This window comes from Hirsutella rhossiliensis (genome assembly GCF_020360975.1).
Source record: "Hirsutella rhossiliensis strain HR02 chromosome Unknown scaffold00028, whole genome shotgun sequence".
Lineage (NCBI taxonomy): Eukaryota > Fungi > Ascomycota > Sordariomycetes > Hypocreales > Ophiocordycipitaceae > Hirsutella > Hirsutella rhossiliensis.
The window spans coordinates 27,091-92,036 of record NW_025408694.1 but is presented as its reverse complement, the minus strand read 5'-3'; the positions used below and the strand labels follow the sequence as shown (position 1 = coordinate 92,036).

Below are 64,946 nucleotides of genomic sequence, written 5' to 3'. Positions count from 1 at the left end.
GGACAATCTTAGAATAGTGGAAATTACTAATACTGTGGGAATGTAGCATATAGCTATAGTAGGATTGTGGGGAGGTGCGCACACACGTGACCCTTAGCGTCACGTGTATGGACCTGGATGATCCGTGTATAAAGGGCACGTAGTGTGCCCCTCATTCCCTTCCTCCCTTCCTAGCAAGACATCTTGAATACAACCGTCCGTTACTGCAGTACAGACCTCCCGACGATCAGTGATCGATTTGGTCGATCACAGATTGGCAAGGAAGAAGAGATAGAACGCAACCTAAAGCCCAACTACCATATTCCTAGCGATATTGCCTGGTTGGACCTAGAGGAGGTTTCTATGCTAGATCAAGGACTCTACGATTACCCGGACCCGGCAACCAACTGGCTCCAATAGCCATGATAGATCCTTCCAGCTTCATAACAGTTTACATAAAGTGTAAGTGCGTCCACAACGCCGATTCGACAACTACGTGACAGCCCTCACGATTCGACAACTACGTGACACCCCCCACGATGACAAGCACGCCCCCACCCCCGACCCCCGCCTCTACGAGGAACGACGCCTTCCTCGACCAAGTAAGGGAATTGGTCCAAAATCTCACGATCCCAAAGACCCAATATCAGGATATCGATCCGACCCGATGGGAGGATGAGATCACGCCACAAGAGGAAGATAGAATAGCTGTTATGACATATACCGCACGATTTATGTCAGAATGCGAGGAGAACGTACACCTTCATGGCACTAATATCCTTGAATTCTTCCAGGATCACTTCCAACAGTGGACCGAGGCAACGTGGAGAAAGATGCCAAAGGAATTTCGAGGGCTACGTTACCTTTTAAAGAGACGTGGTATCTATACAGGAGAAAGGGTGACCACATCATCCCACAGCTCGTCTTCCTACAGACGATCGATAACCCACCAGCTTGGCCCGACAACGAATTCATGGTAACCCAATTCGATAAAGGAACGGAGGCCTATACAAGAAAGAGAGACGACTAACGCAGAACCCTCCACCTCCAACACGGCGGAGCCATCCACGCCGTCAGCCCCTATTCCGACGCTCCTGCTCCTCCCGCTACGACAATTGCGGAACCGCCCACAACGACTGCTACGCTTCCCAACGAACAATACATCCTACAAGCTATCAGTTCCAGCAACAGAGCATCGTTCTAGCAGAACCCTCTTCTCCACATCCCTCGAAGCGTACACAACGCTTCCCCGCCGACATCCCGAACGGCATCGTCGATGCCGACACACAACAGAAATTCACCAAGATCTGGGACAAAGAGAAGAACTATACGGGGAACCCTATGACCTTCTCGATGATAAGCTACGCATCTTTATGAGTATCTGTTATAACATTCAGGTCAAGCCGGACCAATTCCACGCTCTTCCCTCGAATCCTTACTGGCCGAGCCCAAACGTACTACATTGACCACATTAACTGGACCTCAACGTTCCGCAAGGCATACGATAGCATCAAGCAACATTTCGATACGGAAGTTAACCACGTTCACTACTATACTGAATGGACGACTATTTCCTTTAACAAGCTCCGTGCCGATAATGCTACGAAATCCCTACACGAGGTTCTTCAGCTACTCCTGATAAGCTACAGTTATGCCAACGAGCTCTTGGCAACGCGTATGCAGGAAACGTTCCACTGCGTACAACGCTTATTAATGCATGCCGCGGTGTTCCTGAACTTGAATACGCTTTATTCAAGCCCGCCGAAGGAATCGAGCCCCTTTTTGCAGATCTTCGCTCTTCCGTTGAGACCCATCTTGCACGCGGAATAACGCCTCGTTATCTTCAAGGAAGCCCTCAATACCATCAAGACCTCGAGGAACCATCTGATCATATGGATCCCAATGACCACTACTATCTCGATCGAAGATACAACAACAATCGCGGAAGATTTGGTCAGAAGGGGTATAGAAGGTATAGAGGCAACGCTCAACGAGGCGGCTACAAAGCTCCACGGGGAAGCTTCAATAGTCAACGCTTTAACCGCCCACAAGGCCGTTACGGCCACAACCACCCGTGGAATAAGAAGTGCTTCGTCTGCAATAAGGAAGGATGTTGGTCTACAAGCACACTGCCGAGGAACGTCAAAGATCCTGAGACCAATACGTCGCCCACTGTCACTTCATAGGGATTACCCTCCCCAGGACCTTACAGCCTACGTTCTTGACTTTGAAGGTCACGAGATGGATGCCCACGATGATGCTAACGACCCTGGGACGAGGACGACAATGAAGATAATGACAACAACCCAGAACAGTGGCACACAAGCCAAATGCTCTGCCAGCAAGCCTTCAACCATCTGATCACAGGGGAAGACGTGTATAGCACCTCTCAAAACAACGCTACACCTGCTTCCCAATTCATGATAGAGGAGCGCTACTCAAGACTCCGATTCCAGGGCATCATAATTGACACAGGCGCCGCGGTCTCCACAGCTGGCTACGACCAATGCATCGCTCTACAACGAGAAGACCCTGCTATAACGCTCGATAAGACTACAGCAGGCCAAGCTATCAAATTCGGCAACGGCGAAGCCATTCTATCCGGGATGGCTCCGGACAGACAGGTTCGGACAGACATATTGCAGGGATTATCGCGCTAAGCATGGGTTAAAAGCCATCGCGCCTTGACTAAGGATTTTCCGGTGATCTGCCGGATCTGGCGATTCGCCGGATTTTGGGCTCATTGCATTCCAGCAAAGAACTGAGAATAACTTCACGAATACTATTTGAATTGTTCTAAAATCTTATAAGAGCAGTTAATAATGCTCAAAGATGCCACTCAATCTTTTTGAAGTCATCCAGCCATCGAGGTCGTCTTCTGTTACTCTCCGATCGCGCAAGTCCCCGAAATGCACCCATTGCCTCCCGATCACTATCAACAGCTAAAGAGGGCCTTTGAGGACAGGATATGTCGTTTGAAGTTATCATTGCCTTATTATTTGCGTTATTATATAGTGTGTTTGGTACCTGCAATGCTATGGCCCGCTCTGGTGTGAACGGAAGAGTGACAATTTTTGCAGCGTGAACATCCTGACTCCTCTCGCGACCCTCAGAAGCCACCCGTCGCTCATTCTGCATTTTCTGTGGCTTTTCCACTTTCAAAATCTTCAGCTCTTGTTAATAATGCCAATTTATCTCCTTATTTTGCTTCACGGCCTCCGTCATCCGTCGTTTTCTCCCAATTTCCGCCTCTCATTGCTTCCTCTTCTCTAGAGCGAGCTTTTGCTCCGCTGCCTTCTGCTGTCGCTGAAGCTTTCGGGCCTCCTTCTTGAGCCTCCTCTTTCTTTTGGAGTCCTTTCACTGTCATTTTTGGCGAGCTTGAGCCACAATTTTAGAGCTAAACACCTCGTCTGCACTAGAATCTGTACAGCAGAAGAGATCATCTTTGAAGCCTTACCGGTCTGCCTGCGCTGGTTCTTGTGACTACTTGTTCTCTGCATACTTTAACTCTCATATCAAGCACTTAAAACTCATATTGAGGGCTCCCGAGGGTGCTGCTCAGCCTTCGGCTGTTGCGGCCAGCATCAACAGAGGACTTCTCGACTACTTCCTGAAATGCGTTCCAAAACACAGTCTAGATCTTCGATTTCAGCAATCCAATGAACCTTTTGATTTGTCTGTGTACTGGATAAGATCATGCGTATACGCTGTTGAGAGAGGCTGAATAACGATACATCAAGGTTGCAGCCGATGAATGGATTGAGGGGAAACACCACAACGATCACTCGGTGCCGGTCACACCACTCCATAAATTCGATACTAAAATGGTTAAGTGGCCATCGGGAACCAAAAGGCGATAAGCACAACCGTTTCGAGCTTTCACCCTGGTAAACCGGTCGAACGTACCGGTGAGCTGCTCATTTCCAATATTGTGATTCGTCCACCTCGTTTTTGACGTGTTAAAAATATTTATTGACGACTTGATTCACGTTTCACGAACCAAAAGTCCAGAGTTTGTGCTGGCTTGTCTTGGTGGATGAGAAATGGGGCAGCGATGCCATCTCTTGACTGACGCACATCTTGAACGTAAGGGAGGATGGGTTGCCATTTTTAATACGCCGAGCAATTTTGCCTTGTTTTCTTATAATAAGAGAATACCCTGTTCGTTCAAATGCTCATAAGGAATAGAAAGCCCATTTCATCCATGTTATACGTGTTTTAGGGTAGGGTGTCAATTTCTCAATTTTCGTGCACGTCTTTCCTTGTCAGGTGTGAAAGCGGGCCTCGCGCACTGAATTTCAAGCTAAAAATAAACATTCAGATGCATAGATAGGTTCTTTTCAGAAGATGCTTGTACCGTCGAATCACGTTCAATCTGGCTCATTACGGGTGCGTAGAATGAAGTTATCCAGCTCGCCCTTCCAACCCCATTTTTGCAGTATCCTGAGCCAAGTTCTGCACTATGGATAGAATGGGAGAATCCCACATGATTAAAGCCTACGATGAAAGCCAATAATGTTCTGTTTTTGCTGTATTGGCTGAAATGACTTACAATCTGTCGGCATCCTATTTTGGCCGTTGCTTGGTTTGATGTCAGCACCGCAGCGCATTGCCCCTAGATAAAAGTTCTAAATATATGCCAGACTTTCACTGCTTCTGATGATTCAGGAAATCAAAGGATACGTCAATTGGCACCGTTGTTGTTGAGCTATTGTCGATTGATGTTGAGCGTGCGAAGTCGCCGCAATCCGGCAGATCACCAGATCCGGCAGATCATCGGAAAATCCCTTACAACCTGAACGGGCACAAGTGCCATTTTCAGTCTGAAGGGAAATCCACTAGTATACAATCCTGGGTAGGCCGCTGCTGCAGTTCCAACTGCGTTTCATCCTCCTTGGAAGCCTTCCGCTTCTTGCACCGCGGCTTAGGCATATCGGGTTCCTCACCCTTTCGGGCCTTTCCGCTCTATCTGGAGACTTCCCAGTAGCAGTCGTCGCCTCTATATCCTTCGTGCTCCGTGTTCGACTACGTCTCGTTTCCCGAAGAAGCTGGCGAAGTTGCTAAAGGAGAGGACGGGGTCGAGGAAGGGTCAGGAAGCTGATCAACTCCCTTCAGCAAATCCGAAGTGGCTCCGTCCGCTCGAGCGGCAGTATGCTCTGCGGCCTCACGGCCGGTCATGGATCGCCTTTTCGTGCTACCGTGCGATTTGAACCTCTTCAAGCCAGGCGAATGCAGTACTTCCGGCAATTCCGGAGGCAGGAGCTCTTGACTGTACCTGCGCCTGGAAATCTGCTATTAGACGGTCATTCTGTAAGCGAAAGAGTCTCGAGAACTCTCTGCCTGCTGTCCGCCGAGGCTCCCTGTACTTGAACGACCTCAATCCCGATTGAAGAACCATGTTCCGCTCTGGTCACTGCCAGCAAGGTACGCGACCGCCTGCGAGTGAATTGTATCCATCACGGTAGAGGTACCGAAATACTCGAAAGCTGCCGGACATCGTCACAGGAGGGGACCGAAAGAAGGAGCTTACGTACACCAAGGCCAAGGAGTGTCCTTATAGTCTTTATGTCTCCTACCAAACTATCCGGAGCGGCCGCGGAGGGATAGAACGAAAAGGCTGGGTGGTCGGTTTCACTTACGCGTACCATACGCATCCGCCACTTCAAAATCCCTTCCACTACGCCTGCCATAGATCCCGTATCCCAGAGCGGGCTGCGGCAGTCGATCTGGCCCTCGCGCATCGGACTGCCGGCCTGTCAGCAACTGAATCAACGGATTCTCGACCAACACGGCTTAGGCAACTGTCTTTCTGCAAAGGAGTTCTACAACCTGAGCCGGTCTGAAGGGAGACGCAGCAGTCAAGCGCTTGACGTCTTGCTCACTTGTTTGGAGTTCGAGGACTTCCGTGTTCGTTGCTTCTTCAAATACCTTCTTGACGACCAAGGACGACGGACAGCGCGAGTACTCGAGCACCTGTTCTTCTGTTCTTCCGAGCAGATCCGCCTGGGTAGAAGATTCGTCAGCGGATTCCTCATGCAAACCGATGCGACGTTCAACACCAATTGCCTCCACCTGCCTTTATCTGTCATAGTGGGAATCACAAACACAGGCAAGACATTTCCTCTGGCTTTCGCCTTTATAACATATGAATCAGCTGAAGCCTTCGAATTTGTGAATGCTCAATTGGCAGAACTGGTCTGGTACGATTGCCCACCACCTCAAGTCGTTCTCGGGGATCAAACCAAGGGCTCGCTGCCGCGATGGCGGCGTCCCAGCGAGAGAGCTGATCCTCAGGGTGAAGATGGGCAAATATTGCAGCTCTGTGAATGGCATGCCGCAGAGAACTTCAAGAAGCGATTGTTAGACTCGGGCAAATATACGAAGGAACGAAGGGAAGAGCTACTTCGGTTCGTTTGGGATTACATACAAGCTCCCGATGAGGCGCGACTTGAAGAACGGCGAGGCGAGCTGCTCGCAGAAATTTCGGTGCCGGGACGCCTTTATCTCAAGAATAATTGGCAACCGAAAGAGCGCCAATTTGTCCGAGCACACACGACAGTACCCGAACCTCGGATGTAACAGCACGCAGAGGAACGAAAGCTACCATGTCGTGGTCAAACAGTCTCTCAACAGGCAGCTTCCCCTGCAGGCATCCTGTCAAAAACTGGCCAAAGCTTGAAGAAATTAACTCAAAAATCACTGAAGACGAGGATCGGAGCAGGGCAGACGTCCCAAGGCTGTTGGACCGAGCTGCTTTCCGCCTTCTTATCGGGAAGGTTCCACACTATGTTCTGAGCAAGCTAGCTCCGGGTGGGAGGCAGCAAAAGCTCTAAGATGGAGGCAAAACACTGAGCTCGAGAAGGAGCGTAAGGTGTTGGGCCTTCTCAACGAACCTGGATGACCCTTCGCGTGTGAGTTCCCACTCAGATACGGCCTGCCCTGTCGACACTGGCTGTACGAGGCTGTTGTCAGGTCCTGGCCTGTCCCACTCAATGTCCTTCATCCACGCTGGTTACTCGACGGACCTGCGGTGGTACGCAGCTGGACCATGTCTTATGCAAAGCAGCCAGCTCCCGAGGTCACAAAAATCCAGGATCGTTACCAAGATGGCGGTATGGGTGAATGCATAGTTTGGAACCAGTGAAGGGCTTCCTCGGGGCTGTTCACTTCGTCACCGGTAACAGGAGCGCGGAGATGCTCTTGCGGTAGGACTTCTACAGCTTTGTCGAAGCCGGAGCGGACATCATCGGGGAGGCTGTCGCGGTACTGGATCTCCATCGCGTTCGCGTTCGCGTCGGACGAGATGCTGGATCTCCATTGAACCTGAACAACGCGATTCTTATTGCGACGCGCACCTAGCAAGGGCGATGAACGATTATTCCCGTTCAGGTTGTAGTCAAGGCGCGATGGCTTTTAACCCATGCTTAGCGCGATAATCCCTGCAATATGTCTGCCCGAACCTGTCTGTCCGGAGCCATCCCGCTATCCCTCGGCTCTATCGCCCTTAAAACACCTCTCGGAAGGATCATATTCCATATCCTCAAGACCCCTACTCCCTTCCGCCTCTCTCTCGCTGATATGGATCGCCTAGGCATCTATTTCAACAACCTTACAGACACTATTGTCGGACGAACAACCCTCCCGGTTATCCGCAAATGGGGACATCCTTGGTTCCTCCTACCTAAGACCAACGAGGCCGCTATCGCATTCCTCACGGAGAGCGAGATCCGCACTCTTCATCGTCGATTCGGGCACCCAGCGGTCCCAAGACTTCACAACCTCCTACGGCAAGCTGGCCACAACGATGTGACGATAGATATCCTAGAGAACAAGAGTTCGGGGCGATAGTGCCCGAAGCCAGTCGCGAAATTTTTTCGCCGTCTCGTGTTTCGATGCACTCTGCAGAGGCGCAGTCTGCTCTTCGGCAAATCCGCGCTGCAGTAAAGCAGGTCTCGGCAGCTCGATAGCATTTCGTCGGCTCGCCGCAGTCTGGTACGGAAGGGCTGTGGCTGTTTCTGGTACTTCAACTTGATAAGTTTGTTCACGGTCACGACGGGAGCTTTTGGTCGCGACGTGCGCTGGACGAGCGTATGAGCTTCGTCGAGAGCTTTAAGGCGCGCAGCAAAGGCCGTCCGACGCCCTTCGAGGAGTAGAGGAACGGGCGGTATTCCCGCCTCCCTGCAGCACGTTCGTCGGTGTCGTCCTCCACACTGGCAAAATAGCCCGAAGAGACGTGTAGAGTGCCTTGCTCATCTTCTTGACGAGTTTGCCAATCCCCGACGGCCCCTCCTTGGAGGCTTCGTCCAGCGCGGGCTTTTCGGACCAGGGTACCAGGCCTCCGCCGCGTACAGTAGCACGGGGATGACGCAAGCGCAGACGGCTCGTCGCATAGCACTCGGCAGAGGACCATATTTGATGTTCGTCAGTCTCCTAAGATGAAAGGCAACAGCTTGTGCCTTGGCCGTCCATTTCTCGACGTGTGTCTTGAAAGAGAGCTGTCGAGCCAAACGCCGAGCCAACGCATCGCTCGATCCGGCCGTTTCACAAACTCGTGGAGCACCGGCGGCGCCGTCTTGGGCTTCGTTCGAGAGAAGTGCATCACTTCTGTCTTGTCGGGGTCGAAAGAGATCCCAGAGATCCCGTTAGCGGCGCCCCACGAAAAGCTCACGTACATGGTGAGATGCTTCGGCGGACGTTTCATCAAGGCTATCACCGACGCACAGAATGGCAGTGTCGTCCGCGTAATGCGTCTCCGCAGTATCGGCGAGCCGCCGTGCGATCGTCGCCTCTATAATCTTGCCCACCGTATTGGGCGCCAGCTGCCTTATGCAGAATATAGCTTCAAAATACTAAGGTGTCGCTCTCTTATGCATCTGCCGATATTTCGGACAATTGAATGCTGCCGCTTGGTGAGGGAAATGTATGCATCAAACAAGGGGAGTAGAGAACCTTGGTTTCTTAGTAAAACAGTGTGAGATGAAGGTACCGAGGTTTTCCGTTTCAGCGTCCTTTTTCCCGGTCAGTGGCCCCCCCGTCCCTGAGGATCGGGGACGGGGATTTGGCCGACTTTAGGCCCTCCTAGTACCCTCCTACTCGTGCAGACCTCCCACTCGAACAGAAACTGTCCACCGACCAATGCAACCCGTACTGCAACAACACAATGCTTGCGTCACAACAAGCCTCAGTTTCGCGCAAAGAACGGCTCCTGCGAGTCGTCAGGGCCTATCGACAGATCCAATTCGAAAGTATCCGAAAGGACGCGATTGCACACTTTACGACATCCTTCCATCCACAATACACGATCGACCGCGCGGTGTATTACCAGTATTACCTTGACGCGACACGCAGATGAACAGCCAGAGGTGACAGGCATCGAAAGAGACGTCTCTTATACAACAAGATCTTGTCATGAACGCCGCCTACAGTACAGTAGCTTACACTCGCCGGATGTTCTTCTCGTGGTGTCCGGCGTCGCGAGCTGCGGTGCGCGCTCATTGGGTTGGCGATGTGCGGTTGTGACCGTTGTGTCAGATGCCTCCACTAGGGAGGTGCATACGTATGTAGGGGCACTTCGCGCCTAGTCTTACAAGTCTTTCAATGAAGCGCTGGGCAAGTAGGGAGGGACGGTCGGGGTTTTGGGTTTTCCGCTCCGACATTTCAACACTCTCTAAGGAGGGCGAGAGACTTGTCGTTTTATCTGTACACATCCTTCTTGATTAAACACATCCTCATATAGACTAGGGGCAAACCTGATATCAACAGGGGCATAGATACCTGATCTGAGACGCAGCCCTCCCTCATTTCCTAGCCCTCCTTAGGCATGGATCACGTGGTCTTGTGTATCCGGCCACCTTACCTTTCGTCTTCAAGGCCCTCCAAATACCTCATAGTACCAGAGACATCTACCGGCCTGTCTCAGCCCAAATATCTTGGCGACGCTCGAGACGCTGTTGTGTTCCGCACGTACTCTACCGTGAGTCCAACATAATCTGCAAGAATGCCAGCCACAGACAGTCTCCGTGAGTTGAGGATCTTTTTGTTCCCAGTCCTACCCTTTCCCCTCCACCAAACAATAAGGACACCATAGAGCTAATATTTGAGCTTCAGAGCCTCCTCTGAGCAAAGCCGAGCGTGAAGTCTGCAAATCATACGGCGGCTGGACCAATTTTATGCAGTCTATGGGCCTCAAGCCGTGGGAGGATGATGACGCCGCTGAGGGCAAGGCCATCCTAGCGGCATTTGTTGCGAAAGACAAAGAATCTGCCGACAAAATAAACAAGACTAATGGCGGTGCTGGCGGGCGCTGATAGGGGAGTCACGGTAGATGGCGAACCGACCTTCTGATTTCATCACACGCTGCATACTGTGCCTTGAGGAACGAATGGTTCTTCCTTCCGCATCTTTTCCCGGCGATCCTCCACCACCCCCTTCAGGTATTGGCTCCCAAATCGTTCTACCAAGCGTTTACGGACGAGAGGACGTTGCCGATTTCCACCGCGTCTTCTGCTACAGGAAGTCCCCGCCTTGCGAGCTCTCAATCATGTGGTGGAGGGTCATTTCGCCCTCCCTGCTGCGGGTGACCAGGACTATCCAGAAGTGTGAGTGACGCTTGCCTTTCGCCGCATGAGGGCGTCGGAGTTGACGTGTGCCGCGACGGTCTTCGCGACACCTACTGCTCTTTCGAGCAGCATTCGAAGCACCCTAAAGCAAAGGCACGAAGAGGCGCTACCTAAGTAATAGCGTATTGCTCGCCCTGCGGCGTTTCGCGTGACCGTTGTTTTGTCTGCTTCGAACTTAGCGCCGCTCCGCCTCTCCCCTCGACCGCGTCGTCGATGATCGCTAGGAGCCCTCGTGGTACGACGTGCGCAAGACGGTAAAGACTCGGATGACAGGGGTGCGGACACCGACCTAGTCGTCGGCGATGACCCCGTCGACGGCGTCGTGCCCGGCGGCTCCGTCGATGAAGCCGCCAGGAACTACAAGAAGGCCAAGGTTAACCTCCTCGGGGGGGCGGCGTCCCACTACTCGGTCGAGGTCCCCCAGCGCGACGACAGGACGAGGAAGAAGGGGACGAGATGAACTACATGACCCTCCAGCGCCCCGCAGGGCCGACGAGCGCACAAAGGTGATGACGTGCGAGGAATACGTCATCTATTCCGGGTACCGCCAGACCTCCTTCACCTGGCACAATGGCAAGCGCTTCCGCGAGTGGGCCCCCTCCGGTGAGGGCAAGATCCCAATCGAGCCTCCCCCACATCCAGGAGGCCTTTCGTAGGTTCCAACACAGGCCCAGGAAGATGCGGCACACGCCTCTCAACATCATCTGAGTCGCTCGCCCGGCTGGTTCCCAATATGCCCTCTCGTTGGGCATCGTGGGATCCCCTTTTCTTTCTTTGTACCTGCGCTACGGTTCTTCTACTTGGATAGGGTTGCTAGGGCAAACAGCTGGAGAAGGGTGGAGAGAATACTGGCAGTTTGAGGTGCTTTTCTGGGGGAGCATTTTGAAGTACTTTGGCCTTCATGCTTGGTTCAGTTTGGAGGCATCCACGCTGGCTGGATTGAGATGATGTGGGTGCCGATGATACCGGCCGAAGGGTAAGCGTCGGCAGTGTCGATGGCCCAGATGCCCGTGCCCTTGCCCTTGCCCACGTTAGAACCTTTGAGCATGATCAAGAAGTGGTGCACTATGTCCAGACCAGAGAAAGTTAGCTCTAAATAAAGACAGCTTTTTGACTCCCCAAGCCTGCCAAGGGCAACAACACTCCAGAGTCCAAGAACCCGCCGTCTGATCGAAGAACTGTCTGCCGTTGGGAAGACGACATTCGTCATATTTCGCCGGGTTCCAAATCGGAACCATATCTTCTGACCAAACGTTGCAACACCTCTGTCCGCACTTGCTTGTGCGACAATCCTGCAAATAACGGGCGGTATGCAATTTTGTCATGGGCAATGGGCACAGATGAAGGCAAGTCCATTGGAGAGTCAGGTACTCCGCGGCCCAGCCGGCGACAGAACCGGCCTGCTGCATCAAAGAACCCGAAAACTGCGGGCCGCCATCGCAGCGGTGACAGATACAGGCGCCACAAACCCATGCAGGCGGCTTCGTGTACCCAGGTAAATTGGCTCATCGTCCGTTTCTAGCATGTTTAGATGTAGGGCGTTTTGTCTTCTTGGCTACGCAGACAAAATGTTGAAGGTTGCCATGGCGAACGGGGCATCTTGAGGCAGCAGCTCGATTGTGGCGCTGTGGCCGAGATAGCGTCAAAGTATTCCAAAGTATAGCTAGGAGGGGGACGGACAGGAGACCGGCCCCTTCCAGGGCCCGCCAATGCCTTGAGGAACGGAACTGGAGTTGGGCCGGGGTTGCAGGAGAAGGCATGTCTGAGGTTACCACTAAATTGGCCGCCTACGTTACTCCTAAGGCGGCCCGCTGAGGGCCCAGCCAAGGGTAAATTTATCTAAGCATGTATAGCACACTCTCTACCTTACTCAACCCTTCATGAACCTTGAAGCCGATATATCATCAGAGTAATCTCTCACGCTGCTTCTACGTATCGCTGCCTTGAATCGTATGCCCGTCTCGTTTCTAAAGCCAGTTCCTTGAGTCTCTGCATTCCATCAATTATAGCCTGATCAAGCCTGTTGCCGATGAAATCCTGGGGTCGTATGGGACTGAGAAGCTTGATACCTTGAAGCGTTGTACACCTGGATAGTTGTACATAGAGACTGGTAAAATCGCATTTGGAAGGCTCACCGTTTATTACGCGATTTCCTCGCAGCTCCAAGAGTACTTCCAGGAATGTTTTCCCTTGGGCCTTGTAGTCAGTAAGGACAAATGCCGGTGCAACGGGTAATCCGCGTCGCGTACATCTCGCCGACAAGAACCTGAAATGGGAATTGGTCGGGTCGAGGGTCTGTGACATGGGCCGGATGAGTACTGTTCCCGGTGGGAGGGCAGGATAGCAAGTTGTCTGTCTCTTTTGACTGAAGTAGTATACCTAACGGTGGTCCGAAGTGGACAGTGACGTCGTCTGCAAGGTGGTAGCCTGGGTATCTAGGGTCGGGGATGACGTCCGCAGCGGCAAACTCTGCTCCATTCACCACCTTTAGACCAATATAGATGTTCTTGTTCACAACGACAGGCATGCCTTGCGCGTAGAAAAGGGCTCCGGGAACTTTGCAGCTAGAGTTATCCCCTTGTTCGATGGTCCGGGCGATCAGCTCTCGAGACAGCGTGCCACTTCGCCAGGTGTGGGCCGAGTCGCCGAGATGAAGACGGATATATGCCTCTTGTTGAAGCGTGCCCAGTCCACGACGGCTTCCATGTTGAGGCTCCACCGGTTCCGATTCAGAGGTGTTATGGCTCGCAAGCCACTATGGAATGTAATTTGGGAGCGGTCAAGTAGTTTCGTGTTGAGCAGGACAAGGTCTTGCTGTGTCTGCATCCCGGCACGCACCCTATCCAGAAGCGCGCCAAGCTGAGGATCGTCTCGTGTACGGACTTGCTCTTCCAGAAGGACAACGGTCTTGAACATGTGCCACAGGCTACAGCCGCGGTGGTGAGAGATGGTCGATTGTCGCAAGGGGGCGTGGGCCTCATCCAGCATTCTGTCGACCAAAAGGCTGGTCTCTCTCACGGGGGCGAACTGGTGGAAATCCCCCATCAGCAGAATAACAGGTATGCTGCCAAACGGTTTGTCCAAGCAGTCGCGGAGCGACTGGAGGTGGCGGCTGACGTCGTATAAGGTGGTTCCTCCGAGCATGCTGACCTCGTCGATCACGAGCACCAACTTTTGTTTCCAGGCCCATTTCTTGGCTTCCGAGAATGGTGGCGGCGGCTTGTTTGGGGAGCGATGGGCATCCAACCCGCAGGCCGAATGGATCGTCGTCCCGCCGATCCGGGCTGCCGCACTGCCAGATGTGCCGGTGACTTGGAGAAGGTGCGGTTGACCTCTCGCCGCGAATATGTCCCTGAGGGCATCGACAATTCTTGACTTTCCCGTACCACCTGGGCCGCCGGTGTATTGAAGATGTTGACCCGCTGAATCCGGATCGGTAGTGTACCTATCCAAAAACCCACAAACGAGTTGAAGAGCCATGGTCTGCAGATAGTTGAGAGTATAGCTGGTGGCGGCAATGTGGCCCATCTCCACAAAGCCAGTTGCCGGATTGATGTCGAGGAACATTCGAGGGCCCTGTGCGACTACGTCTTGACCATGACCCGGAAAGGAGATCTCCACATCACAGTGGGAAACAAGCATATCGTCTACGTCGGCGCTTCTCGGGGGAAGTGTGACACCCTGGAAACCGCTTTCAATCTCATCCAGCTGTTGAAGATGCAGCATGCCCTGGGCCTTTGCCGCGGCCTGAACATCCTCACCAGACAGGGTCGGATATTGGCGGAGGGGACTATCCTGGTTGCGGCGAATTTGCTCGTAGATACCTTCGTGGCGTTGGACCAAAGGCCGTCCCTCCTCAAGCGGGTTCTCTTGGCACAGGTCCCGGATCAGGTCCCGGAGGACGTGGGAATCCCTCGTAGCATGAGAGTCTCGTACGGCATTCTGCAGAACCTGGAGCAGAGCTGTATAGTTTTGGTGACACTTGGCCATTGTTGCAGGCTCCTCACCATTGTCACCTTCATGAAGTGGGAACTCGACGTCCACTGTGTCGTCACCCTCCGACCGGCTGGCCCAGAGCTTTGCGTCTTTACGTGCATCCTCGGCTGACCTTCTCAGAAGGCATATATTGGAGACACGGAAACGGAGGCGGGGACAAAGGGCTGCTTCGCAGTTCGACCATATGTCGGTGATGTCACCGTGACTCATGGAGAGGAAGTCTTCCCAAGGGATGAATAAGGCTAGATGGAGTACGGAATTGCTAAGTAGAACGTCAGAGCTGGCCCGCAGCAAGCAGCGTGGATCCAGAGCGTACCGCTTAATATATACCGGTGCTCGTCTTCGTGATCGTCGCTAATGAAACCTTGAAAGATTGGCACGGCGTACTCGTGAGGTCGTCGAAGCTTTTGGATCCAATCGTCACATGTGGAGAGGGCCCGTCGAGAGATATGTGAGATTCATCCTCAGCTCGATCTCTCCGACGCACTAAGCTAATCATGGACATATAGTCATATAGGCACAAGTCTCTCAAAACAGAACCTCTGTACGCGTAGGCATCCAAGTACAATAGAGTTCGTCCGCCTTCCTGAGGGGAATCGTTTCGGGAGGCTCCTCCGCGTCTGCAAGTTCGCCGGCCTGGCGCCGAAGGAGTCTCCACCGCCGAAAGGTTGCCCAATATAGTGCGGTCAGGTTAAGGAAGGACCAATGTGGCACATTGGTAAAATCAGTGTGGTAGCCGAGAAGGTGGTAACATACCTCTACAGCCGAAAGCTGGCGTTCAGAGAAAATACGATTTGCTGTTCTCATCAGGAATTGACGACTCGTTCAGCACGGCCTGTCGCCGGCCGTCGTGGGCGGCATGGTCCGAGACTTGGTGTCTGAGCGCAGCAGATTCGCGAAGCTGTCGCACGACGTCGGCAGCGAGGGCAATTCGTTTCCACATCGGCGTATCCAGTTTAGTGGCGTAATTTGTGATGTAAAATACCATGGCCAGGCCCTTGGTCCTTGTCAAGATCATGGAGATGTCGTGGTTATGGCGGAGGCCCACCGCCAGTGATTTGTTATACCGGTTAACGAGCGGGTGGTTGCGCCGGATCCTGAGCAGGCCGTCCTCCACGAATCCCGTCTCGTCAACGATTTTCCAAGGCGCCTTGAATCGACAGGCCGTCCTTCTGGGCTTATCCGCACCCTGTTCGGTTAGTTGTTTTAGAGAATACTTGATGCAGGTGTAGGTATGGGAATGAACCTGGCAGCAGTACGCAATGTAGTTGGACTCGGATTCGAAGGCCGCAGTAAGAGCTTCCGTGCTGTTCATCATTCTTTCGACTGCATGGATTGGCTTCCTCTCCTGGCGGATGAGTCTTCCAGCATCCTCATCTAAGCACTCATGAAAGACTGAGTCTAGATACCGAATCACTCGGGCACGGTACGCTTCTTCTCTAGGGTTGGCCATGTCATGCATTAGGGACGGCAGTTGCATGTTGCCGTCCAACCAGAGAAGTCCATGTAAGTGCAGACTGCCTCGTTCATTGGTTTCCACCGTTGCATAGTAATGGCTGACCTTGCCAAAAACCGATTCTTGACCTGTCCTGACGAATTTGTCGAAGAACAGGATATTTCTCGGTGGAAGAAAATGGCGGCGCTGACTGGGTCCATAGTGCTAAGGGCGATTCTCTCGTATCTCCCTGAAGATCGGATAGGAGGTCCTTTGCCTTGTCGTAATCGTGGAGCTGTGAATGGAAAGCCTCATCTTCACCGGGTTATTGATGTCGTTGGGGTTGATGGTAATCCAAACCGCAGGCATGCCGGTCCAAACGATAAGTGCTTGTATCTTCCTCCGCATAAGAAGTCGACTTTCGTTCGAGAGCGGCTGCGCATGGCCGAAGATTGACAGCTCACGAAGCAAGAATGATATGTCGGGGTCAGTCGTAGTCCTTGTATCTCGCATTCAGCCTCGGCCCTTGTCGGGCGGTCGGTCGTCAGGCTTCTGTAAACCCGTTCAAGTCTCTCAAAAGAGCCCTTTGCCACGCGAACCATGCTGATACGGCGGTTGGAGGATCGGAGGAGGATGTTGAAGACCAAGAAACAGAAGACGGATGTGTGGCGAATCGGCCCCATGCCGTTGCAGTACGTATCTAGTCAAGTAATTCAGCGAGTGATTTGAATGGTGCTTAAAAGGGTCGGGGTCATTCTGTATATTATGGTCCAGCTCTCGTATTGCCCTTGGGCCGCCCTTACCCAGGGAAAAGCTTCGGAAAAGTTCGAGGAAGAAGTCTTCGTGAAAGTTGTCCGCAAACTCCGCACCACGCTCCACCCGGATGAATGGCTGTTCTCGTGTTGTCTGGACCCGCATAGCGCATGGCTCAGCGTCGTAGCCACCTCGATTCGGACTCGCCTTCATAACGTCGGCAAAGAATGACAGTTTGTCCACGTCTCCAAAAGCAGCCGGTCCATCAAGGGGAAACATGCCGGAAGATGATGTCTCATAGACGGCATCGCCGTTGCCATCGGCAGGCTCTGGGGCAAGAATGGAATACTGGATCCGCCAGGTGGGGACGATGCCGCTCCGTCGACGTGGTTCCTTTGTACGGTAGGGTTCATCAGTGGGGTCAGGATGAGGGTATATAGAGGTAAGAAGATCCTCGATGCTTGTGAACCGGTTATCCTCCAAGCCTCGATCAGTATCTGGAACTATGTGGTCCGTCTGCGTCTTCTCAACAGTCGACGGCTCCTCCCTCTGCATGCGGTCCATGATGAGGGTTGGAACATTAGAGCCGTCGGCATATCGCCAGTCGTCTATCTCCTCATGGTCGATTATGACGTGCTCGTAGAGGGGATTATTCCTCTGGAGCCATGATAGGGCGGCCTCCACTCGAGATTTACGCACTTGAAGGAGATGTCCAACATCTGCGGCGCCAGGTTTGCTCGAGCCGCTCCAGGAGATGTGAATGTTTTCGATGGTCTGCAGCAGGGGATGAGGTAGAACCGTAGCCACTAGGTGCTCCACCTTATTTGGAAACACGACAATATGACCCTTTACGTGTTTGCGGTAATTGATTCCCGACGGGTCTTGCTATCAACATTGAACTTTGTGATGAGGCCGAAGGGGCCTGAGAGCAATCAGCCTTTCTTCCAGAGGAGAGGCCGTCGAGCTCTACGGGGTACCGATGCTCGCACCCAGTGTACATGTTATTGACAGAACATGCCTTGGGCAGTTTTCCATTTCCGAAGCAGGAGCGGCACTCGTGGCAAACATTAACTCCAGCGTTGTTACTCAGTGGGAGGCATTTCTTGCAGTCCTGAAGAGGCTTCGTGGCCTGCATCAACGAGGGCGTGAAATACCTTCTCCACTGAAGAGCAGCGAGTTCGCATGGTGGGCACTTGGTATAGCAAAGGTGCAATGTGAAATTGGTAATGTCTGTTCATCTGTAAACGCCTGGTAGAACGACTTGGAAGCCTCAACCTGGAACGCAAGTGGAACCTCTTTACACCAGGGTCTTGTTGCCGATGCCTGCTCCTTGTCGCGAAAGCAAGCTTCATGATGATGTACAATAGAGTTGATAGACCCTCGTTGGAGTGGGACTGTTTCCGGCATCGGCCGCGGCCTCGGCGACTGGGTTGGAAGCGCTTCCTGTTCTCTACGGCGTTTTAACGATAAAGCCCTTCGACGGGCCCGGTCTTCGGCCTCCTCGCGGTCCAGACGCTGCAACGTGCGGAGGATCTCGTCATGAGGACTCTGACCAGCTCGCCGGCGTTGGACGGCTCTCTGAGGCATGGTCACAAGTAGATAAGGATGTGATGAGGAGGGAAGAGAAAGGGAAGAAACGATGCATGACTTTCGACCCCGCCATCGTAGGGATGGCGTCATGGCAAGGCAGCGATACCGGTTGGACCTAGGAACAACAAGAGACGGTGGCGTGGGCATTATGTACAGTATACCTACAGCATGCATGTATGTGGATTGATTTGGATTGTGGCTGGAGAGACACAGCTGTGGCGAACAGGAGACCGGCCTTTCAGGGTCCGCCAATGCCTTGAGGAACGGGACTGGAGCATTCAGTTTGGGTTTCACACTGACAGGTCTGTTGAGAAGAAGATGCGGCTTGCTCTGATAGTGTGGCTGCTTGGACGCCATCTTACCCCGCTACAACATGGTGGGTTGAGGGCGGGGTAAGGACGCAATGGAAAAGGAAAGTCTAAGGAGCCAGCCTTCATCTCGAATGGCGAAGGAGTCCGAACCGTTCGTGAATCATGCAGTGAAGTGGAACAATTTGTCAAGAATCGACCCAATGCCTCCGATTGATTATTCAAGGTGGGACAACATCGACACCGATTCGGAGCCAGAGGCATCGCCCCAGCAAGCGCCAGCGGCAACACCCACCCCGCCGCCCACGCATGCCTCCCCGGCGTTGGGTACATCAGGTTTGAAAATGCACAGCAACTCAGGGCAAGTTGAAGCTGTCATTGTCCGATGCGAGGCAGAGAAACGCAAGTTTCCCTTTGGTCTGCCACTGCAATCCCTGCGAATCATGATGTGTTTTCGCAGTCGGTGCCCTCCGTCCCAGCGCTCATCGAGGTCCCGCTGGTCCTCTATCGGACGGGGACTCAGTCCGCCAACGAGGCAGACCTCGACAACCAGATTGCTACGTACCTTAATATTGATGCCGACTCCGGGTTTGCACCTCCAGAATGGCAGTCACAAGTTGGCACCGTCGTGGTCGCGCGCAAGGACAGGAGGCCATTTTATCCGCAGCATCTTGAAGGCGTGTGGATGTTCTGCGACCACATCCTGGACCTGTTCGGGGAGGGAGACGGGCCGCCGAGATGGCTTTATAGCCGTCACGCGTTCGAGGAATGGTGGGTAAATTATTGTAAGGAGCAAAAGCGCATACGCCCTGGGAAGGAGGGGCGAGATCCAGACGACTGGGGTGCGGTCCGGTCACCTTATGAAGTGTAGGACGTTTACCTGCCGCGTTACGACGTGCAAAAGGTCAAACTATCAGGATGGTTAGTATACTACCACTACTTTTCGAAACCCTGGTCCTCGTATAACCGTCTCGTTTCTGCGGCCAAGTTCTTGAGTCTCTGCATTCCATCAATTATGGCCGGATCCAGCCCATTGCCAATGAAATCATGCTGTCTCACAGGACCAAGAAGCTTGATGCCCCGAAGCGAGGTGCACCTGGACAGTTGCACATAGAGGCTCGTAAAATCGCACCTGGAGGGTTCACCATTGGTCACACGATTTCCACGCAGCTCCAACAGTACTTCCACGAACGTTTTACCCTGGGCTTTGTAATCGGTGAGGACGAACGCTGGTACGACGGGCAATCCACGTCGCGTGCATCTTGCCGACAAGAATTTGAAGTGAGAGTTAGTCGAATCAAGTGTATGTGACATGGGGCGGATGAGTACCGTCCCCACCGGGAGGGACGGTATCGCCAAGGCCTTCGTCTCCTCGGACTGCAGAAGAATGCCGAGCGGTGGCCCGAAGTGGATGGTCACGTCATCCGCCAAGTGGTATCCTGGGTGATTGGGATCGAGTATTACGTCCACGGCAGTAAAGTCGGCCCCATTCACAACTTTCAAGCCAGTGTAGATGTTCTTGTTCACAACCACAGGCATGCCCTGGGCGTAGAAGAAGACGCCGGGGACCTTGCAAGCGGAGTCGTCACCTTGTCCTATGGTTCGCGCTACGATGTTTGGAGAAAGCGTGCCGTTGCGCCAGGTGTGAGTCGAGACAAAGATCCGGATATGCCGCTTGTTGAAGCGCGCCCAGCCCACGACAGCTTCCATGTTGAGGGCCCAGCGGGTGCGGTTCAGTGGCGTTATAGCACGCAAACCATCGTGGAAGGTGATTTGGGAGCGTCCTACAATGTTTTCGTTGAGCAAGTCGAGGTCTTGCTGCGTCTGGCGCCCGTTACGAACTCGATCCAGGAGTGCGCGAAGTTGGGGATCGTTGCGTGCCCGGAGTTGGTCTTCGAGGAGCACAACGGTTTTGAACAGATGCCACAATCTGCAGCCGCTGTGGTGAGAGATGGTCGCTTGTCGCAGGGGGGTCTGTGTTCGGTCCGGCGGTCTGTTGATCAGGAGGCTTGTTTCCCGCACGGGGGCGAACTGGTAGAAGTCTCCCATCAGTAGAACGACAGGCATCCCACCAAACGGCTCGTCTGGACAGTCACGGAGTGCCTGCAGGTGGCGACTGACGTTGTGCAGAGTGGCTCCTCCCAGCATACTGACCTCGTCAATCACGAGTACCAGCTTCTGTTTCCATTGTTGACTTGATATGAGACATGGACCAAGACATGTTTAGGCAGCAGTTACAAGTGGTGAGTCACTGGATAGTGGCACGGACGTGCCACTATGTATATATGTATGTTGAGAGCTGTCAGACAGAATTGAATAGAAGTAAGTTCAATCGCAACATCCATATCCATTTCTTCGCCTCCGAAAAGGGGAGGCGGCTTGTTTGGATCGCGATGGGAATCTAACCCACAGGCCGAGTGGATCGTCGTGCCGCCAATCTGGGCCGCCGAACTGCCCGATGTGCCGGTTATCTGCAGAAGATGTGGTTGGTTCCTCGCCGCGAACACGTCCTTTAGGGCATCGATAATCCTCGACTTTCCTGTGCCACCCGGCCGCCGGTATATTGAAGATGTTGACCGGCTGAGTCCTGATGAGCGGTATACCTGTCCAAAAATGCGCAAACAAGTTGAAGGGCCACGGTTTGTAGATAGTTCAGTGTGAAGGTGGCTGCAGCGGTGTGTCCCATCTCCGCGAAGCTAGTCACCGGACTGACGTCGACAAGCATTCGAGGCCCTTGTTGATTGAGGTCACTTCCGGGTGCGCAATGGTGGTTTCCGTATCGCCGTAGCGAGCTCAGTGATCGGAATGGTCCGGTATGGTATGGTATGACCTCTATACCATACCATACCACCTGCTGATATCCTTACCGGTATGGCTTACCGGTAATACCAGTAATACCGCCAAGACCGCTCAGAATGAGGCGGGTTGCAAAAATAGGAAATGTATTGGCTACTAGCTGTCAACTTGATCGCTTATTCGCTTTCATTCTCGCTATCCCCGCTATCTTCGCTATCCTCAGCCCGAGGCTTCCCATACCAGGCACGTAGACACTCACAAGCCTCTATGATATCTGCCTTAAGCCTACCTCGACGATCAACTATACCAAGCTTTGCGCTACTAAACAGCCGTTCGCACTCATATGACATTGGGGAAACCGCAAATAGATCCAGAGCGAAGCGGGCGAGGTCTCTTTGCGAGTCATAACGGGATAGCCAATAGGCGATGGCCTCATCGCAACCTGCCTCCTCGTCATGCAGCCGGTCGGTCGAAATATACTGCTCATACAGATCGGTGGCAGCAGCCGGGCCGTCTATGCGAATGCGCTTATGTTCCCTCTGCCGATCGAATGCTGGGTCTGGATCCTTGTCCTTCCTGACTGGAGGTGGTAGCGCCTCAACAGGGTACTTTCCTTATACTCTGTCTCCCAGAGCTGCTTCACCGCCAGCTGTGCGCTTTCATACCACTTCTGTCTTCCTTCGTCGCCCTGAAGAACCCATTCTTGCCTGAACCATGCCCACTTTCGATACGGATTGAGTACTTGAGCTGCGTAATACGCTGGCGGAAGATCAGTATCTTCAGGAAATCGATGTTGCCAATTCCGTTGTCGGTTGCTGTAATACTCCTCGCACTTTGACCACGCAGCATCTGCACAACCTTGGAGATACCTCCACGTGAAGTTGTCGTCGTCGTCTTCCTCGTGAATGTCATGGTAGTGATCCTTCTGTGAGGAACGATCATGTGACTTTCATACTTTATGAAATGTCTCACTTTGATTCATGTAAATAGCGAAAGTCAGAGTCTTCCTTAGAACCTCCTTCTCTCTTCGTAGACAATCACTTTACCCAAGTCGCACCCGACCTTGTTCGTGCACTTGTACCGTCACACCTTCGTCTCGTTGATCTCGCGGAGAAGACAGTCCAAAGTCGAAAACCAGTCAGCGAGGGATGTCTTGTTTCCTTCAGCAAGCATAGTTGCCGCGAAGAAGTCTTTTAGTGCGAGCTCGATCTTTTCAAGCTCGAACCAGTGCTGTCCATCTAGTTTGAAGTTCGAAATCCCTTGAGACCCTCTCCTGGTACATGACGAGCTGAGAAGATTTCCAAACGTTCTCGAACATTTAACGCTCGTGTGATCGAATGAAACCACGAATTCCAGCGTGTGGAGTTGTTCTGGATAAGCTCGAGCCCATCGAATTCGGAGAGATGGCCGCCGATAATAATTGCTGCAAACTCCTCCCGCCTTTGAGGAGTAAGCCGGATGTACCGCACAAGGTTATGGAGCCGGCCTAAACATCCAAACTTCTTCCACAGCTCCTCTACCTTCACGTAATCTCCGCGCTGGTGGTGCTTTTCAAGCTTCGCCAAATGCTTCTCACAATTTCGACCCATGAGAAACGCCTGGCAGCAGAGGTTGACAATGTGACCCAAGCAGCGCAGTCGGCGATGGCGACGCTGTTGCGGCTTCATCCATGGGCAGAGCTCCTTGAGTATAAACTCAACAGCGGTATCATTGGATGAAGCATTGTCCAGCATGAAGTATCCAATCTGATCTCCGCCAATGTCATATTCCGTCAATAATTCGAGAACGGTCGACCCAAGATTCTCGCCACTGTGCTCGCCATGAACGCGTCGCATGCCCAGGACGGTACTTCGTCGCTTGCCGGTGGCGTCAATCCACATGGCGACGACACCCAGGATTGCGTACGGGTTTGGCGAGGTCCAGAGGTCGAAGGAGATGGAGATTCTACTCCGCGACCGCTGGAGGTCCTCTTTCAGCTGTTGCTTCTTCGACAGGAACGCATCCATAACCCAACCTCGAATTGTTTTCGCAGCCTTTGGGAGGTGATTAAGTAGAGCAGGGTTCAGAAAGAAGAGTAGCTCTCGGAAGTACTGGTTCTCCAACTGGAAGAAAGCAATATGGCAGTACACAACCCAACGAATCAAAAGCTCTTTGAACCTCTCAACGGTATCTTTCCAGAAAAAAATTGCTACTAGCAGCTGCGCTTTTCTGTTGCTCCAATACAGACGCCCGTGTCGCACCGCGTTTCCTCACGCCGCTTTGTGGATCAATCTGGTGCCTCTGTTCGAGATGATTTCTCACTCCCGACGTGCCATTGATCACAAATAACTCTTGCTTATACTTTCCGATCGCACATTCGTGACAGTAGTATACCTCTTTCTTGTCACTGTCTCGGATGTAATGAAGACCGTACTTCCACACATGCGAACGAGCCGAGACGAGCTGCCTTCTTCGTCGTCGTCGCGCGACGCAGGTACGTGACATGGTCTTGTACGAATTCGTCCGGAGGCTCAGGATAACGGACAGAATTAGACGATGGCGTCGTAGCGGAAAAGTGTGGCGCGGGACACGATGCAGGAGATCTGGAGCGGATTGATGCTGAACTTGTCGTAAACGAAGATGGCGAGGTTGGCGCTGGAGATTCCATGATCATGACATACACCAGTTAAGGTATGGTCACTATGGTGGCTTTCGATCATTCGATCTTGGTCCATCGTCCAACTAGCCTAACGTAAAAATTTTCGGGCTCCAACATCACGGAAGTAATTCGATTGAAAGGATCATTTAAGCTTTCCTGTCCCTGAAAGGATCATTTAAGCTTTTCCTGTCCCTCCGACGACGCGATTGACAAGTCTGGCCAGTGATACGTTAGGTCATGCTCCGTCCTACATGGAAGAACTCATAAAACTGGGTGCAATGAGAAGTACTTTCTAATACGCACTAACACTAGCCTTACCTTCGTGCCTTCCTGGGATAGCTACCCGGCAGCAAAGACGAAAAGCATCCGTTCGGTGCCGGATCGACCTGACCAAGGTAGCCAGGTCGATAACTTATTGTGAGGATGATGGTATTCATGATTGAATGGAGTAGATAAACTGGCAGAAAACTGGTCAATAAGCCCTACAGATGACACTGGAATCATCGCCGCTCGGATTCTGCCTGGTCATTCTCCGCAGTGAGCCTCTTACCTGAGCTTATTTTTAGCGTTACTGGTATGATTCGGTATACCGGTAATACCATGGTATCAAGTTTTTGTCAAACCATACCAGGTCTTGGCGGTATTTACCATACCAATACCAACTCATACCGGACCATTCCGATCACTGAGCGAGCTAGGGTATCGTCGATGTCGGCGCCGTCCGTGGAAAGGATGGTCCCCTGAGAACCACCCTCAATGTCGTCTAGCATCCGAAGATGCAATAGTTGTTGGGCCTTGGCCGCTGCCTGGACATCGTCTCGAGATATTGGAAATTGGCACAAGGCGTCACCTTGATCATGGGGTATATTCCGGTACAAATCCTCCTGACGTTGCACAAAGGTTGCTCCTCTTCAGCCGGTTCTCTTCGCACAGATCGCGTATTAAACCTCCAAGGACGGGTGAGTCTTTCGTGGCGTCTGTATCCTGCACGGCATTTCGCAAAATCTGGGTAGAGCTTTGTAGGCCTGACGATGAGCCATCGCTGGAGGCTCCTCTTCGCAGCGGCCAGCGTCAAGTGGGTACTCGACGTCAATTGTGTCGTCGCCCTCCGATCGACTGGCCCAGAGCTTCGCGTCCTTGCGCGCATCCTCGGCAGACTTTCTCAAAAGACAAATATTGGAGACATGGAAACGGAGGCGAGGACAAAGCCCCGCTCGATGCCTCGTCCATATGCTGGTTATATCGCCTTGGCTCTCAGAAATGAAGTTTTCCCAAGGGACGAATAACGCCAAATGTAGGACAGAATTTCTGCACAGGTAGTCAGACGGAGCCAAAAATGGTGCCGGGGGGGGTTAGAGCGTACCGCTTAACATACACTGGGTGATCGTCCTCATGGTCGTCGCTGATGTATCCTTGGAAGATCGGGACGGCGTACTGGTCGGGCCGTCGAAGCTTTTTGCATCCAGCCGTCACGGTCGGAGCCCTGCCCATCGAGAAAAATGCGAGACTCATCTTCACTCGGACCATTTCGACGCACCAAGTGAACCATTGACATGTAGTCATACAGGCATAAGTCTTGTAGAACATGACCGCGGTAGGCGTACACATCTAGGCATAGAAGGGTTCGCCCTCCTTGCCTCAGAGGGATGGTCTCCGGGGGCTGTTCGGCGTCCGTGAGCTCGCCGGCCTGATGGCGGAGATGCGCCCATAGCCGAAAGATTGTCCAGTAGAGCGCCGTCAGGTTCAGGAAAGACCAATGCGGCACGTTGGTAAAGTCGGTGTCATATCCAAGTAGATGGTAACAGACCTCCACAGCCGAGAGTTGTCGCTCGGAGAAGATCCGATTTGCCGTTCTCATCAGGAACTGACGGCTTTCATTCAAAACTACCTGCTGCCTGTCGTCGGGCAGGGTGGGACCTGGCGTGCGAAGCCTCGTACCACCGGCTTCGCGAAGTTGGCGGGCAACCTCGGCGGCAAGAGCAATGCGTTTCCACATCGGCGTTTCCAGTTTGGTGGCGTAGTTCGTGATGTAGTACACCATGGCCAGGCCCTTGGTTTTGGTCAAGATCATCGAGACGTCGTGATTATGGCGAAGGCCGACCGCCAATGACTTGTTATACCGATTGACGAGTGGGTGGTTGCGCCGGATCTGAAGCAGGCCGTCCTCTGTGAACCCCGTCTCGTCGACGATTTTCCAAGGTGCTTTGAAGCGGCAGGCTGTCCGTCTCTGTGGATCTGTACCCTGTTCGACGATCCCTTGAGAGAATACTTGAGGCAGGTGTACGTGTGGAGTGCACTTGGCAACAGTACGCGATGAAGTTGGATTCGTCGTCGAAGGCCGCAGTGAGAGCCGAGGTGCTAGCCATGACCTCCTCCACGGGGTGGATGGGCTTCCTCTCCTGTCGCACGGCTTTCCCGGCATCTTCATCTAGACACTCATGAAAGACGGAGTCTACGTATCGGATCACCTGGGCACGATATGCTTCTTCCGCGGGATTGGCCATGTCGCCTATCAGGTTCGGTAACCGCATGTTGCCGTCCAGCCAGAGAAGTCCATGCAAGTGGAGGCTGCCTCGCTCGTTCGTTTCCACCGTGGCGTAGTAGTGGCTAATCTTCCCGAATACCGACTCCTGGCCCGCATTGACGTACTTTTCAAAGAATAAGGATACTTCCCGATGGAAGAAGATGGCCGAGCTAACTGGATCCATGGTGCTGAGGGCGATTCTGTCGTACTTTTCATGGAGATCGGCCAAAAGTTCCTTTGCAGACTCATAATCGTGGAGCCTATGAATGGCAAGCTTCATCTTTACCGGATTATTAATGTCGTTAGGACTGATAGTAATCCAGATTGCAGGCATACCGGCGCGGATGTCTAGAGCTTGTATCTTCCTCCGCATAAGTAAACGGGATTCGTTCGAGAGCGGCTGTGCATAGCCAAAGATCGACAGCTCGCGAAGCAAGACCGATATGTCGGGGTCCGACGTTGTCCTTGTCTCCCGCATCTCCGCCTCGGCCCTCTTCAGCCGGTCCTCGGTCAAGTTCGCATAGGCTTGCTCAAGTCTGTGGAAGGAATCTTTAGCGACACGGACCATGCTGATGCGGCGGTTGGAGGAGCGAAGGAGGGTGTTGAATACCAAGAAACAAAAGACAGGATGGGCGGCGAATCGGCCACCATGCCGTTGCAATACGTATCTGGTCCAGTACTGGAGAGAGTGATTCGGACGATGGTCGGGAGTGTCGCTTTGTCGGCTATGACTCGAGTCGCCCTTCGATTTCGGGCCGCCCTTCCCACGGAAAAAGCTTCGGAAATGTTCGAGGAAGAAATCTTCGTGCAGGTTGTCTGCAAAATCCGCACCACGCTCCACTCGGACGAACGGCTGGTCTCCGTAGTCTGGACCTGCATAACGCACGGCACAGAGATGCCATGTCGGTCCGGATTGGTGTTGACGATGTCGGCCAGAAACGACAGTTTATCGGTCTCCGCGAAGGCAGCCGGTCCATCGAGAGGAAACATGCCGGACGTCGACGTCTCACAGACGGTGTCAACTTCCAGGCCGACGGCAGCCGAGTCGGGGACAGGAGTCGCCGGGTCACCAGGGAAGGGTTGAGTCTGGTCAGTCGACAGAGTACGGTCGAAATCGCAAGATTCAGCGTCGAAAGGAGGATCGATCGAGTTCACAAGATCGTCGATACTTCTGAAGCTACCTCCAAGCCTCGATCAGTATCCGGGACTATGTGGTCCGTTTGTGTCTTCTCAACGGTCGACGGTTCCTCTCTTCGCATGCGGTCCATGATGAGAGTCGGAACACTGGAGCCGTCGGCATACTGCCAGCCGTCTATCTCTGCTTGGTTGATCGCGATATCCTCGTAAAGCGGGTTGTTCCTCTGCAGCCATGCCAGGGCAGCTGCCACTCGAGATCTGCGCACCTGAAGCAGGTGTCTGACGTCTGCGGAGCCAGGCTTAGCCGAACCGCTCCAAGAGACGTGGATGTTCTCAATGGCCTGCAGTAAGGGATGGGGAAGAACCGTGGCCACAAGATCGTCCACCTTGTTCGGAAAGACGACGATATGTCCTTTCACGTGCTTGCGGTAGCTAATTCCCGAACGGGTCTTGTTGTCGACTGTGAACTTGGTGATATAGCCAAAGGGCGCATGCAAGGCAATGAGTCTCTCCTCAACGGGAGAGAGGTCATCAAGCTCGCCAGGGTACCGATGTTCGCAACCGATGGCCATATTGTTGACCGAGCAGGCTTTAGGCAGCCGTCCACCGTCGAAGCTGGCGCGACACTCGCGGCATACGTCAACTCCCGCGCGCTCGTGCGGCGGAAGGCAAGCGTCACACTTCTGGATGGTCCTGGTCGCCTGCAGCAGGGAGGGTGACAATCGACTCCTCCACTGCATGGTTGAGAGCTCGCAAGGTGGGGCCTTTCTATAGCAGAAGACGCAGTGAGAAATCGGCAACGTCCTCTCATCCGTAAACGCCTGGTAGAACGATCTAGGAGCTGCTACCTGAAGGGCAAGTGGAACTTCGTTGCACCAGGATCTTGTTGACGATGCCTGCTCTTTAGAGCGGAAACAGGCGTCATAGTGATGTAAGGTAGACTTGACAGAGTCTCGCTGGAGTTGAACGGTTTCTCGCGTAGGCCCGGGCCTCGTGGGGAAGCGCCCCGTCCGCGTGAGCGATGAAGGGCGAAGCGATTGTTCCGCTCTGGATCGACTCGGGATGGAGAGGCTGGCGTCTGCATGTGACTTTAAAGGAGCGCTTTGGCTGCGTGGGGGTGGAGTGGGAGGTGTCTCTCTTCTCTGTGTCGTTTCGGTGATGGAGCGGCCGGCGGCTGCGTGTGTCTTTGGAGGAGCGCCTTAGCTGCGTGGGTGGTGGAGTGGGGGTGCTTGCCCCTCTCTAGGTCGTCTCGGTGATGCAGTCGCTGGCGGCTGCGTGTGTCTTGTAGGAAGTGTTTTGGCTGCGTTGGGGGTGGAGTGGAGGGCGCTTGCTCTTCTCGGGGTCGTCTCGGGGATGGGTTGTTCGGCTGCTGCGTGTGTGCGGTATATTGGAATTGAGCTTCACGGTGGCGGCTTCGTTCTTCAGCGCGCTGGCGGTCCATATCGTGCAAGACGCGGAGGATCTCGTCGGGAACCCTAATAAGCGGTGAAGGTCGCTGATAGGAACGGCGCTGCTGGGATCTCTGCGATTCAAGATCACCCAAAGTGCGGCGAACCTCCTCGGTGAGATTTGACTGGATGTTCTCGCGGCATGGTGCACGGGGATGGCTGTGAACAATTGCTACGAGAAAGGAGAGTTGGCGGAGCGATTAGGTCAAGGTCAAGACCTTTGCCCCGCCGGCCGGGAGGGCCTCCCGGGACCCCTGGGTGGGCCCGGGCGGGCAACAAGAACAGGAAGTTGGTGGGGACAGTACAGGTGGCGGTGAAGAGTGGCTGGAGGGCACGGAGCGGCATACAGGAGACCGGCCCCTTCCAGGGTCCGCCAATGCCTTGAGGAACAGGAGACCGGCCCCTTCCAGGGTCCGCCAATGCCTTGAGGAACGGGACGAGAGTTGGGCGTAGTCAAAGCGCGAGCATTCGGGTTGGTTTTTGGAAAGGCACAACAAGTCTGGTGGTAGTGCGGCTGCAGCACCTTACCCGTTTAAGCCTAAGCTAGCCCTCCCTGCGGCATAAAATGAGCTTCAATTATGCGGTCTTTTTCAGAAAGCAATTCTTCAACGATTTGGTCATCGGAATTAGGTCATCATGGCCCTCGAGTGCAATAGCTGCAAGAAGTCGCCGCCTGAAGTCGCCCTCAAGAGGTGCGCGAAATGTTCCACAACGCCGTACTGCTCCAGGGATTGCCAGAAGGCAGACTGGAAGGTCCATAAGAAGGTTTGTGGCAAACAGGCCGACGCCACGACATCGTTTCAAGATGGGCCTACAACGGCAAAGTTATCGCCTCCGAAGGGGTTGGAACAGGGCGTCATCCGCCCCTTCACGCGTCTTGAAAATCGCACTTGGCTGCATGATCGATCGGAAAGAGATGTCTACGGGCTGCTGATCGACGCCTACCGACTGCGCGTTGAGGATATGTACAACATTGAAGGCGAAGCAGACGCGGATAGCATATATGGTGGTGCCGCCAATGGGCTGCGTGGCTTCAAGCGCTTCCTGGAGCGCGTCGAGCGTTGTCCCGCGTTACTGCCGCCGTGGTGGGATGCAAAGAAGAAGAAAGAGTGCGAGACACTCGGTATGACCCCATCGCAATGGCACGACCTACGAAGCGCGGTGGAAAAGAGCGACATCATCGAGCATTATGGGGATTCCCGATTCCCGATGCAGCTTCGGATGTTTGCTGAGTCCGTGTACGGTCGAGCTCCGGGCGGACAAGCGGGACGGGGATGAGGCAAATGATGGCCGCGATGGAGCAGGGTAAAGCAGAGGGGATGAAGTCGCATATGATGGACATGTCAGCAGCCATGCTTGGTCGGCGGTGAAGGGATAGCTATTTTTCGAAACTATGGTCCTCGTATAACCGTCTCGTTTCTGCGGCCAAGTTCTTGAGTCTCTGCATTCCATCAAGTATGGCCTGATCCAGCCCATTGCCAATGAAATCATGGTACCTCACGGGACCAGAAGCTTGATGCCCCGAAGCGAGGTGCACCTGGACAGTTGGACGTAGAGGCTCGTAAAATCGCACTTGGAGGGTTCACCATTGATCACACGATTTCCACGCAGCTCCAACAGTACTTCGACGAACGTTTTACCCTGGGCTTTGTAATCAGTGAGAACGAACGCTGGTACAACGGGCAGTCCACGTCGCGTGCATCTTGCGGACAAGAACTTGAAGTGAGAGTTAGTCGAGTCAAGTATATGTGACATGGGGCGGATGAGTACCGTCCCCACAGGGAGGGACGGTATCGCCAAGGCTTTCGTCTCCTCGGACTGCAGAAGAATGCCGAGTGGTGGCCCGAAGTGGATGGTCACGTCATCGGCCAAGCAGTATCCCGGGTGATTGGGATCGATTATCACGTCCACGGCGGTAAAGTCGGCCCCATTCACAACCTTCAGGCCAGTGTAGATGTTCTTGTTCACAACCACGGGCATGCCCTGGGCGTAGAAGAAGACGCCGGGGACTTTGCAGGCAGAGTCGTCGCCTTGTCCGACGGTTCGCGCTACGATGTCTGGAGAAAGCGCGCCGCTACGCCAGGTGTGAGTCGAGACAAAGATACGGATGTGCCGCTTGTTGAAGCGCGCCCAGCCCACAACAGCTTCCATGTTGAGGGCCCACCGGGTGCGGTTCAGCGGCGTTATAGCGCGCAAACCATCGTGGAAGGTGATTTGCGAGCGTCCTACAATGTTGGCGTTGAGCAAGCTCAGATCTTGATGGGTCTGGCGCCCGTTACGAACTCGATCCAGGAGTGCACGGAGTTGGGGATCGTTGCGTGCGCGGACTTGGTCTTCGAGGAGCACCACGGTTTTGAACAGATGCCACAATCTGCAGCCGCTGTGGTGAGAGATGGTCGCCTGTCGCAGGGGGGTCTCTGTTCGGTCCGGCGGTCTGATGATCAGTAGGCTTGTTTCCCGCACGGGGGCGAACTGGTAGAAGTCTCCCATCAGTAGGACGACGGGCATGCCGCCAAACGGTTCGTCCGGACAGTCACGGAGTGCCTGCAGGTGACGACTGACGTTGTGCAGAGTGGCTCCTCCCAGCATGCTGACCTCGTCAATCACGAGTACCAGCTTCTGTTTCAGATCCACTTCTTCGCCTCCGAGAAGGGGAGGCGGTTTGTTTGGATCGCGATGGGAATCTAACCCACAGGCCGAGTGGATGGTCGTGCCGCCAATATGGGCCGCCGAACTGCCCGACGTGCCGGTTATCTGCAGAAGATGCGGCTGGTTCCTCGCCGCGAACACGCCCTTCAGGGCATCGATAATCCTCGACTTTCCCGTGCCACCTGGCCCGCCGGTGTATTGAAGATGCTGACCGGCTGAGTCCGGGTTGGCAGTATACTTGTCCAGAAACAGGCAAACGAGTTGAAGGGCCATGGTCTGTAGATAGTTCAGTGTAAAGCTGGCCGCGGCGGTGTGTCCAATCTCCGCGAAGCTAGTTGCCGGACTGACGTCGACAAGCATCCGAGGCCCTTGTTCATTGAGGTCACTGCCCGGGAGCGCAGCGGCGGACTCCATATCGCCGTAGCGAGCAAGGGTATCGTCAATGTCGGCGCCATTCGTGGATAGTACGGTGCCCTGAGAACCACCCTCAATATCGTCCAGCATCCGAAGATGCAATAGTTGTTGGGCCTTGGCCGCTGCTTGGACATCGTCTCGAGATATGGGGAATTGACACAAGGCGTCACCTTGATCATCGGGCATATTCCGGTACAGATCCTCTTGACGTTGGACGAAAGGTTGCTCTTCTTCAGCCGGGTTCTCTTCGCACAGATCGTGTATTAGACCTCCAAGGACGGGTGAGTCTTTTGTGGCGTCCGTATCCTGCACGGCATTTCGCAAAATCTGGAGCAGAGCTTTGTAGGCCTGACGATGAGCCAGCGCTGGAGGCTCTTCTTCATCGCGGCCGTCGTCAAGTGGGTACTCGACGTCAATTGTGTCGTCGCCCTCCGACCGACTGGCCCAGAGCTTCGCGTCCTTGCGCGTCTTCGGCAGATTTTCTCAAAAGACCAATGTTGGAGACATGGAAACGGAGGCGGGGACAAAGCCCCGATCGATGCGTCGTCCATATGTCGGTTATGTCGCCTTGGCTCTCAGAAATAAACTTCTCCCAAGGGACGAATAGCGCCAAGTGTAGGACCGAATTTCTGCACGGGCTATCAGATAGAGCCAAAACGGTGCCGGGGTTTAGAGCGTACCGCTTAATATAGACTGGGTGATCGTCCTCATGGTCGTCGCTGATGTATCCTTGGAAGATCGGGATGGCGTACTGGTCGGGCCGTCGAAGCTTTTGGATCCAGTCGTCACAGTCGGAATCCTGGCCATCGAGAAAATATGAGAGTCGTCTTCACTCCGACCTTTCGACGCACCAAATGAATCATTGACATGTAGTCATACAGGCATAAGTCTCGTAGAACATGGCCCCGGTACGCATACGCGTCTAGGTATAGAAGGGTTCGCCCTCCTTGCCTCAGACGGATTGTCTCCGCGGGCTGTTCAGCGTCCGTCAGCTCGCCGGCCTGATGGCGGAGATGTGACCATAGCCGAAAGATTGCCCAATAGAGCGCCGTCAGGTTCAGGAAAGACCAATGCGGCACGTTGGTAAAGTCGGTATCATATCCAAGGAGGTGGTAACAGACCTCTACGGCCGAGAGTTGTCGCTCGGAGAAGATCCGATTTGCCGTTCTCATCAGGAATTGACGGCTCGTTCAACACTGCCTGCTGCCTGTTGTCGGGCAGGGCGGGATCTGGTGCGCGAGACGTCGGACGACCGGCTTCGCGGAGTTGGCGGGCAACCTCGGTGGCGAGAGCAATGCGCCTCCACATCGGCGTATCCAGTTTGGTGGCGTAGTTCGTGATGTAGTACACCATGGCCAGGCCCTTGGTTTTGGTCAAGATCATCGAGACGTCGTGATTGTGGCGAAGGCCGACCGCCAATGACTTGTTATACCGGTTGACGAGCGGGTGATTGCGCCGGATCTGAAGCAGACCATCCTCTGTGAACCCTGTCTCCTCGACGATCTTCCACGGTGCCTTGAAGCGGCAGGCTGTCCGTCTCTGTTGATCTGCCCCTGTTCGATGACACCCTTCAGAGAATACTTGAGGCAGGTGTACGTGTGGAGTGCACTTGGCAGCAGTACGCGATGAAGTTGGATTCGTCTTCGAAGGCCGCAGTGAGAGCCGAGGTGCTGGTCATGACCTCCTCCACGGGATCGATGGGCTTCCTCTGTTGTCGCACGGCTTTTCCGGCATCTTCGTCTAAACACTCATGAAAGACAGAGTCCACATACCGGATCACCTGGGCACGGTATGCTTCTTCCGCGGGATTGGCCATGTCGTCCATCAGGTTCGGTAACCGCATGTTGCCCTCCAGCCAGAGGAGTCCATGCAAGTGGAGGCTGCCTCGCTCATTCGTCTCCACCGTGGCGTAGTAGTGGCTAATCTTCCCAAAGATCGATTCCCGGCCTGTATTCACGTATTTGTCAAAGAATAGGATATTTCTCGGTGGAAGAAGATGGCCGAGCTGACCGGATCCATGGTGCTGAGGGCGATTCTGTCGTACTTTTCACGGAGATCGGCCAAAAGCTCCTTTGCAGAGTCATAATCGTGCAGCCTATGAATGGCAAGCTTCATCTTTATCGGATTATTAATGTCGTTGGGACTGATGGTAATCCAAACTGCAGGCATACCGGCCCAAATGTTAACAGCTTGTATCTTCCTCCGCATAAGCAAACGGGATTCGTTCGAGAGCGGCTGTGCGTGGCCAAAATCGACAGCTCGCGAAGCAAGACCGATATGTCAGGGTCCGACGTGGTCCTTGTCTCCCGCATCTCCGCCTCGGCTCTCTTCAGTCGGTCCTCGTTCAAGTTCGCATACGCTTGCTCGAGCCTGTGGAAGGAATCTTTAGCGACACGGACCATGCTGATGCGGCGGTTAGAGGAGCGAAGGAGGTGTTGAATACTAAGAAACAAAAGACAGGATGGGTGGCGAATCGGCCTCCATGCCGTTGCAATACGTATCTGGCCCAGTAGCTAAGCGAGTGATTCGGACGACGGTCGGCAGCGTCGCTTTGTCGGCTACGACTCGAGTCGCCCTTGATTTCGGGCCGCCCTTCCCACGGAAAAAGCTTGGGAAATGTTCGAGGGAAGAAATCTTCGTGCAGGTTGTCTGCAAAGTCCGCACCACGTTCTACTCGGACAAACGGCTGATCTCCCGTAGTTTGGACCTGCATAACGCATGGTATAGAGCGGCCACGTGGATCCGGATTGGGCGTTGGCCATGCCCGCCACAAACGACAGCTTATCGGTATCCGCAAAGGCAGCCGGTCCATCAAGAGGGAACATGGCGGATGCAGACGTCTCACATATGGTTTCAACTTCCTGGCCGATGGCAGCCGAGTCGGGGACAAGAGTCGCCAGCTCACCAGGAGAGGGTCGAGTCTGCTCAGTCGATAGAGTACAGTCCAAGTCGCGAGACTCGTCGACGAAGGTGCCATCGATCGAGCTCACAAGTTCATCGATGCTTCTGAAACTGTTTTCCTCCAAGCCTCGATCAGTGTCCGGGACTATGTGGTCAGTTTGAGTCCTCTCAACGGTCGACGGTTCCTCTCTGCATGCGGTCCATGATGACGGTCGGAACAGTGGAGCCGTCGGCATACCGCCAGCCATCCATCTCTGCCTGGTCGATTGCGATATTCTCGTAAAGTGGGTTGTTCCTTTGCAGCCACGCCAGGGCGGCCGCCACTCGAGATTTGCGCACCTGAAGCAGGTGTCTGACGTCTGCGGAGCCAGGCTTAGCCGAACCGCTCCAAGAGACGTGGATATTCTCAATGGTCTGCAGCAAGGGATGGGAAGAACGGTGGTAACAAGATCGTCCACCTTGTTCGGAAAGACGACGATATGTCCTTTCACGTGCTTGCGGTAGCTGATTCCCGAACGGGTCTTGTTGTCGACCGTGAACTTGGTGATATAGCCAAAGGGCGCATGCAGGGCAATGAGTCTCTCCTCAACGGGAGAGGTCATCAAGCTCGCCAGGGTACCGATGTTCGCAACCGATGGCCATATTGTTGACCGAGCAGGCTTTGGGCAGCCGTCCACCGTCGAAGCTGGCGCGACACTCGCGGCATACGTCAACTCCCGCGCGCTCGTGCGGCGGAAGGCAAGCGCCACACTTCTGGATGGTCCGGGTCGCCTGCAGCAGGGAGGGCGACAATCGACCCTCCACTGCATGGTTGAGAGCTCGCAAGGTGGGGTCTTTCTATAGCAGAAGACGCAGTGAGAAATGGGCAACGTCCTCTCGTCCGTAAACGCCTGGTAGAACGATCTAGGAGCTGCTACCTGAAGGGCACGTGGAACTTCGTTGCACCAGGATCTTGTTGACGATGCCTGCTCTTTAGAGCGGAAACGGGCGTCATGGTGATGTAGCGCAGACTCGACAGAGTCTCGCTGGAGTTGGACGGTTTCTTGCGTAGGCCCGGGCCTCGTGGGAAGCGCCCCGTCCGTGTGGGCGATGAAGGGCGAAGCGGTTGTTCCGCCCTGGATCGACTCGGTGATGGAGAGGCCGGCGTCTGCGTGTGTCTTTTGGAGGAGCGCGTTGGCTGCGTGGGGGGTGGAGTGGGAGGTGTCTCCTCTTCTCTGTGTCGTTTCGGCGATGGAGCGGCCGGCGGCTGCGCGTGTCTTTTGGAGGAGCGCCTTAGCCGCGTGGGAGGTGGAGTGGAGGGTGATAGCCCCTCTCTAGGTCGTCTCGGTGATGCAGTCGCTGGCAGCTGCGTTTGTCTTCTAGGGGAGTGTTTTGGCTGCGTTGGAGGTGGAGTGGAGGGCGCTTGCTCTTCTCGGGGTCGTCTCGGGGATGGGTTGTTCGGCTGTTGCGTGTGTGCGGTATATTGGAATTGAGCTTCACGGCGGCGGATCGTTCTTCGGCGCGCTGGCGGTCCATATCGTGCAAGACGCGGAGGATCTCGTCGTGGGGAACCCTGATAAGCGGTGAAGGTCGTTGATAGGAACGGCGCTGCTGGGATCTCTGCGATTCAAGATCACCCAAAGTGCGGCGAACCTCCTCGGGCGAGACCGTGACGGGGTGTTCTCGTGGCATGGTGCACGGTGATGGCTGTGAACAATCGGTACGAGAAAGGAGAGTTGGCCCGGAGAGTGGGACCGGGGCGGGAGCGGGACGGGAACGGGCAGCAGGAACAGGAAGGTTGGTGGGAAAAAGAACAGGTGGCGGTGAAGAGTGGCTGGTGGGCACGGAGCGGCATGCGGTCCGTGCGTAGGGGGTAGAGGATGTGGAGGTGTGGCGAAGGACGCGGAAGGAAGAACCTTTCGTTCCTCAAGGCATACGGAGGGGGCGGAAGAAGGATCCTTTCGTCTCTTCGTTCCTCAAGGCATTGCGTTGCCGCCTTGTGCATTTGCCGGAGGGTGACTGGCGTGCCGAACGGTGAAGACAGGAGGCCGGATCCAATTCAGGGTAGGTGTACGAGCTTTGCGTGCTTTCATGACGGCCAGGACCACCTCTTGGTTGAATGGCACTATTCCAGTCTTCCGAAACGCAGAAATGATGGTCAATTGACGAAAGGCTTGCTTCCGGACGTCCTGAATGAAGTCCAAGAACTCCAATTTGGTGATATCTGTGCAGCCGTCACGAACCACTAGGTCTACCGCCTTTGCGTGATAATGCTTGAGCGGCTGAAAGACTACCACATCCAGTGGTTGAAGAAGGTGTGTTAAATGAGGAGGTAAAGAGAAGGTATAATACCGCGGCGCCCACAGTACTCGATAAACGGGTATGTATGGTGTGAACCGAATCCATCGAGTAGAAGTAGCCGCTTGTTGCCTTTGGTCTTGTTTTTCGTGTGCTCGTCGAAATGATAGATCCACTCCAAGCAGATCTCGTCGTTACTATACCCAGTTGGTGACATCGCAATGCGTGTGTCTGGGTAGTGCTTCATGACTTCGTACCATCGAGCTTGATGTTGGATACCACAGAGCACCAAGAAGGCTGGTAAGACTCGCCCACCGGCCGAGATGCACTCAATGGCCGTAGCTGACTCCCTGTTACCAGGAGTGCCGAAGTAATGGGCTTTCTTGCGCTTTGTGACGACCAATTGGTCTTTCCCAACCCCGATACGAAACCCTGTTTCGTCCATGTTCCAGATGTCGTCTTCCACAATGCCTTCGGATTGCATTACAGCGTGGAGTTTCTTGTACCACTCAATGACTGTAGGGATATCCTCGGCGGCTTGGCGGTTCGATTCCAGCTGCTTTTGGCTCATTAGTAGATATTTATGACGCTTGACGAAGCGGTCGATCCAATGTATGCCCACGGTGGGCGGGTTGCTCTGGCTAGCCTTGCCTGACCGCACCTTGAGAATGCGGTTTGCAGCATCCACAATGAACTCTCTGCGTACGGCTAAATTCACAGCGTCAAGGCGATCGATGTAGCGGCATAGTGCATCTTCTTCTGGCTTGCTCAATTTCGTATTTGTTGGTTGGCGGTCAGTCAAGCTGGTTCGGCCGTCCAGGCGGCTTCGAGTCGGCCACGCGGCACTTCGAATTGACGAGCAACCGTGGTCACCTTTGCAGTGGGATTTTGATCAAGATACTTCTTGGCTTTTGCACACGAGCCTCCAGAAGCCTGGCCTCTTCGCGACGCATTTTGGTGGTGGTGTTCTGGCTGAAATGTAGAAGGTGTGAAAAAGTGGCTAGGTGGCCAGTCTGGTTAAGTGGCCCGTCAGCACCAGCTTGGCTGGTAGTAGTAGTAGTAGTAGTATTGATTACCGTCTGGGACATCCCTATAAGGGCAAAAGACGTGCTAGGCTAGGTATAGTACAAGATGGGGATGCTCGTCGGAGACCCGTCGCGCGTTCCTTACTTCTACTCCCCTATCTAGCAATTCTTGGACTCTGTGGCCGCTCGGATTCTCAGGTCCCTTCCCCGTCAGCGGGTTCGGGCACGGCGGCGAAGCCGTAATATTAGTCAGTCTTCGGTCAGAGCCGGGTGACTGAGAAAGCCCACGCAGTCAGCTGGGCCGTAGGCCCACAGGGAGCCTACGGGCAGAAAACATAGAAAAGAGAGAGTTGTACATATTAGGTTGGAGGGTTGCCTCGAGCTAGTGGCGGTGGCAGATCCGATCAAAGAATTCTGCCTCCGTTACTAGCCCGAGGAACCGGTCAAATCCCCTTCCTAGTGCCTGGTTGATAGCCTTGCCCGCGGGGGCTAGCCTTAGGCGGTGTCGAGTACCTACCTTCCGGCAGTAGAAGGGGTGTGTCGGTGATTTTCTCCTCCCGTAAGAGCATTCGATCCGGGCCTCTTCGTGGTTAAACCTCTCGTGGTAGTCGGCGAAGTCCCCGTGCCCGCTCCTCGCAGCGAGCAGGTGATGGAGGTGCTGTCGTTTGGTGTGCAGCTCCGGGGGGCACCCGAGCGAGGCCTTGAGCTCTAGGCTCTTGTAGCTGCTCGGGGCCCCCGCGGCCCACCAGTCCTGGAAGTCGCGCCTGGCCGCAGCCTTGGCCTGTCTCTTGATGTTCGCGTAGGTCGGCGGTCTGTCCGGACCCTCGGCCCGGCAGCCCTCCTTTGCTAGCTGGTCGGCCCGCTCGTTGCCGGCGATCCCCGTATGGCCGGGGCACCAACGCGTGCCGACATCTCCGTGTCGAGCCGCGGCCTCAGCGAACTTCTCCGCAGCCGCTTGCGACGAGATCGATGGGCTGCCTCGTATGGCTCTTATAGCCGCAGTGTTATCAAGGCAGACGACACCAGCTTGTATGTATGTATGTGTATTTCACCCGGAGGATTTCTCCTATAGGGCCTAGACGTAAAAGCTACTGACATTTCAATACCTTAATGCGTAACACCTTAGCTTGGCTGGTAGTAGTAGTAGTAGTATTGATTACCGTCTGGGACATCCCTATAAGGGCAAAAGACGTGCTAGGCTAGGTATAGTACAAGATGAGGGTGCTCGCCGGAAACCCGTCGCGCCTTCCTTACTTCTACTCCCCTATCTAGCAATTCTTGGACTCTGTGGCCGCTCGGATTCTCAGGTCCTACGGGCGACTGTAGGCCAGACTGTCTCAAAACGCATTTTGGGCTGTGGGCACCCCGGGGTTAGATTACCCGATCGGGTCTAAGTGCAACTGGGTAACTTGTATATACCGATACTCTTCTATTAGCATAGGGCATTGAAAGAAATGAAAGTAAGCGTTCGCTCTGCGCATTGGTACACATTTTCAGTGCTTTTCTCCCTTCTACGATATCATTGAGCCCGAATAGCGCTTTACTCAGTTAAACAAATATGCCTCGACCACAAATTGATCTTTCCACAGTTCAGGAGGAAATCACCGGCTTGCATCGAGATGGATCCTCTATTAATACAATCCGTACGCATCTTCTCGAGCATCATCAGCTTCAAGTAAGCCGCGCCAGTCTCTATCGATCGATCAAAGACTGGGGACTTCTTCGTCAAGCACGTACGATCACTTCAGATACCTTACGGGACCGAATTAGGTCGCTATTCTTTGATGAATGTCTTAAGGATGATTTCATGCTTAAACGACTTAGAGACGAGGGTTTACGATCTCAAAGTTCCGTCTTGAAAGAATTCGGCTTGAAGAGGGCTCTACCGCCGCCAATCCCCTGAAGCGCTCCAAGTCGGGAACGCGCCCGGTCCTTTTTAACAGCCAGGCACAGATCTCTACAACGCTACAAGGACATGGCCGGAACTATCTCTATACGTATATGCGCCAGCAACATCATATTATTAGTCGTGATGCCCTATACGCAGAGTATCGAGACTTCACGCCTGAGAACGTTAGGGAACGATGGGGACGAACACGTTACACGACGTGACTTCTCTATCCATGGCCCAGACTGGGTCTGGTCTATTGATGGCTACGACAAACTTAAGAATTGGGGTTTTGAGATCTATGCTGGTATTGACGCGTACTCACGGTATATTACGTGGTTTTACTGTGGGTTTTCGTCCAGTACGAGCTGGAACGTTGCAAAACAGTACCTCCACGTACTAAACCAGCGGCACGCTATGCCTCGTATCTTGCGATCGGATGTCACACATAGGATATCAGCCTCCAACAGTCTGACCCCCTATTCGCACAGTCCGTTTCCACATTTCCCCACAGAAACTTCTAGGAGGCATCATCAACGCATCAGTGGCTTCCAGATGATCCGATCAGATGCTTCCATTCACTACCATTCCCTTCCATTCTCATATTCAGGCAGTCTATAAAGATCTCGCCTCTTTCCCACCTTAGATAGCAGAATCAAGAGTCTTCCAGTCCCTGATCTTTATGCCCACTTGCTCATCCTCCGTGCGATATCGGACCATGGTAATGAGACATCCCTCTTATGCGGGATACATTATTACCTATCCGGCATGCGAACGAAGGAACAGGGCTCTGATCTCGTCCCAATTGCATTTGGAGACTGCTGGTACTTTGGCCGAAGCATTCATAACACCCGGATTGAGAGCTGGTGGCATCGGTTAGGCAGTAATCGTGCTGGGTTCTGGCGAGTAAGTATAATTTTATCCATCATCTACCCTAGTTATACTAACTCTCCATTAGCAATACTTTCAATGGCTCACCGAACATGGCTTATTTGACAGTAGCTCAAGGGCGGATCGAGTGGCAATTCTCTATATCTATATGGATACTATCCGTCAAGAGCTAGTCCAATTCGTTCATATGTGGAACAGTCATACTATTCGACATCAGCCAAATCGTCCACACGTTCGAAGCGGGCAACCTACGGTCTTATATCATCAGCTTGATTCTGCTGGTGAACAGAATTATGCCGAGGAGATCCCACCGGATCGGCTTCGCATATGCACCGAGCTTTTCGATGAGGATACCACGAACCTAGACGACTACCTACCGCTTAAAACTAAAGAGATATGCGATTATTTGGTTCAATTAAGCATTGGAACTATATCTTCAAGTCCTCCGAACCCGGAATATCCATGGCTTGACGAGTACAACTCGCTCCGGACACATCTGCATCAGTATATTACTGATCAGAAGCAACCGGAAGTCACGTTACTTAGTCGCCCAGAAAATGGTCGGGACCGACTACAACAAGTCTTATCACAGTCTAATATTAGCCTAGACGATCTTGAACAGTTGAGTTTTAGGAGTGACGATGGTAATTAAAGAAAAAAGCAAGTGAACGGTTAAGATTGCGATTTTACATGAGCTTGACGACGTGTAACCATTTGCTCCCCTATACCCGTTGATCTTGGTGTGGGGCCACAGCAGCCCAACTAAGTGTCTTCGCCACTTAGTTGGCCCAAAAAATCCGGCACAGCCCAAAAAATCCGGCACAGCAGGGTCCTCAATTTGGGGTGCAAAATCAAGGGAAATTCTACGCTTCGCTTCATGGTGCCGTCAATGCGACTTCAAATAGCTAAAATATACATGTGATCAATAGCTGCGGATCACCTAAAGACGCAAGTAACAACGAAAAGTGAAAAAAATCACGTCTTTGGGCCTATTTAGGAGCTGCCGCCTTCCAGTCGAAGAGATAGGAAGACCGCGTTTGTGAGTCCAAATAGACGTATTATGTAGTAATTTCGCCTGTTGTGCGTCTCTGAGAGCTATTTTATCCATACCTGTGTTCCTGGAGCGTCTGCTGTATCTTGTTGGACGATCGGGTGCGCGGTCGAGGGCATGGTGTATCGACTACCGCTTCAACCGCTGCTAACGGCGGCGATGAGGGTATATTCTCTTGCGTGTCGAGTAAATTGTCCTCGTCTTCATCGTCGGCGCCATCCTCACTATGTTTGTCAAGATCGAGGCCTGTGAAATAGACGGTATCGTCACTGCCGGGCAACGACGACATATCTGTAAGTGGGCGAGGTCGGGTCGCTGCGCGCGCCCTGACATCTCTGGCGGAGTTATTTCTCTTCGTGGTATCATAGAAAAAGGATTCCTTGGATGGCTCTTTGAGCTCCCGCATGAGGGTATCGCAACTTTGCTCCAGAGTGTAGAACTCAACGTCTCGTCCGTAAACTCTAGCCAGGGCTTAAAGTTCAATGTCTTGACTCTGCCATTGACTAACTGCTTCTTCCCGACTTTATAGTCTTCTCGGATCTTCTGCATCTCTCCACGAACTCGTTTAAGATGCATCCTTATCTCCTGGCGCGTTTGAAGCCGGGTTTGCTTTGCCTGGAGCTCCTCATACTCCCGGGTGATGTCGGCCATGCTGGAGCTCGTGATAAACTCTCCGCGCGGCCTGACAATCTTGCCTCTCTTCATTCGATTCGCATACGCCTGGGTTCGGCTATTCTTATCGCTGACTATGCCCTGGGAATGTGACGCCATCGCGATAGACTCGGTGTTCACTTTCGCAAGAACCCGCAAGTTTTCTCGTGATGGCGAGCTCATGAGGGGCCCATACCGTTGCCGGATATCATTGAGGGCATCCGCGGCGACTTGGAAACGCGTCTCCGAGGGTAGGAGCGAGGCGTATGCAGGATTGATCGGCTGCTGTTGTCGTAGCTGCTCGTGGAGGATCTTGGTGATCACCGGCGCTGGGTCGACAGGAAAGAGGCCTGTTTTTCAAATGCCGCCATAATGTTATGCCGCGTGAAGCCAGCCTCATATACGTCCTGAAAAGCTGTGAGGAAGTTGACCCGCGAAAATGATATGTTGCCTTCTGCGAGCGACTTCGAAGCGCTTTCTGATGTGCTGACTTTAGTGGCTGGAATACCCCAACATCAAGCGGCTGCATGAGGTGGGTGGAATGTGGAGGAAAATAGCAATGATGATATCAAACTTGATACAATACTCAGCAAAGTCAAGGGTGGTATGCCCTGTAAAGCCATCCACAACAAGCAATCGGTAGATCTTCTCGTCGTCAGGCCGTTGGTTTGGCGGCGCCTCCACGCGACTCATCCCCATGTTGGGGCGCCGAAGATGCTCGTCACAGCCGAACCACTCTTCCAGCGAATTTCCTGACTGTTTTGCTTGCGCTGACGATGCCCAAGACCAGCAGTTGAAATGCCTTGCCCACTCAAGGTGTATCTCTGCGTTGGAAAAGCCAGTTGGCGACTGGGCAAACCGTACGCCTGTCATGATGTCGATGCCGGCCCAGTTGGTGGTAGGGTAATGTTGGAAAACAAGCCAGGTGGAAGAGAGTCCCCACTGCGTTAACTGAGGCAATTACCGTGCAGGATTCTCGGTTTGCTGGGTCTAAAACTCGGGGCCGGGTGCTCTTGACTCTAGTGGTGCGCGTGATGAGAACTTGGATGCGTTCTCGCAGGCACCCAATGCGTATTCCGGCCTCGTCTTCATTCCAGATCTCTGAACTGCCAATACGGTAGCTGGTGATGATTTCTCGAAGCTTTGAGTAGAAAAATTCGACTTCTTCTACCCGTGGGCTTCAAAGGACTTCCGGGCTCGTTCAACTGCTTTGAGATACGTCTTCGCGATCGCAGGATGACTTCCACGCCAATTGTCAAGCCAACTTGACGAGACCGGGCGGGCATTGGGATCTCGACGCATTCTTATTGCATTTGCAACAGCTTCAAGTTGCTCTCTCGTGGCGGGCATGCCGGTGCGTTCCATCCACTGTACATACGCAACCAGGGCGTCGTCTTCGTCCTCCGTCAGCGCCAATGGACGCCCTGGAGCACGGGAAAAGGGTTTCTTATGAAATTAATGGCTCTCTGTACGGATGAGCTCTTCACATTGTAACGGATGGCCGCATCTCGCACGGAAAGAGGCGTTCTTTTGGTGTTGTTGAGCGACGAACATCGGCTCTGGGGTCGCGACGAGACGCCAGAACGGCTTTGCTGCCTCCAGGGTAGCCATGTTATCTGTCATAATGTATTCCGGCAAAAGATACGTAAATAAAGTCAAGTTGCGCGAGAAAACGCGGTTGAGATGCATAGGGTTGACGTTTTGGAGGTGGGCTGCTGTGCCGGATTTTTTGGGCTGTGCCGGATTTTTTGGGCCAACTAAGTGGCGAAGACACTTAGTTGGGCTGCTGTGGCCCCACACCAAGATCAACGGGTAGTCCCGTCCGCGTTAGAGATACCATCTTCTTGAGTCTCGCCTTCCTTGATATCCTCTAAGACCTGACCTGGGCTCCCTAAATCTGACTTAAAGTCCTGTGAAAAGTCAAAATCCGCCTCAGATGCTACTTGTATCGTAGATTTATTCTCGGCCTCCTCCTTGATAGCCTCTACCTTAAACTTCTTGCTTGTATTCTTCGGCGTCGGTTTAGTCTTAGGGTTGCTTGCGTTTCTTCGGAGACGCACTCTCTTTTTTAACTAAAGGTTCGTTCTTGGCGCTAAGAATATGTGCGGGTTCGAAGAGGTCGTCTGGGTTGTTGTCGCTCTCGTAAGAGAACAAAAAGATTAAAGAGTACTTAAAAGGTGATGCAATCGCCTTGTTTGGGGATATCGCACGGAGGATGAGCAAGTGGGCATAAAGATCAGGGACTGGAAGACTCTTGATTCTGCTATCTAAGGTGGGAAAGAGGCGAGATCTTTATAGACTGCCTGAATATGAGAATGGAAGGGAATGGTAGTGAATGGAAGCATCTGATCGGATCATCTGAAGCCACTGATGCGTTGATGATGCCTCCTAGAAGTTTCTGTGGGGAAATGTGGAAACGGACTGTGCGAATAGGGGTCAGACTGTTGGAGGCTGATATCCTATGTGTGACAGGGAAATCGAGCGAAAAGGTCAAGCAGGGATGTCGTCTCGTATGCTTGTGATGGATAATACGAGATCGAGCCTGGATTGTTTGCTAAGCAAGCTGATAGGAGCTTCCAGTCGCGATCGATTAAAGTCTCGTCGTTAATGGCTCTGCGAATAATCTGTTGAATCATGTCGGAATGTGACAGAATTGCTTGGCTGGTTCGGAAAAGAAACAGTGTGTAACCTTCCGTACAAGACTAGGATATCCTACGTGATACTTCTTTACAGGCAATCCTTTATTATCGATGATTCTAAAGGACGCACAATAAAAGTTCACCGTTAGATCGAAGGGCTGGAGCATTGATCGCTTTCTTGTTGCCTGCGCACTCTCAGAGCGATGGGTGTTGCCCTCGTTCGTGGCCGTAACGAGTTGACGTAATCCATTTGTAGACTTTATAGCTGGGACTGTCATCGCAGGAGCTATCTGTCGTTCTGTTTGACTATCGTCGGAAGTGAGATCGATCGTCTGCGCGTCATGGTCGTTGGATCTCGAGCTTTGTATATTCGTCCGGACGGGAACTTGTCGAGACTGTCGGGTAAGGAGATTTCCGCAATAAAGACAGACTGTCCATAATGGTTGACTAAGGGATACTGCCCGATGGGAGTATCCGTCGCCGTACAAGTATCATCAGCCATTGCCTCTTAATAAGTTAATGACGAAGAGGTGGTAGATGTGCGAAGTAAACGAATTTTTCTTCGTAATCTTAATGGAATACTTTTAGTTTCAAAGTGTGTAGAGCATAAATGCAGATAAGGAGTGGAGTTTATTTAGTCATCATTATATGAGTTGTGTACCATTATCTCAACCCATTCCTGGAATTTTCTCCCAATTATCTGCCACTGCCGAGGAGTAATTGACTGTAGGTCCTCGCTTTCTTGGGAATAGCTATAGTTCTCCTCTGTTTGATGATGACCTAAGACGATTATTAACGTACCTCACTGAGTCATGCAACGCACCACGTCATGCAACAAATTGCCCGACCGGCAAGCCAGAGCGAAAATTAATCCTGCAACCGACACAACCATTTAAAATACTATTAAACATTACAATATGTGAAACACTTCATACAGAGTCTATCTATATGATGGTTTTCTTAGGAAATATGAGCAGGCGGTCTTGTGGTCCGCCCAGACCTGAGAGACTGAGAAACCGGCCTCCATACTTCCCTGCGCTTCCGTCGAACGGGAGGTATGTCTTTACCCCTAAAGCTCCGGGACTGTGGTCTCGAGCCACTGAAGCTTCAGAACCAATCTTTACCCTTTCTTCCTCCGAGTTGTTGCGTGGTTGAATGCCCGTCGCGCAAACCCGCTTCCAACGCCCCTCGTTTTTCTCACCGCTACCATGTCTTTTGTGCCCTCTTACACCAGGCTTTGACGTAGCAGCTACCTCAAACTTGACTTCCCGAATAGCCTGGCGTTCAGCCTCGCGTGCAGACCTCTCTGCTTTTAATTTTGCTGCGGCCTCCCGTTTCTCAGCTCGCTTTGCCTCGCGCTCCGCAGCACGCTCTGTCTTCTCTCGAGAACGCTGCTCTCGCAAGGCCTGACGCATTGCAGCCCGCTGTTTTTCTTCTCGGCAGATTCTCGAGCCTTTTCTTCACGTGATATGGCTACCTGGAGTCGACGATCTTCAATGGCTTGCTTGCGCTGCTCGTCGGCCTGTGCCTTGTCCGTCTGACGTCGCCGCGCCAGTTCCACCTTGGCTGGACTGAAAAAGACCGGCTGGCCACCACTTTCTTCCGGATTGAAAAGGCCCAAGGCCTTTCTGCGTTTCCCTTTTTTATGTGCAAGTTTGAGCGCTTCCTGTAGATCTCGATTTTCGTGTTGTACGAGCTCATATTGTGTCGCCAGTTTCTCTGATGCTCGGGAGAGCGCTGTGACTCGGGAGTCCATCAGCCCTTCCTTGCGGAGACGGCGGGTAATGCGCCGAATAGCCCGAAGAGAGCCTGGAGTCTTCATCGCCCTTTCCTCAGATGCAGTTTGTGGGGGTGTCACATCACTGCTGTGGCTAATCTTGGACAATACTTTGCCGGGGTCGAGTGGATGGATTCTGTGGCCCGCCAACCAGCCTCGATATTTTTGGCCGTAAATGCCTGGTTCCACGCATCACGAAAGAGTGGCCAAAAATTCCGTTTGGTAAGGCGAATTAACCCCCATCCAATGGACATCAGCTGGTCGGAACCTTGAGCATAATAGGTGGAGAGTGCGGAAAACAGGCCAACATCGAGTGGTTGAAGCCGATGAGTTGAGTGCGATGGCAACACAGCAATGAGAATTCGATTCCGATCGGCATAGTCAATGAATTTCAGGTTAATGTGACTATTGTGACCGTCTAAAATTAAGAGACGGTAGGCACGACCAGCCTTTTGCTTCGTATGGCAGTCAAATATGCGCTGAAGCCAGTGTAAACCCAGTGCATCACAGCTCCAGCCGTTTTCCGTACTGGCGAAGAAGGCTACTTGCTGGAATGGTCAAAATCCTCAAGCCAAGTATCTTGAAAGTCTTTTGACTCCCCTTTGTAAATGAGGGCCGGTGGCAGGTACGAATAATCTGCACATATGGCAGCGATCAGCGTGATGAACTCCCGGTTCCCGTCTTGGCTTGCCCCGACCAGTTTTCCGCGCCTGAGGGCTTCTCGGGGGACAACTCGCTTGGTGGAGCGAGAGAGACCAATTTGGAATCCTTCTCGTCAAAATTATAAACATTTGAGGGACTGATGTTGTACTTTTCGATCTTTTCGCGGAGCTAGTTGGATTCGGTCAGAAATGGCGACTTTACGGCATTTGACCGAGTATTGTCGGCAGTATACCCTTGAAATGACGATAAAAGCAGTCTTACTAGATTGAAGAAGTTTTGGAAATGCCTGGAATTATCAGCAGCCTTCCGCTGATGATCTATGGTGCGCAAATACAAGCTCGAAAGACGGTCATGGTGTCGCTTGCGGAAGCGGCTCACCCAGTTGACACCAAGCTCTGTCCCTGCGATTTCCTCGGCGATATTCTTCAACATCTGAGGGGTAGGCGGGATACCACGGTCGGTCAGCTTATTGACGTGCCCAATAAGAATCTCCTCCTGCGCGCTGGTGAGTTTCTGTCGCGAGTAAGAGTTCGCGTCGTGATTTGAGGCTGTTTTGCCTTTGAAGCGGCGCCACAGCGTGGATTTGTCGATATTGTATCTCCTCGCGGTCTCTGCATATTTAGGGCGATCTTGGGATTGCAGTTCTATAATTGCCTCTGCAATACGAGGGTTGTGATCCATATCGCGTCAATTTGAAGAAGACGCGTCAGGTGTTGAAAATTGTTGCATGACCTAGTGCGTTGCATGACGCAGTGGGGTACGTTAGTTGAATCTTTTCCCTTTTCTTTTTATAGGTAGAACTAGAGTGTTACAGTGTAGTTTGCATAGCGACCCACGAGATGAGTACGTGCAATTCGCGCATGCACCTGACCCTAGCATTTCCAGAGTGTAACAGCCTTGAAACACCCCATTCCCTTTTATACACTGGACACAGGAGCTTTCGGCTGATCACCGAATATAAATATCAAGGCGGCATCGAGATGTTGGCTTCGTGTAAGCTTAAGTCGATGCGAATGTGATATACCTTGCCTCGCCTTCGTATTGAGACATATAAAGCGTTTAGGGGCTGTAGATGCTAGCAATCTCTCGACCTTGGACGAACGGACTTGATACACCTTAGACAACGCCCATGATGTAAGTTCAATGCTAGTTATTGGTTGTTGTGCAGTAGGAGGAATTGATGGGAGGAGAATACTGTCAATCGTGATAGCTTGCATTTTTAATATTCGTCCACGCAAAATAAAGTAGGGGGAAGAAAGAAACGTGACTGTAAAGATCTGCTATAACTTCGTCGTATATGCAATTAACCCTGCTTCTGCTAAGCCGAATATTTAAAAATGGGCCATAACCCTCTATGGTCACAGTAGGGTATACGTAATGACAAATTTTCTTCCCAAATGCGTTTTGAGACAGTCTGGCCTACAGTCGCCCGTAGGTCCCTTCCCCCGTCAGCGGGTTCCGGGCACGGCGGTAAAGCCGTAATATTAGTCAGTCTTCGGTCAGAGCCGGGTGACTGAGAAAGCCCACCTTAGCTTGGCTGGTGAAGGTGAACCGGAATCCAGAAAAGTGGGGCGTGGCACGAGTAACGACGACTGCCTGTCGCACAAGGCAAACCGTCAATCATCCCCTCTCTTTTGCTTTTGCTTGCTAGCCCAAAAGGGCCCATCTTTTCCGCCTCGTTCGCTCGCTCAGGCAACAGGCCGACGTCAGACGAAGCCCAAGCGCCCGTTTCCCCTACGAGCTTCGCCGTTGCCTCACCATCTCAACGAACCTCGTTGGCCTTAGCCAAACAGTCGGAATAGACAGGATCGAGGACGAATGCGCGCGCCCTGGCCGCCTGTCGCCGGGCTGAAGCTCGATCGCGGCTGATGGCAGAACCCCTGTATCATGATGCGCTGGCCGACGAGTTGGTCGTCCAGGAAGTCATTCTCGACTCCCTCCAGGGCGAACACTTCGATGGGGCCGAACAGGAGCGCCAGGAGGCGAGGCGCGAGATTGCCAGGTTGAGGGCCCTTCTCAGTCAGCCGCCGGGACCTGCTCAAACCCCCAACAGGGACTCGAGCTGCGATGGAGGTCAGTATCCTCCCTCGCTCTCCTCTGTTCAGCCTCCGGAATTCGGCGCTGACTCGGTGAGGATAGACGGCCGTGACGATGCCCAAGCCCAGAGCCGCCATTCTCTGCCCACCTCGACAACCCCAACAGGTAAGCTCTGCTTTCCTCGCCCAACCTCGCCTGTCTGTGCTTCCTGTCCATCGCCACTTCGTTTTCCCTTTCGCTGCATTCTGTTCTTTACTCCTCCTCTTTCCCCTTTCTGAACTCCAACCGCATCCTCTACCCAGTGGAATCATCCTAGTTGCTATTCAGCATCTAAGCTCTGACGACCACCTGCTTAGTTTGTGTGCATCTTTCAACCCCTTTGCCGCCATATTGGCGCCTGCCAGGTCAAAGAACACCTCACTCGTCATTGTGGCGCATTTCCCTTTAGCAAAGCTTTGCCGCACTCAAACACCGCACACCCATTCCTTGGCATGACATTTTGGGCTCCTTGATTTCCTCTCGATTCCGCGCTTGCGCCTTGTTTCATCCCGCCTTGCTGACAGCTGCCCCTCCAGCGCGACTATCCGCCAGCGTGGAACCAGCCAGTTCGCGCCGTAGCTCGGCGGCATTTTCGACTCCTCGCACGCTCAGGATGGACAATGACATCTGGAGAAGCCCAGGTGCCCGCTCTCTGCCGAGTCGCAAGCGTGAGTGTGAATCGCCGCTCCTGGGCATCGCTAGAGGAACGGCCAAGGCTCGACGCATCACCCCGACGCCTCAAAGTAATGGATTCGCCACACCGCAAGACAGCGCCAGCAGTGTCATAGACATTATCGACCTTACTGGGCACGCCAGCTCCATCCCCCCTCGTAAGCAATGTCAAGCACTAACCAGTGGCCAGGGATGACGTCGATTACGATGCGACATGCATCGCTCAACATATCAAAGAAGAGAAGAGACACGAGCAGGAGATGAGAGACAGGAGTCTGGCTCAGCAGCTTTCGAGCCAAGGAGATCCTGCTCCAGTCGTCCCGTCTACTCCGGCTCCAGGTTCGGGCCACTCAGACGCCTTTTCAAAGATAATGGCTTCGCAAATGCCCAACTCGCACGGGCAATTCGTTAAGCGCGAAGACCCAGCTTCTCGCCCGCCACAGACACTACCCATGCCTGGCGCATATGATGCCCGCTGGGATGAGCCTTACGGGCCCAATTCGTACAACTCTATGCCATCGACGGCTTTTGGTGGCCCGGGTCAGAGCCCTTTTACGACGACTCCACAGGCATTTCCTCACAAGCCACTGCCGTCCAGTACAAGCTTCAGCCCAGGTGCTCTGAATCAGTCACCTGGTGTCAACGGGCTTCCTTTTTCGTACGGGAGCCCCTTTGCGCATCCCTATCAAGCAGGACGGCCGGGAGCAGTCGGTTTCGCACCGGCTTCGAGCATGTATGGCCCCCCCAGGACTCCAGCCTTGCCGAGCTCCGGCAGCGTGAGCCTGCTTGATGCCATTGACAAACCCAGCATGCTCGACTATGCCAACCAGCTCGACGCTGAAGGAAATCCCTTTGCCGACAGGTTATCCAGCTTTCTTGACCACGCGTACCATGATCCCAATGTGAGCGAAAAGGAGTTGGACGAGCTGCTGCAAAACATTCGCCCGGACATGGACATCCCGGATAAGCATCGGACGGGACGCCGGCAGGACTTAAGCAGTCACTCTACCACCACCAGGAACTCGCCTTGTCTTGGATGAAGAAAATGGAGGAGGGTACCAACAAAGGCGGCATCTTGGCCGACGACATGGGTCTCGGCAAGACGATATCCACCCTGGCTCTCATGTTGGCAAGACCTGCCGTAGGGCGACCCAAGGTAAGTCGGGGATGTCTGGGGGGCACCGTGAACGAGCTTGGTTCCGCTGACACCAAGTAGACGAACTTGATTATCGGGCCGCTCTCGCTAGTACGCCAGTGGGAGGAAGAGATTTCGAAGAAGACTAAGCTCTCGCATCGCATGTCCGTCTTCGTATATCACAACACCAAGGCGATGACGGATGACTTGCTCAGATACGACGTTGTCCTAACGACGTACGGCACAATCGCTCAAGAACTAAAGCGGCTGGAGAAGTTCATGGAGGACAACGCCGATCGGAACATTGACTTAAACGACAGGGCCAACGCTCTCAAATTTCCCTTGCTGCACCCGACCAAAGCTGTCTTTCATAGAGTCGTGCTCGACGAGGCACAGTGCATTAAGAACAGGAAGACCAAGACGGCGAAAGCCTGCCACGCGCTCAAATCCACATATCGGTGGTGCCTCACTGGTACCCCGATGATGAATGGGGTCCTCGAACTCTTCTCTCTTGTTCAGTTCCTCCACATCAAGCCTTACTGCGTGTGGGAGAATTTTCGACAGGTTAGTCCAGGACGACTTGGTTTGTGCTTGATTGAATAACATACTGACGGCCCGCAGGCGTTTGGCATCCTTTGCGGTCTCAAGGGCGATGCAAAGAGCGTCGCCATGAGCAGGCTTCGAGCTCTTCTCAAGGCTATCATGCTGCGAAGAAAGAAGGACTCGCAGCTGAATGGGAAACCCATTCTCAATCTTCCTTCGAAAGACGAAAGCATAGTGTATGCTAAGCTTTCTCCCGACGAGAGGGGATTCTACAAGCAGCTTGAGCAGAAGTCCCAGGTTCTATTCAGCAAGTACCTACGCGAAGGCTCTATCGGCAAGAATTATTCCAACATTCTCGTTCTCCTCCTCCGCATGCGGCAGGCTTGCTGTCATCCGCACCTCAACCTGGACGTGGACGATGCCACCCAGTTTGGCAAAGAGAAAGTGGACGAGAAAATGGTGCAACCGATCAAGAGGCTCAGCAAGGCCACTGTGGAAAGGATCAAGGCGATTGAGGCTTTTGAATGCCCGATATGTTTCGACGCTGTCCAGTCTCCATCGTTCTTTATCCCATGTGGCCACGACGGCTGCAAGGATTGTGTCACGCGCTTAGTCGACAACTCTGCGGCCGCCAACCTGCAAGCTGGAGATGAAAGCGACAAGGCTAAGTGCCCTGTGTGTCGTGGCACTTTTGACGGCAAGAAGTGCTTCACGTACGAAGCGTTTCGGAGCGTTCACATGCCCGAAACTATGGTCAAGCAATCAGAGCCTGGCGTCGAGGACTCATCCAGCGACGACGATTCCAAGTCGGAGTCTGAGGTTGACACGGAGGAGGTTAACGCCAAGGGGAACTTGCGAGGTTTCGTCGTGGAGGATGACGACTCGGACCACGTGGACCACGCCAAGTCGCAAGCCAACAAGGCTGACAAGACTCCCAAGAAGAACAAAAAGGGCAAGAAAAAGCCGGCCGACGTCAAGCCATCCATGCTGAAGAGCTTGCGGCTAGAGGCAATCAAGAATCGGGAGGCGTACAAGCGATATATGCGCTACCTGCGAAAGACGTGGATGCCAGCGGCCAAAGTCACCGAGTGCATGAACCTTCTCAAGAAGATTCAAGAAACGGGAGAGAAGACCATTGTCTTTTCTCAGTGGACCCTACTTCTGGATTTACTACAGGTGGCCATGTGGCATGACAAGTTCAAGGACAAGCCGGAGCGGTACGATGGCAGCATGTCGGGCGAGGATCGTGCCCGGGCTGCCAGAGACTTCCGGGACAGGGACAACGTCAAGGTCATGCTGGTGTCTCTCCGAGCCGGGAATGCGGGCTTGAACCTCGCGTCTGCCAACAATGTCATCATCATGGACCCTTTTTGGAATCCATACATCGAGATGCAGGCTGTGGACCGTGCGTACCGTATCGGCCAGAAACTGGAGGTGAAAGTCTACCGCATCCTCACCGAGGAGACGGTCGAGGACCGCATCATCGCGCTGCAAGAGCGCAAAAAGGCGATTGTTGAGGCGGCACTGGACGAGACCGAGAGCATGAAGATTGGTCGCCTGAATGTCAACGAACTCAAGTTCCTTTTCAACACGAGGGACTAGCGTGGAAACGCACGGCGCCTTGCCCCAGTTGCTGCGAAGGTCTCTTCTCCTTGCTCTGTCTTTGCTACCGGGCTTGGGGATCATGCATATGTCCCACGACGAGGGCACGAGAAAGCGGCGGAGGGCGAATTTTCCCTAGTATACATGGCATATGGCAGGGAGCCGAGTGGACGTCCATGGGTCTGATGAGAATGTGGCTTTAGACGAACGTATGTACGCGTCGCGAGCAGCACAACGAAGAGAGGCTTGGGTTTCTAGAGACTAGACGTCTATAGAGCTAGATGTGCACAGCATCAATCCATCGCCGCATGCATGTCCTTTCGATATCCGCGTGACTAGCTTGCCTAGTTGGGGGGATGGGGAGGGGTGTCGTGACTGGCACGTCGGTATCTCGAGTGCGGAGACAAGTCGCACATATGGGTCAAGATACGATCAAGCCGGCGCGAATGATTGTTATGTACATGGTCAAGTGCATGGGTATATATATATACATGTACATCCCTAAGCCTCGCGGGCAGATTCTGCTTCCCTACCAAGACGACTCACCCGTCACGGGGCATGGCGGCCGTGCTTGCGAAAGTCGAGCACTACTTGTACATGTGGCAGCCTCTTTGCTGCGACGGACCGCAAGATCAGAGACCTTTGCTACAACGAGCACTGCGAAATTCGAAATCAGCTGGCCGACATCAGCTCTCGTCTCGGCGCCTTAGAAGCTCAACTTGCCAATACCAAACCCGTCTGTCAGGAGTGCCACAGCACCAAGGATCGCAAACGGCATGCCAAACAGGACCCGCAGCAGCAGCGAGACCAGCCACCTCATGGGCCCGCAGAGCAGGCGCTGGATGACGAACCACGCGCGCGTCGCCGAAGCGGGGGAAGGCATCGGAAAACCTGCCCAGAGGGGAGATCGGAGCCGCGAAAACAGTAAACAAAGTCAAGCTCTCACGGGTCTGGCTTGAAATAACCAAGGAGTGACCGTCATGAGTACATGTTGAAAGGCCCAAGAGAGCATGGTGGAGGGTCGGAGGGCTCTGGAGGTCTGAAACAATCGGGGCCGATACCACGCTGGAAGGAGTACATTTTGCGCTGATGACGGACGTTCTTTTTCTTGAAGTCGAGATTAACGGCGGCAGCCACTTTCCCATAACGCTGCAATGGAATGACGAGACCGAAGCCTTCGAAGGGCAGGATATGCTGAGGGAAATGAATCTCCTTATCGGTTACGATGAGATCTTTAAGATGCTCTGCCACCCCTATCAGGCGTGTAGGGACTGGCGGTTTTGTCAAGTATGAGTACTCTCACGAAGAGAGCATGCAAGTGGGCATTGATTGTTTTATATTAACGGAGGTAGCCGTAGGCAGAGAAAGTGGACAGCGACGTAAATTACCGTCGCTCGAATTCAGTGCCCTCAGAGCGATACCAAGTGCTCCGTCGACCGTTCAGTACCGGATTTAGTCGCTACGGACAGTTGCATCTCCACCTCTCCATCTACCCGTTTCCTCTGGTGCTCTCTTATCATACTGTCCAGGGGTACTGCTGGCATAAATAAAATCGCCAGGCAAAGTCCACACTGACCTCCAAACTGGTGCCTCACCCAACCAGTCATAGAACATACTAGGAGCACAGATGATGCTAGGAATACCATTCCGCTTACTGCTCCAAGCCACGGTACCCCCCTGGTTTGACGTCGGTTGCTCTGGCTGAGGCTGGTTAGAGCGCCGGTCAACACGACGAAAACGTTGTGTCTTCTTCCATATCGCAATAACCATAATAACGGTAGTCAAGTGAGACACCATTGGAGCAGCCCACCAGTATTCGACGCCAGAGAGCCCGATTTGCCAAACGGTCGCCCCAATAAAGGGAAGGTGAAAGACTAATGCTAGTCCAAAAATAATGATTCTCGCCTTAATGCAGGGGCCAGGCTCGACGGTGCGAGAAAAATAGGCATAAATCAAGGGATCGACAACTTGAATAAGCTATAAATCATGAGTATATCGTGGGGATAACTAGACGGCCTGAATGGGGAGTACCTCGATGATGTCGACGCATAACATGGTGACCCCTTTCCAGGCTGTGAAGAAGGGATAGGCAAGGACGCCAGGGAGGAGTGCATTTCTCGCACTGCCAAACAAAGCGGCGAATATTAATCCGGTACCCAAGAAGAGACATGCTGTGGGAATCAACGACCAAGTTCGCCTACGTGAAGCTTCTCGTGGCTTGACTCTGATCATCCAGTACAGGTAAGGCCCCAGAAAGACCGTGGTCACGGCAAACACGACACCGGCCTCGGTGACCTCCCTGATGGTAATCTCGTCCTGCATGTCGAAATGCAGCAACATTGAACGATGGAGAGAGCGGAATTCTGACTTGGAGTAATGAGAATATGAGCACCGGGCTTACCCGGAACAAGAAGTGCTTTATATAGACGTTTAAGTCATAACAGCGAATATTGGTATATAGCAAGTAACGCTCAGATGAAGAGGGCTACAGTACATTGTCCAGTCGCCTTACAACGGGAAGACATACCTAGAGTAAGGTGGTGATGGGGTGCTTTGTGCATAGTACGGTTACACCATCATTGTCTTGAGACTGGGCTATACCGTAGTTGATATGATGATTTACATACATGAGGCGGGTGAGCTTCCTCCATGTCGAAACGGCCTGGTCAGAGTAGGGTTGGCGGAACGGCATGTCTTCAACCAGTCAATGCGTTTGGCCCCCCGGTTACGAGGCCATCCAGTAGATCGGCATCACCAGCCGTGTATTCATCCTGGTTCATGCACTTTGGCTTGCATGCGTCTAAGTTCACCTTGATTAGGGAGGTCGGAACGCCATGGGCCTGTGCAGAGGCAACTTGCCTGGGTCTGCAGTCAAAATGAACATGGACGTGACAACACCATGAGCTCCCCTGGACCAAGGAAGTGAGGTCAAAACATGAGCAGAAGGCGTCATTGATCCATTCCACATTGGGGTTGTGACATAACAGCGCAGATCTAGGAAAGCGTGACTCTCAGCTGTGACAACTCCGCAGGATGGGCTTCGTACTGGCTCGGGAACCTGTCTCTCACCTGGTCGTCCTGGATCTCGGCCTCGTTGGGGCTGTTGGTCGTGAACATTAAGGAAAGGCAGGACTGTCGGGAGGGAAGGAGGGGAACACAGGATAGATTACTGAGATCGAAGAGATATGCTGTTACTTAGGCGATTCCTCCGGTTTGTTCTGTCTCCTCAAGAATCTTCTCCATCGCTCTTTTCAAAAGTGCTCTGCCCTTATCGCGGTCTAACTCATCAACCGAATACCATCCTTGACCTTCCATGAAAATAGCGCTCGCACCGCAACTCGCTAATTTGACAAATCTTCTGGACTCTTCCTGCCATATTTCGCGCATACTTCTTTCCATTTCGGCGCTAATGCTCTTGAAAACCGGGATGCCCACTCCCACACCGAACTTGAAAGGCCCCCAAGCCTTTCTACCCTCACTGAGCTTTCGATAGTTCCAGTAACGGAGTAGAGACGATTTATCTTTGAGGTCGTGGAAACTATCGCGGAGTGTTTGTCCTGCATACACTGACAAGTTTCAGTGATGATCTGAAAGGGTTGGACTCCAAGTCGGCACGGCTCGTCATGGCTGCACTTCTTCTGATCAACATCGTTGAGGTGACCGCAATTCATCGAGCCTTGGGTGACAATATGTGATGCCATCGTTTTATTGCAGGTAGCTGTTGCGGAAGACTTGTTATGGTAATGACCGTGTCCATGTATGCGCCATGGGATACTTTATAGGTCAGAAGTTCAGCTCTACAGCTTTTACCAATCTCCTTACGCTTACATTGAGAAGGCGAGGTATAGAAGCTGTCACGAAACTTAGTCTCATTACTACGCTTTGTCGTTGGCCGTGTCACCTGCGGCGTGCATGCCAAGTGCAGGGCCGTTACAAGGTCAATCAAGCAAGACGTACGGCTGCTGCAGAGAGCTAGGTAGTAGCTACCGCAATCACCCACACCGGATGATCATTTCGGGCTTAGGACCAGGCTTTGTTACACCCTCAAACAAGGCCGATGGGTACTGTAGCGGGACATAGAATGCCGCTATGTCCTAATTAACAGGCACTCATAAAGTACCACAGCTTTGCTGCTCAATATGGGATGCATTTGAAGATCGCTCGGCGGCGTGGCTGCAGGCTCTTCGCATCAGCCGCATGCACGCGTCAGGGTCGGCAGGCTGCCCACCACCAGTGCAGATACGATTATTTGACCAATCATCTGAGCTTCCTGCCAGTGAGCGGGCCGGCACGTCTTCCACTGTCAATGCAGTCGGCCCCCTGTCTGGCTAGGTATTCGATAGATCGTCACGGGTATGGGTATGGCAACCCCCTGGGTTGCGCAAAAAAGCTTTGAGGAACGAAGATAAAGGTCGGATAAAAAGAACGGGATAACAGAACGGCAGGGAAAGTAGGTACCTACGGGCGACTGTAGGCCAGACTGTCTCAAAACGCATTTTGGGCTGTGGGCACCCCGGGGTTAGATTACCCGATCGGGTCTAAGTGCAACTGGGTAACTTGTATATACCGATACTCTTCTATTAGCATAGGCATTGAAAGAAATGAAAGTAAGCGTTCGCTCTGCGCATTGGTACACATTTTCAGTGCTTTTCTCCTTCTACGATATCATTGAGCCCGAATAGCGCTTTACTCAGTTAAACAAATATGCCTCGACCACAAATTGATCTTTCCACAGTTCAGGAGGAAATCACCGGCTTGCATCGAGATGGATCCTCTATTAATACAATCCGTACGCATCTTCTCGAGCATCATCAGCTTCAAGTAAGCCGCGCCAGTCTCTATCGATCGATCAAAGACTGGGGACTTCTTCGTCAAGCACGTACGATCACTTCAGATACCTTACGGGACCGAATTAGGTCGCTATTCTTTGATGAATGTCTTAAGGATGATTTCATGCTTAAACGACTTAGAGACGAGGGGTTTACGATCTCAAAGTTCCGTCTTGAAAGAATTCGGCTTGAAGAGGGCTCTACCGCCGCCAATCCCTGAAGCGCTCCAAGTCGCAAGGGAACGCGCCCGGTCCTTTTTTAACAGCCAGGCACAGATCTCTACAACGCTACAAGGACATGGCCGGAACTATCTCTATACGTATATGCGCCAGCAACATCATATTATTAGTCGTGATGCCCTATACGCAGAGTATCGAGACTTCACGCCTGAGAACGTTAGGGAACGATGGGGACGAACACGTTACACACGACGTGACTTCTCTATCCATGGCCCAGACTGGGTCTGGTCTATTGATGGCTACGACAAACTTAAGAATTGGGGTTTTGAGATCTATGCTGGTATTGACGCGTACTCACGGTATATTACGTGGTTTTACTGTGGGTTTTCGTCCAGTACGAGCTGGAACGTTGCAAAACAGTACCTCCACGTACTAAACCAGCGGCACGCTATGCCTCGTATCTTGCGATCGGACCATGGTAATGAGACATCCCTCTTATGCGGGATACATTATTACCTATCCGGCATGCGAACGAAGGAACAGGGCTCTGATCTCGTCCCAATTGCATTTGGAGACTGCTGGTACTTTGGCCGAAGCATTCATAACACCCGGATTGAGAGCTGGTGGCATCGGTTAGGCAGTAATCGTGCTGGGTTCTGGCGAGTAAGTATAATTTTATCCATCATCTACCCTAGTTATACTAACTCTCCATTAGCAATACTTTCAATGGCTCACCGAACATGGCTTATTTGACAGTAGCTCAAGGGCGGATCGAGTGGCAATTCTCTATATCTATATGGATACTATCCGTCAAGAGCTAGTCCAATTCGTTCATATGTGGAACAGTCATACTATTCGACATCAGCCAAATCGTCCACACGTTCGAAGCGGGCAACCTACGGTCTTATATCATCAGCTTGATTCTGCTGGTGAACAGAATTATGCCGAGGAGATCCCACCGGATCGGCTTCGCATATGCACCGAGCTTTTCGATGAGGATACCACGAACCTAGACGACTACCTACCGCTTAAAACTAAAGAGATATGCGATTATTTGGTTCAATTAAGCATTGGAACTATATCTTCAAGTCCTCCGAACCCGGAATATCCATGGCTTGACGAGTACAACTCGCTCCGGACACATCTGCATCAGTATATTACTGATCAGAAGCAACCGGAAGTCACGTTACTTAGTCGCCCAGAAAATGGTCGGGACCGACTACAACAAGTCTTATCACAGTCTAATATTAGCCTAGACGATCTTGAACAGTTGAGTTTTAGGAGTGACGATGGTAATTAAAGAAAAAAGCAAGTGAACGGTTAAGATTGCGATTTTACATGAGCTTGACGACGTGTAACCATTTGCTCCCTATAGTCCCGTCCGCGTTAGAGATACCATCTTCTTGAGTCTCGCCTTCCTTGATATCCTCTAAGACCTGACCTGGGCTCCCTAAATCTGACTTAAAGTCCTGTGAAAAGTCAAAATCCGCCTCAGATGCTACTTGTATCGTAGATTTATTCTCGGCCTCCTCCTTGATAGCCTCTACCTTAAACTTCTTGCTTGTATTCTTCGGCGTCGGTTTAGTCTTAGGAGTTGCTTGCGTTTCTTCGGAGACGCACTCTTTTTAACTAAAGGTTCGTTCTTGGCGCTAAGAATATGTGCGGGTTCGAAGAGGTCGTCTGGGTTGTTGTCGCTCTCGTAAGAGAACAAAAAGATTAAAGAGTACTTAAAAGGTGATGCAATCGCCTTGTTTGGGGATATCGCACGGAGGATGAGCAAGTGGGCATAAAGATCAGGGACTGGAAGACTCTTGATTCTGCTATCTAAGGTGGGAAAGAGGCGAGATCTTTATAGACTGCCTGAATATGAGAATGGAAGGGAATGGTAGTGAATGGAAGCATCTGATCGGATCATCTGGAAGCCACTGATGCGTTGATGATGCCTCCTAGAAGTTTCTGTGGGGAAATGTGGAAACGGACTGTGCGAATAGGGGGTCAGACTGTTGGAGGCTGATATCCTATGTGTGACATACCCCCCCAGGTTGTGCTGGCTAGTGGGCAGTGCAAACTGAAGAAAGAAACTAGATCCCTAGCAACGTAGAGATATCGACGAGACCGAGTTGTTTGACGAAAGTAGCAAATTTCTGGCCTGGCAGAGCTTTGGTGAGCGGGCTGAGCGCCGTGGCTGAGTCACTCGGACCGGGGTCCGGTGTCGGATATGGGTGCTGAATGTCATGAAACTCATCCTGATCATCCGAGTCCTCATGATCAGATGGTTCGGGTTGTACCACAATCGTGGTGGCGTCTCCTTGGTCTGAGGTTGAGGAGATTGCTCAACGGGGTCAGGTTCAGGTTCATCGATTTGAGTGGGGATTTCCTCGTAATCCGACTCGTCCTCGATGTGGGCTGGAAGCTGTACTTCCACGCGCTGTGGGATAGGTTCTGGTGGCTGATCATTTCCGTCATAGAAGATGCTTTCATTGAAGGTCACATCTCGGACCCTTCGGACTTCTGATGTGGACGGAATCCAGATCCTGAAAATGTTCGTGGAATCATATCCAACGAGATAACCGATTTCTGTGTGAGGGTCGGTCTTTAGGTCCTTCTTCTGTCTGTTCTGAAGGGCCTGGGGTGTCAAGGATAGGCTCTGCAGCCGTATGCCTTGAGAAACGTGATGTCAGGCTGGTCTTGCTGGTAGCCTATGTCTCTGTTGTTGTCTCGCAGCCACTGATGAAGCAGCTGGAAAGGCGTTCGAAGCTGTGGTTCTGCATGGGCGATCTGTTGTGCAAAAACACTGCTGCTTTCCAAGTCTCTGGCCAAAGATCAGATGGTAAATTGGCATCAATTCCCATTGTTCTGGCCTGGGCAGATATTACCCCCCCAGATCGCTCTGCAGAACCGTTTTGAGCGGGAGTGTAAGGGGCAGAAGGTTCATCTTGAATCCCTTTTCCTCGATCCAGCTCTCATACGCACTCTGAAGAGAACGATCGTTATCACGGTGGATAATGCAAATGTTGAGATTCCATTGGCGTTGAACCATTGCCTCGTGGTTTCTCAAAGCAGTCATAACGGACCCTTGTGTCGCGTCATTCAGAAGGTAGATGAAGATCATGCTTGTAAATTCATCTTTGATAAGAAGAACAGCTTCCTTGCCGTTGAATGAGGTGTTCATACTGAAGATATCAACGTAGATTCTCCAGAATGGTCTGGGGCTCGGTTTTGAGGGGTTCGGCGAGAGACGACCTTCTTTCCCTTCCCAAGGGAACACGCGGTGCAATCGATGGTAACTGGGCCTTTGATCTTCGAACCCGTCGTGTTCTCAACAAGATGCTCTAGGGCTTGAGCGTTCAAGTGACCTAGGCGCTTATGCCAAAGCGTAGCATCTGCTGTTTTCACTGTGCGAGGTGCAGATGAAGATGTGAAATTGGAGGCGTGAGAGTCCTCCTTAATCGGGTTGAACTCGATGACCGGTTGACGAAAGCGGCGTTTCGTATGAAATATAATCTGATCGTCTTTAGAGACGCGTCCAGATAGTGGATTCCAGTTGTATCCCTTCGCAAGAAAGCGGTCGAGGGATGCGATGTTGGTGTGGAATTTTGGCACGAAGGCAACTTCGTTGAGCTGAAAAAGTCCTCCTTCTTCAAGCTTCATACGGACTGTGCCGTAGCCAAGGATCTGAAGTTGACTATCGCCTGCAAAGAGCTCTTTGGCTCTGCAAGGGCGGTGTAGTCAAGAAAACGGGATCGGTTGTTGCAAATGTGTGTGTCTGATCCGGAATCAAGGATAAAGGAGTCATACAGCGGGTAGACTGCCTTTCCCGTCGAGAAACTGGTTGATGGAGGTGTTGAGGAGGCGGTGTGTTGTCAGGAGCTGGTAGAAGACCGGCAAACGCTGTGCCTTTAACGGAGGAGTCGGACGATTTCTCCATTTCCTTCTTCTTGAAGTCTTGTGCTTTCTCCGTCATCTTCTTTGCCCATGGATTGAGTCGAGGATTTCCTTGATCTTCTTCTCAACCTTCTGATCAGGAGTCCAGCCATCAGGCCGAGCTGATTTGATGAGATAGAAGCAATCTACGAAGCGGTGATATTCTCCGCAGACACACATAGGAACACCATCAGCGTTCTTGCTTGAAGACCACTTAGGCTTGTCCTCTTCCTCTCCGATTTCTCTCCCTTGCCTTGGAAGGCAGCTCCGAATGATCCTTTGCTGTTGTTGGCGGCCTTGATTCGGTGAGCTCGTTCAAAGATCTCACTGATCTTAATGCCGTCCGGGAAGTCCGTCTTCCAATCAGGCTTGCCGAATACGGCCTCGTCTTCCATTTTGTTGACCCAATAGTCTGTGAATGGGGCGTTGATGGACGAAACAGCCTGTAGGAAATCTTGGGTAGGGCGAAGGTCCTGGACATCAGGAAGCCCTAATTGCTTTGCCTCAGTGAGGACTTTCTGCCATTGGGTGACCCAAGCTTCGATCTTGGTCCTGTTTGGCGACTGAAGGGTGGAACGATAACGCTGAACAACTTCCTCTCGAGTGCCCAGTCGGTTGGGGCCACACGAGCCTGAAGCAAGGCAAGTTGCTTTGCAACGTCGTGTTCCTCGGCAATGGTGCTGTAGTAGTTGCCGATGGTCTTGACGATGTGTTGTTGAAGGCTGGCGAGTGCCTTCACTTGATCCCTATACCCTTGAAGCTTCGAGCGGTATTGGGTGTGGAGGAATTCGAGACGGCGAAATTCCTCCGAGGTCAGATCCACGAGATCAGATGCTTCGTGGTTGATTTGTCGGAATGTTGGTTCAACTGGCTGCTGAAGAACCGGCTTACCCTCCTTGACGGCAGGGTCCAGAAAGTCCCAAAGACTGTGGGACGTGGCGAATTTCTTGATGATAGAAATCCATTGTTTCCAGTCGCAAGGGCCGTTGAGCACGGTGCCCTTGGAAGAGCCATCAAGATCTAGAGCTGAGCTCATTGTGGAAGCTATTCTGCGCAGCGGAGTGAACAAGAATAAGATACCCAGTCAGTGGCAGACCGGGCTCATAACTATCGCACGGAGGATGAGCAAGTGGGCATAAAGATCAGGGACTGGAAGACTCTTGATTCTGCTATCTAAGGTGGGAAAGAGGCGAGATCTTTATAGACTGCCTGAATATGAGAATGGAAGGGAATGGTAGTGAATGGAAGCATCTGATCGGATCATCTGGAAGCCACTGATGCGTTGATGATGCCTCCTAGAAGTTTCTGTGGGGAAATGTGGAAACGGACTGTGCGAATAGGGGGGTCAGACTGTTGGAGGCTGATATCCTATGTGTGACAGGGGAAATCGAGCGAAAAAAGGTCAAGCAGGGATGTCGTCTCGTATGCTTGTGATGGATAATACGAGATCGAGCCTGGATTGTTTGCTAAGCAAGCTGATAGGAGCTTCCAGTCGCGATCGATTAAAGTCTCGTCGTTAATGGCTCTGCGAATAATCTGTTGAATCATGTCGGAATGTGACGGGAATTGCTTGGCTGGTTCGGAAAAGAAACAGTGTGTAACCTTCCGTACAAGACTAGGATATCCTACGTGATACTTCTTTACAGGCAATCCTTTATTATCGATGATTCTAAAGGACGCACAATAAAAGTTCACCGTTAGATCGAAGGGCTGGAGCATTGATCGCTTTCTTGTTGCCTGCGCACTCTCAGAGCGATGGGTGTTGCCCTCGTTCGTGGCCGTAACGAGTTGACGTAATCCATTTGTAGACTTTATAGCTGGGACTGTCATCGCAGGAGCTATCTGTCGTTCTGTTTGACTATCGTCGGAAGTGAGATCGATCGTCTGCGCGTCATGGTCGTTGGATCTCGAGCTTTGTATATTCGTCCGGACGGGAA

The 64,946-nt window shown here is 52.7% G+C and overlaps 11 protein-coding genes across 11 annotated transcripts; 3 read left to right on the top strand and 8 right to left on the bottom strand.

Annotated features, from left to right (window-relative positions):
* Positions 1–9,976: 9,976 nt before the first annotated feature.
* HRG_11937 (uncharacterized protein) lies at positions 9,977–10,286 on the top strand (the record flags this gene model as incomplete). Its single annotated transcript, XM_044870407.1, has 2 exons — positions 9,977–9,998; positions 10,087–10,286. The coding sequence occupies 2 exons, from the start codon at positions 9,977–9,979 to the stop codon at positions 10,284–10,286; spliced, it is 222 nt and encodes a 73-aa protein (XP_044714519.1).
* Positions 10,287–13,196: 2,910 nt separating this feature from the next.
* Positions 13,197–14,588, bottom strand: HRG_11936 (PIF1-like helicase domain-containing protein; the record flags this gene model as incomplete). The annotated part of the gene is made up of 2 exons (XM_044870406.1): positions 13,197–13,930; positions 13,985–14,588. 2 exons carry the CDS (start codon positions 14,586–14,588, stop codon positions 13,197–13,199), a joined length of 1,338 nt encoding a protein of 445 aa, XP_044714518.1.
* Positions 14,589–16,542: 1,954 nt separating this feature from the next.
* HRG_11935 (uncharacterized protein) lies at positions 16,543–17,346 on the bottom strand (the record flags this gene model as incomplete). Its single annotated transcript, XM_044870405.1, has 4 exons — positions 16,543–16,581; positions 16,629–16,729; positions 16,833–17,111; positions 17,184–17,346. The coding sequence occupies 4 exons, from the start codon at positions 17,344–17,346 to the stop codon at positions 16,543–16,545; spliced, it is 582 nt and encodes a 193-aa protein (XP_044714517.1).
* A 2,270-nt stretch (positions 17,347–19,616) lies between these two features.
* HRG_11934 (PIF1 protein) lies at positions 19,617–20,729 on the bottom strand (the record flags this gene model as incomplete). Its single annotated transcript, XM_044870404.1, has 1 exon — positions 19,617–20,729. One exon carries the CDS (start codon positions 20,727–20,729, stop codon positions 19,617–19,619), a length of 1,113 nt encoding a protein of 370 aa, XP_044714516.1.
* Positions 20,730–25,055: 4,326 nt separating this feature from the next.
* On the bottom strand, positions 25,056–28,515 carry HRG_11933 (PIF1 protein; the record flags this gene model as incomplete). The annotated part of the gene is made up of 6 exons (XM_044870403.1): positions 25,056–25,422; positions 25,478–25,566; positions 25,652–26,316; positions 26,549–27,174; positions 27,525–27,724; positions 27,820–28,515. 6 exons carry the CDS (start codon positions 28,513–28,515, stop codon positions 25,056–25,058), a joined length of 2,643 nt encoding a protein of 880 aa, XP_044714515.1.
* Positions 28,516–29,859: 1,344 nt separating this feature from the next.
* On the top strand, positions 29,860–30,501 carry HRG_11932 (MYND finger domain-containing protein; the record flags this gene model as incomplete). Its single annotated transcript, XM_044870402.1, has 1 exon — positions 29,860–30,501. One exon carries the CDS (start codon positions 29,860–29,862, stop codon positions 30,499–30,501), a length of 642 nt encoding a protein of 213 aa, XP_044714514.1.
* A 219-nt stretch (positions 30,502–30,720) lies between these two features.
* On the bottom strand, positions 30,721–34,129 carry HRG_11931 (PIF1-like helicase domain-containing protein; the record flags this gene model as incomplete). Its single annotated transcript, XM_044870401.1, has 8 exons — positions 30,721–30,864; positions 30,994–32,634; positions 32,723–32,915; positions 32,967–33,085; positions 33,138–33,409; positions 33,540–33,648; positions 33,719–33,839; positions 33,909–34,129. 8 exons carry the CDS (start codon positions 34,127–34,129, stop codon positions 30,721–30,723), a joined length of 2,820 nt encoding a protein of 939 aa, XP_044714513.1.
* A 3,357-nt stretch (positions 34,130–37,486) lies between these two features.
* On the bottom strand, positions 37,487–38,417 carry HRG_11930 (DDE superfamily endonuclease domain-containing protein; the record flags this gene model as incomplete). The annotated part of the gene is made up of 2 exons (XM_044870400.1): positions 37,487–38,172; positions 38,366–38,417. 2 exons carry the CDS (start codon positions 38,415–38,417, stop codon positions 37,487–37,489), a joined length of 738 nt encoding a protein of 245 aa, XP_044714512.1.
* Positions 38,418–48,040: 9,623 nt separating this feature from the next.
* On the bottom strand, positions 48,041–48,730 carry HRG_11929 (tc5 transposase DNA-binding domain-containing protein; the record flags this gene model as incomplete). Its single annotated transcript, XM_044870399.1, has 2 exons — positions 48,041–48,217; positions 48,311–48,730. 2 exons carry the CDS (start codon positions 48,728–48,730, stop codon positions 48,041–48,043), a joined length of 597 nt encoding a protein of 198 aa, XP_044714511.1.
* Positions 48,731–49,917: 1,187 nt separating this feature from the next.
* HRG_11928 (zinc finger, c3HC4 type (RING finger) domain-containing protein) lies at positions 49,918–54,077 on the top strand (the record flags this gene model as incomplete). Its single annotated transcript, XM_044870398.1, has 8 exons — positions 49,918–50,122; positions 50,189–50,251; positions 50,650–50,932; positions 50,988–51,699; positions 51,798–51,953; positions 52,014–52,496; positions 52,554–53,427; positions 53,482–54,077. The coding sequence occupies 8 exons, from the start codon at positions 49,918–49,920 to the stop codon at positions 54,075–54,077; spliced, it is 3,372 nt and encodes a 1,123-aa protein (XP_044714510.1).
* Positions 54,078–63,499: 9,422 nt separating this feature from the next.
* HRG_11927 (uncharacterized protein) lies at positions 63,500–64,045 on the bottom strand (the record flags this gene model as incomplete). The annotated part of the gene is made up of 1 exon (XM_044870397.1): positions 63,500–64,045. The coding sequence occupies one exon, from the start codon at positions 64,043–64,045 to the stop codon at positions 63,500–63,502; it is 546 nt and encodes a 181-aa protein (XP_044714509.1).
* Positions 64,046–64,946: the final 901 nt, after the last annotated feature.